The 60,948-nt window shown below is 43.9% G+C and overlaps 2 protein-coding genes and 2 long non-coding RNA genes across 6 annotated transcripts in view; 2 read left to right on the top strand and 2 right to left on the bottom strand.

The window, feature by feature from the left end:
* Positions 1–1,795: 1,795 nt before the first annotated feature.
* zc3h4 (zinc finger CCCH-type containing 4) lies at positions 1,796–18,936 on the bottom strand. Of its 3 annotated transcripts, none has more exons than XM_023961231.1 (14): positions 18,604–18,936; positions 12,590–12,884; positions 12,415–12,522; positions 12,140–12,344; positions 11,894–12,045; positions 8,928–9,018; positions 8,715–8,851; positions 8,512–8,622; positions 7,360–7,471; positions 6,047–6,156; positions 5,529–5,971; positions 5,175–5,455; positions 4,875–5,105; positions 1,796–4,258 (listed from the first exon to the last, which is right to left on the bottom strand). In XM_023961231.1, the coding sequence occupies exons 1-14, from the start codon at positions 18,681–18,683 to the stop codon at positions 2,676–2,678; spliced, it is 3,939 nt and encodes a 1,312-aa protein (XP_023816999.1). In that variant the 5' UTR covers positions 18,684–18,936; the 3' UTR covers positions 1,796–2,675. The 3 variants fall into 3 exon arrangements, with proteins under 3 accessions (XP_023816999.1, XP_023817000.1, XP_023817001.1); XM_023961232.1 differs by having other exon boundaries at positions 5,175–5,452; positions 18,604–18,935; XM_023961233.1 differs by lacking the exon at positions 18,604–18,936 and adding an exon at positions 17,846–18,459.
* A 1,216-nt stretch (positions 18,937–20,152) lies between these two features.
* On the top strand, positions 20,153–37,571 carry sae1 (SUMO1 activating enzyme subunit 1). Its single transcript, XM_004075245.4, has 9 exons — positions 20,153–20,385; positions 21,707–21,818; positions 22,016–22,189; positions 24,753–24,898; positions 25,197–25,296; positions 25,393–25,498; positions 35,827–35,971; positions 36,793–36,862; positions 37,321–37,571. The coding sequence occupies exons 1-9, from the start codon at positions 20,294–20,296 to the stop codon at positions 37,411–37,413; spliced, it is 1,038 nt and encodes a 345-aa protein (XP_004075293.1). The 5' UTR covers positions 20,153–20,293; the 3' UTR covers positions 37,414–37,571.
* A 10,218-nt stretch (positions 37,572–47,789) lies between these two features.
* On the top strand, positions 47,790–48,121 carry LOC111948469. Its single transcript, XR_002874486.1, has 2 exons — positions 47,790–47,869; positions 47,971–48,121. It is a non-coding gene; the product is annotated as an uncharacterized LOC111948469 (long non-coding RNA).
* Positions 48,122–54,348: 6,227 nt separating this feature from the next.
* LOC110016181 overlaps positions 54,349–60,948 on the bottom strand; it is an 8,361-nt gene continuing 1,761 nt past the window's right edge. Inside the window, exons 3-4 of the long non-coding RNA XR_002291468.2 lie at positions 58,523–60,767; positions 54,349–54,906 (exon numbers count right to left, since the gene is read on the bottom strand). This is a non-coding gene — a long non-coding RNA (uncharacterized LOC110016181). The remainder of the gene's footprint in view (positions 54,907–58,522; positions 60,768–60,948) is intronic.

The following is a 60,948-nucleotide window of genomic DNA, read 5'->3' as shown; positions in this document are numbered from 1 at the left end:
TCATCTGAAGGAACTCCCGCTTTCTAATTCAGGAGTTAACAGAGTTGGGTTTCTTTCTCTAAATGACGACATTTGCCCCCAAGGAGGGTGGCCGGGGGCAAAGCTGAAGGGTTGTGCCCTGCAGGCCCCCCCCCGATGGGTGCACGCATACGGGCGCGTGATAGGAAGCCTTTGAGGAGCTTGTCTTCCTGGAGCCGGAGCTGCAGGATGGGAGGGGAGCAGGAAGTGAGGCGGCAGAGGATCATGGCGAACCAGGAAGTGGGCCGTGTGCTGGCGAGGCGCTGATCCAAATCCCAGGCCGAGCCCCACTTAACCCCCACCCCCCCCCCCCACCACCACCACCACCCCCCATGAGTCTGAATGTACGAAGAAGACACCTGAGGCTTATAACTGTTAAGCTCCTGAAATAAGAGTTCGAAATAAGGAGGGAAAAGTGTTTGCCCCCCCTCATTTCTTCTTCTTTTTTGGCTACTAATTCCAAATATTAATTACTTTTTTTCCAATATTTAACTCTTCAAAGAAAAGCCATTCAAACATCCATGATTGTATAAAAAAACATTATTGTGCCCCATTTTAATGGTTAAAATAATATAAAAACCAACATTTTTTATGCTTTAAGAGACCGCCGTCCAAAAACACTTGATTAAATGCAAAAGTTTTTCTTAATTTTAATGCTTAAAATAATCAAAATCATTAAATTATCTAATGCTCAAATATCCCTGAATTTATGCAAAAAAAGTAATTGTTACCTTAATAAAAAGGTTCAAATACCCAAAAACGTTTGAATATTTAACGCTTTAAGGAAAAATCGTTCAAACATCCCTATTTATCTGGGGAAAAGTATTTGCTCCTCTAATTTTTCTTTTTTAAAATCTTTTTTGATTAAGATCTTTTTAAATTACTTAATGCTTTAAAGGGAAAAGCCTTTTAAACATGCCTGGTTTCATGTGGGAAAAAGTATTTGCCCCCTTTCGTCTTCCTTCTTTTTAAATATATATTTTACTTATACAGATCATTAAATACATTTTAAAATATTTAACACTTCAAACATGCCTCTGGCTATATGTGAGAAAGTATTTGCCCCCTGCAATCTCCTTTAATTGTACACTGATAAAAATAATTAAATACCTTTTAAATTATTTAACACTTTAAGGAGAAGCTGTTTAAACAAACAGTATTTTTTTTTACCAATTCAGCTAATCAAAACTATTTTAAATTGACGCTTTAGCAGGAAAGCCTGATTCTATGTCACAAGGTTTTTACCCCTTAAACCTAAACACTCTGGAACCACACTAAGTGTTTGGGAGAACTCCAGCTGGTTTGAGGTTCAGACATAATACTACCACCACCGTGCTTGCCTTAACCCAGATGTTTGGAGATGCAGTGCATTCCAGAGGCTTTGTGGAAACTCCAGAAGTTTCGCTGTGTTCTTGACCTTCGGGTGGTTGGTGGGAGTGAAGAGGAGGAGACGGAGACAGAAGCTTTGCTCTGGCGCCCCCTAAAGGGAGCAAATGAAAAGAAGAAGACTTTCAAAAGGATGCCAGGTATTTATCTTTGGCAAAATTCTAAAATAAAAAAAACAAAGGAGTCAAGATATGGATCAAACTAAAACAATTAAAGAAACCTGATCACCTTCAAAAAACGGCTATGAAATTCTATTTTTTCTTTCTTCCAAGAAAGTAAAAGGAGCATCAAAATTGATTCTCTTCTTTCTGATCCTTTTCATCTCCCAGAACTTGTGATTGGATCTTTTGTTTCTGTTGTTTTATGGAAATGAAAATAAAGAAACAACTCATTTTCTGTAAAATGTAGATCTATTTATTGAATAATTAAATCACACAACAGAGAGAACAAATGTAAATTGTGAAAAACGCTTTCCTTTTCTTAAACGTGTTGATCATGAATCAACTTTTATTTAAATACTTGCAGCCTCACCGACAGTGAACAGTTAGAAAACTCCCCGGAGATCATTTACAAAGTGAGGAAAACTAATGTACAAAAAAATCAACAATAACTGTTCCGATTTGTTTTTTCGTTTCTCTTCGCTCAGGCGGAGGATTCCTGCATCCACAAGTTCAGAAAAAATAAAGTATAAAAATAATAAATTAAGAATAAAGAACATTTGTACAGAAACCGAGAGCTGCCCTTCTGCCGCCGGGAAACCTTCTCCTCTCCAGCTGAAAACGTCGCAGATCCTCCAGAAAAACGTTAACGTGAGGTCAGAGGAGTCGCCATGGCGACGCCCGGCCAGATTGATTGAAAATGTTGGCGGAACAGCAGAGTTGTGATCAGGATGAAAAAGGGAGTGGGAGCTTCGACCCGCAGCTCTCTGATCTAACAATAAAACTCTTCGATGTCGCAGAAACTCGCAGAAGCAGCTCATGGGAGGGGGGAGGGGGGGGGGGGGGTCTGCTCTAAAAATGAAAAAAACAGTGCAAAGGAGGAATAGAAAAATAAATACTAAAAAAAGGAAAGAAAGAAAAAACATTTGTGTTTTGAAATTTGAACATGGAAAAAACAAAAGTTAGATTTTTAAACAAACTTCCTGAACACTGAGATGACAGAAGCAGAGGGGGAGGAGCTAAAAGTCAGGGATGATCTGAAGTTCTGCAGTTTGAATAAATCCGTTTAAAATAGAGATCTCAGGATCTGTACATTGGGGGAGGGGGAGGGGGTCACTGGCAGAAGGGGGAGGCGGTTGGGTCGAAGCCTTTGAACACCTCCTTCAGGGAGGCGGCGTCCTGCTCGGCGGTCGCCTGCTCGGTCTGCGCCGGGCTGCTGGTGCCACCGGGCTTGGTGGCCTGTTTGACGCCGGCGAACAGGGCGGACACGGGCAGGTTGTGCACGGCTGCTGGGCCCTGCTCCGCCGCGCCTCCCGCCGTGCTCTGCGCTGCCCCCCCAGCCGCTGCAGGGCCCCCCTGCAGCGCGGAGTTTGGTGACAGGGCGGGCTTGGGCCGCGGGCGGTTGTAGCTGTTGTAGCGGTCGGTTCCTTGCTCGCCGCTCTTCTCCGGTTCCGGCTGATCCAGAGCGGATTTCCGGACAAACAGGGGCTCCTTGGGTTTGGATTTTCCTGCAGGGGGGTCGGCGGCTTTGGACTCTGCGCCGGACGAGTTGGGGGAGTTGTTGGAGCTGCTGGGACTGCCCGGCTTGTTAGTCCTTGGGTCATACAGGCTGATGCTGCTCAGCACACTGGCCCCCCCTGGTGTCCCAGGACCCACACTGCGCCCCGCGCCCCCTGAGGACAGCAACCGGGGGTCGTAGGGGGCGATGGCGGGCGGGGAGGAGCCCGCTGCTGTTCCCGCAGGCGCTAAGGGGAGGGGCGGGGGTGTCGGTTCCGACGGCTGCTTAAGCGTCGACTTCTGTGGCTGAAGGCGGGGGTCAGAAGGGGCTTTCCGGGCAACGCGGGGGTCCACTGGCTTTTCTGTGGGGGCAGGAGCTCGGGGGGGGCTCTGAGCGAGCAGTGACATGGGGGCGGGAGGGGAGGGTGCCTGGGAGGTGCCGGAGTTGACGGTCTTCAGGATACGAGAGAGAAGCTCAAAGTTTGGGAGGGAGGAGTTCGAGGGGGGGTCTGACGGGGGTGGGGGCTGCAGAGGCGGCGTGTGGATCGGCGGCTGGCTGCGAGGCAGCCGGGAGTCCAGCGAGGATACTGGGGGGATGCCCGGCGGCAGCGGGAGCAGGTCCTGCTTGGGTGGGGGGAGGGGCAGCAGGTCTTCGGGGGACCAGGTGACGGCGTTGGCGAAGGCCGGCAGGTGGAGCAGCAGGTCCTTCTTGATGTGGCTGAACTGCTGCAGCTGTGAGCGGGGGTCCCGCAGCGCCATCCCCATCAGCGGGTCCAGAGGAATCGGCACCGGCTTGTCCCGCAGGACCCGCTCCGTCTCCTCCTCCTCTGCCGCCGGCACCGTGAGGGGCGGGGGCTTGTACACCAGGGGGGGCTCGGGCTTGGTGGTGGGGGGCGAGCGGGACGCGACGGCGGCCAGCCGGGCCAGCCTGGGGTCCGCGGGCGGGCCGGAGGAGGACAGGGAGGGGACAGATAGCGGCGCCGCGTCCACGGCGCGCGCCAGCCGCGGGTCTCGAGCTAAGCGGGGGTCGGCGGGGCGAGATGGGGGGTTGGGAGGCGGAGCCTTCTGGAAACGCGGGTCGCTCGGAGCTCCTTCGGGTTTCTGAGGAGCCTGGGTCTGCTGACGCAGAGTCTTCAGGATGGAGGTGACACTGCCGCCGCCGTCCTCGTCCTCGCTGGAGTACCAGTTACCGGAATCGCCTGCAGACAAAAAATTAAATCCGTGAACTCAGAACTTACAGGAAACACAAAATAATTTGTGTTTTGGGTCCAAATTTCTAAACTATAAATGTAAAAAATGAGTCTAACCCTCACGCCGTTAGCGTGACGAGCTCCCAAAAGTAGGGTTTCCCCGTTTCTCACACATTTTTACCGCAATATTGTGAAAAGGTAATAAATGAATCGTGAATGGCGGCGGGTTTCCAGGTCAGCTGAACCCTCAGCTGCCAAGAACATTCCAAAATTCACCTCCAGTTTGTCACCTCCAGGTGACCAAAACATAAAATGGTTGCTATGGAGATGAAAACCAAAGTTAAGCCGCCATTCTATAAAAAAAAGTGTTTTTCTTTGTAATGAACTGTAAAAAATCATTGTTTTTTTGTAATTAACTTATTGCAGCTCTGACCGGGGCTGCAGGGGCAAAAGGAGAAATGAGAGGCAAGGAGCAACCAGTCAGCCAGTGGGAATTGAGTTGTTGCTTCATCATTACTTATTATTATTATCATGATTTTTCTTCACATCTCCAGCTGCTTTTCCATCTCCGTGAGTTTTTAGTTTAATGGATCGTCCCGATGAGCTGTTTTTTGTTTTTTAGTACCTTCCAGGTCTTTGCTCCTCTCTGCCCCGCCCTCCGCCATCCTGCGGGCCCGCTCCTCCTCCTGCTGCTTCTGCTGGATCCTCATGAACAGGACGCGCTGCGTGGGGGGCAGGAAGTCCGGCACGGAGATGCCTCCCTGGCCGGCTGAGGCTCCGTTGGCGGAGGTGTCCGGGCCGCCCGGCGCACTGCTGAACGTTCCGGCGTCGTCGGGGAAACTCTGGAAGTTTTCTCCTGTGGGGGAGGGGAGAAGTGTGAACTCGCTGCTCCTCCTTTCATCCTTTCTGCTGCGACTCTGCTCACCTTCTGGAGCCGCTCCCTCCATGTTCATGCCCTCCTGCTGGTTGTAGAAGTTGTTGTAGAAGTTCCCCCCTCCCTGATGAGGGCCTGGGGGGGCCGCGCCGCCGTGCGGGGGGCCCCCCATCACGGGGGCTCCACCTGGCCCCATGCTGGGGGGGCCTTGGCTCTGCATGTCAGGAGACATCATCCCTGGAGGAGCAGGGTAGCGGTTGGGGGCAGCACCAGGGGGTGCCTGGGGTCCAGGAGGTGCGGTTTGGGCCTGAGAGCCACTGGGGGACTGGCTTCTGAAACAAAACGGGGTTACAATTTGCCTCTTACACCCCGGTTCAAACATTTGGGTTCTTCCGGGTCTGGTACCTGACGGCGAGTTTCTGGGCCAGCTGACCCGTCGGCTGGACTTTGATGTCGAACAGCGAGGGAATCTTCTTCCCCCCACAGCTCTCCCCCCCACCTGGAGGAGGGGGTCCCATGTGGGGCGGAGGCCCAGCAGGGTTTGGGGGCGGCCCCCCCTGGAATGGACCCCCATCAGGGCATAGGATAGGCGGCCCGGTGCTCTGGTTTGGAATGGGGGGGGCCACAGAGACGGGAGGACCTTTGGTCACCATGGAAACCTGATTAGGTCCAGGATGACACCCAAAGTCGCCCAACCCAGGGCCGGTGTCCATGGGAATGGGTCGGGGGGGCGTCGGGAGGAGGCCGACTCCAGGGGGGGGCTTAGGGAGGGGGTTGATGCCCTGCTTCTTCAGCTCCTCCACCTCCTTCTCATCCTCGGCTCCGGCCTCTGCGTCCTCCGCCAGCATCTGCAGGAACACAGTTAGAAAACGCCGCCGCTGCCCCCACCCCACCCCATCCCGCCCTGCGTCGGAGGGGCTCACCTTGTCAAGCAGCTCCTGGGTGTCGTCGTTGAGCGCCTCGTGGGAGAACATGCACTCGTCTCCGTTCACGCAGTTCCCGGTGGTGTGGAACAGCTTACAGGGGAACTCGCGTGGAAAAGAGCGTTAAGGAACGCCGACGTTTCAGGTAGAGGTGGTACGATACGTATCCTGATATGTACCGATATGTACCGGAACACTTTTTCGTTCCCTTTTTAAAAGTAGGATCTAGAAATAACTACCTGGTTTTCAATTTGTCTTCCATTGTATTAAAATTGTCAAATTCAATTTATTTAATGATCATAATGTTAAGCACTGCCACTGTGTCTCATATATAAGTTGCTTTTACCCGAGCAAACTCATAGTGCTTTTATTTAGTTAACTTAAAATGTAGAAGGGGAACAGTCAACATTGTCTGATTTCCACAACTAAATATTTTCTGTATAGGAAAAACTATGGAATGAATGTGTCTTAACCAATAAGGTTCTAAAAGTATGATTGAGGAAATAAAGTGATGTTTATTTTCAACATTAATGTAGCTTCTCCAGGGCTTTTAAACGGATCAGAAGTCTGAACGGTGCTTCAAAAATAAAGGAAAAACACTACTTCTTTCCAGAAACAATAAAGTGTGATGATGAGGCAGCATAACGATGCTTTGATGTGGTGAAGATGCTTTATTTAAAGTCTGCACTGTAAAAGCTGCAGCCACACTTTCTCACACGTGGAAGTAAACAGGTAACGCTCATCGCCAGGACGTTGGCCTTTTTTCAGAGCGTTGGACTCATCACTCTGATCCATCAGGTCGCTAAACTAGAATCTGTTCCTGTGAGGTTCTGCTGAACTTTGACCCGCTTTGCCGACAGCATTTTGGCTAAGGCTCCGTGGATTAACCGCTGCACTGCTTCTCTCGTTTTTATCTGACCCGCTAAAAAGTACAGCAATCCGCGTTTTTATGTGTTACTGGCAGCAACACGGCACAGAGTTTCTGTTTGATATCCATCCCAAGGAAAAACTAAGTAGTTCATGTCTCATAACAACAAAACAAGCTGCCTATGGCTGCGGTCTTTCTGTTGTTTTGTGCGTGTAGAGCTGCTCAAAGTGGCTCTGCATGCTCTGCTGCCATCTAGAGGTCAGAGGTTTGAGTTTAAAACAAAAGTCAGACGCTGAAGGACGCTCAGAAATAATTAAATAAACATCGTCTTGACACCATTTTGAATCGATACAAGTATCGCCACATAAATTTATCGCAATATCTCGCCGAAACAATTACTGGCGTCCGACAGTAAAACGGCGCCTGCGGCTCAGCGAAAGGATATCATGCATGTAGGGACAGTGGTCGGCCCGGGCGCAGAACCCCGTGATGTAGAACTTGCAGAGCTCCTTCTTCTTCGGCAGCTCCACGTCGTGGCTGAAGTTGCAGTGGTCCCCCTGGTGGTGGGAAAGGGGAAAAACTCAAACCTTTCAACTATTTTTGGGAGAAAATAAAGATCCACCCAGTGTCCTTAAGTCCCCCGCTCCATTAATGTGTATGGAACCCCCCCAAAAAAGACGACAAAAAAACAGTTTGCTGTCCAGCAGATGGATCATAATAATAAACTAAATGCTTTTACTTTGACATGAATGATAAACTTTTATGGAGACTCTGGGAGATTTGTCTTGATTGTATTTATTGAGTGTTTCCATGGTTTTATGAAAATGTTGGCTGAGGAAGAGTTGGAGGAAATGTTGGCTGCAGCATGACGCCACTAAATCCAAATTCTCTCACATTTCTTTTGCTCTTATTTTCTTAAAATGTGTATTTAAATGTTGTTATCAAAGCTTTTCCATCTAAATGCAAAAACAACAACAAATAACCTGATAAATTCAGAGTTTTTTTAAATTTTGGATGAAAGACTGGTTTAATTTTTTCCATTAAAGACATTTTTGTGGCTTTGAGAAGTCCGATTATGTGAGCTGAAATCTGATTTCTCCTTCTTAGGTTTGATGTTTCATCCTGAAATGAGTGGAATTTGCTTCCTTCTGTCACTTCAACATGCATTTGCCTGAAGAGCAAACAAAAACCCGCTTTAAAGACCGTTTTAAGGACCGTGACGTGTCTGCAAGCAGCTTCAACATTTCATTTTAGGAGGAATTGCTACAATGTTCATTTATTCCATGAAAAAATGGTCGTATCTCTTCAAAATAACGGTCATCATTTTTTCATCATGTTTTAATCCAAGCTTTCGATTTAAGTTGTGCCTCATATTTTGGTTCGTTTTGATTTTTTTTTTTCTCTCTTCTGTAATTTGTGTTGCGTGTACAGGTTTGCAGTACACACAGTCTGTAAGGACAATTTCAATAAAGATGATATATAAAAAACTATTTATTTAGTCAAACTATTTTCTTTGAAAAGTGAAAAAAAAGAATGTTCTCGTTGTAGCTGGAGCTACATAAACGCACACAGATCAGGTGCGAGTCCTCTCACTCACCCAGGTGCATCTGCCCTCGATGTAGTACTTGCAGATGGCTTTTCCTTTCTTGTCCTGGTGTTTTTCGTTCTGACTCCTCCTCCCACCTCCTGGTCCTTCACCTCCGTCGTTCTGAAGCCGCAAAAACAGAAAACAAAAGGGGGCGGGGGGTGATTAACCAGCTGTGCCTGCAGGCGAATGGTCAGATCCTCCTGAGGAGTTACCCCGTTGTCCATGTCTCCGTTGTTGTCGTCGTCGTTGCCCATGTCGCCCCTCCCTCTGCCTCTGTTGCGACCTTTTCCTCCTCTCATCATTCCCCGCCCTCCTTTACCTCTGCCACGTCCGCGGGGGCCCTTCCCGCCTGGGGGAGAGACCACAGGTCAGCGTGGAGACAGAATGCAGAGACCAGTAGGAGGAGCCAAACACGACACACCAACCTCTGCCTCTGGACTTCTTGTAATGGCTGAGCTCTTTGGTGTAGTCGTCGTAGTCTTCGTCTCCCATGTTGTCGTAGTCGTCGTCTCCGTACTGCAGGAGCAGAAAAAGTCGCAGCGTTACAAACTTTTTACTTGATCCCAAACAAAACAAATACCTGTTTTGTTTTTTCAGATAAGCATTTCAGGACGAGTCAGAGCCAAACATCAAACATCTACGTGCTGCTTTTTAACCAAAAAGGCCTCAGATAAAGAAGTAAAAATGGTCTATTTACCATTTTACTTCTATAAAAATGCAGAAAAACAAATCCTAAAAACAATGGAGGGGAAAAAAAGGATTAATTTAGGTAATTCTCAAATCAAATCGATCTTTATTTATACAGCACTTTTCATACCAAAGGCATAAAAATGCTGTACACCAATATAAGTAGTATAGAAAAAAGAAAGCACAAGAATATAAAAATTGAACCCCACCCCATACGTGCACACACACACACACACACACACACGCACACAAAACCACCAACCTCCTTATTGGGAAAAATTATTTGAACTTTAAAAAAAAAAAAAGTTCCCCTAAGTTTACATTTAATATAAAATTCAACTCTTCTGACAAATAAACTACATTTTAGAACTTCAACTGGATTTTTTTCCCCATTTTCTTTGAATTGTTTATTCTTGTCCCAGAACTGAAACCATCTAAATCACTGGAGGGCCGGCCTCCTGCTGGTTTTCCTGCCTTATCTGCTGCTGATTACCTGAACCAGGTATGTTTAGTTGGCTGGAAAACATGGTGGACATCGGCCCTCGAGGCCTGGATTCTGACACCTCTGGTGTAAATTATGAAAGTGAATGTTTTGGAAATCCCTAATAATGTTATCGGAATGGATATAATTCATCATATGGATGTCCATGGAGGTAAATCTGCAGACAAAAACCGACAACAGAGGGAAACTAATGTCAATCTTTCTTTTGTTATTTTACTAAAACGTCTCTTCTTTTTATTTTGCCATTTCTTTCTTGTTCAATTAAATGAATAAAATGTATTTAAAGTTACGGAAATAAACAACATTCATTCTTCTGGAATCATCTGAATCCAACAAACACCAGTTCATGATCTTGAATTATTGGTTGTGTCCAAATTCCCATCCTAACCCCTACATAGTGCACTCTATAGAGCGTTCTTCATTTCGTAGTGCTGTCCGGGTCTACAATTCCAAAATCCAGTGTAGGCCTGCACAATATACCGCAAATTTATCGTTATCGCAATATCCAGCTCTGCAATATGCATATCGCAAAAGACGGCGAATATCGCAATAAATCGCAAACCCAAAATGTGTTAAAACAATCTTCTAGCAGCTTGAAGCATTTAACGAATCAAATAAATCCCTTTATGCTTTGACCAATCAGATGGACGCCTTCCCATTGTTGACCAATCAGATGGAGTCCTTTTATGTTAGATGTTTGTCCCCCGTGTCGACGAGGGTCATTTGGAGTATAATTTTTAAACTGTTGCAACGAAATGGGAATGATGTTTTTGTTTATTTTTCTATTTGTTTATTTACTGCAAATTATATCGTTATCGCAATATTGATCACTAATATCGCAAGTTTTCCTCATATCGTGCAGCCCTAGTTCATACTAGGTCACGTTTAAGTTGTGGGCCTCTATCTTTTTTCTTCATTGTTCATTTATGTTTTGGCCACAGCTATAGGTCTTAACTTTTTCTCCTTTTTGAAAAAGACTTGGATTTTAAGTTATGTTGACTTATTTAATAACACTTGCAGTAAAATGGAAATGTAGGAGACACCAACCTATTTTATTCCTGGGCATCTATATAAATTTTTTGTAATCATTCATCATAGTTTTGGCAAGTTCTATGGTAAATATATTTTCTTCTTTTTGAATAAAACTTGCACGTTAATTTAAGTTGTGTTGAATTATTTGAATAAAACTCACACTGAAACCAGAATGTACTGGTATTTTTGCTTTTCTATTTTTCCATTTATCGCAAGTCATACCGTCATCGCAGTTTCAAACACTGATATCGCATATCGCAGATTTTTCTAATATCGTGCAGGCCTAATCCAGTGCCCTAGAAATTTCCCAGAAGTCTCTGCAAAAAACCAGTGTGCATCGATGCTCACTAGATCAGCGAATATAGACCACAATGCATTGCGTCTAAACATTTTTTTGCCCAAAAAATTTATTTTTTAATAAATCATCAACATATTTATTGTCAGAAGACAGTGGACTCATAATTGTCACAAAATGTTCATATTAATTCGATTTTAACTCTGACGTCATAACCGTTGTTTAATAAAAAAGTAGTGAGCGTGCTGTCTGAAGTGCTTTTAAAATTCAGGGCACTACATAGTAGCACTATATAGTTTTTTAGTAGTTCGGGGTTAGAGTGGGAATCCGGACACAGCCATTGACTGTATATGTGAGAACTGGACTGAGTGGCCCCTCCCCCTGGCGTTCCAAACAGGAAGTACCTGGTGGTCCCAAAATGCTGAAATCCCATAGCCTTCTATAGAGAAATAAACCGCTTTAACTCAGATAACTCAATAAAAGGAGGTGGAGCCTGCTGGCTCCCATGTCCAACGTTCAAAATGCTTGACTGACTGATTTCGGGTAGCCTTCCTTCAAGTTGTAGGAGTGTGGCTGTCCAACAAGCTCACTCCTGATTGGTGAGAGCGGTTGCCATGGAAACTTCGACTTAGACCATGGTGATGTCCGTGTCGCGAAAAAATGGCGACTGAATAGACTTCATTGGGTTGGAGGGAGAAGTGAAGAATTTACTGAGGGTGACGTCTCCCTCTCTCACTCACTTAGTCAGTCAATAGGTCCAATTCTCAGGTCAAAGGTCAGAAAGAAAAAAAAAACTCCATTTTATCTTTTTTGGTCTTTTAACTCTGAGAATAAATGAAAGTTTCAAACCAAACTGTAGAGTTGATAAATCTCACCTCCATGTCGTCTCGGTAACCGTCTGCATCGTCGTCTCCGCCCATCTTCCCTCCTCCCATCCGGCCTCCTCGACCTCGGCCTCCTCCCCGGCCCCTCCTCCCTCCCCTCAGCGCTCCGCGTCCCCTCAGGCTCCTCATTCTGCCCCTGCCTCCTGCAGGGCACAGACACAACCAGGTTCAGAGGCTCGTCGATGGCGCTGTGTGTCGTTTCATTGCATCAAACTCCAGTAGAAACTGCAGACAAACCTCGACCGCCACGTCCGCCGCCACCTTCCTTGGCCTTGCGGTACTGGTTCAGCTCCTTGGTGAAGTCATCGTAGTCTTCCTCCCCCATGTCTTCGTCTTCTTCTCCCTCATAGTTGTCGTCGTCATAGTCATCGTAGCCGCCGTAGCTCTGCTTGTCCATCTTCACGTACACGCCTTTCTTGGCGCTGCCGTATCCTCCGTGAGACTGAAGGTCAAAGTTCTTAGCATTCACAGAACTTAAAGGCTGAAAATGTGGAGAACAGGCGTGGACTCACGGGGGGCGGGTACGGGGGGCTGTACTCGCGATACTTCCTCTTCTCGCTGGGACTGTAGTCCGAATCGTCGCTAAGGTCCGAGTGGTCATCGTCGGACGATGCGTGGCGCTGAGGAAAGAGCCAAACATTAAAACTCTTAGAGACCTTCAGGGAATCCGGATGGAGGAGTTCCTACTTTGTGTTTGGATTTGCGTTTCTTCTTGGCCCTCCTCTTCTCCCGTTCCCGCTCTCTCTCCTTCTTCCGCTTCCTCTTGCGGCGGTGCGATCTCTCATCATCAGAGTTGCTGCTGGGGTGTCTTTCCCGGCTGTGCCGCAGCCGCTCCGTCGTCCCCTCGCCACCTGCCTCCGCGGCTCCTCCTCCATCTTCGCCTCCATCTCCGGCTGTCGCGGACGCACCTCCGCCTATTTCCTCCTCTGCTTCTCCTCCGTCGTCCTCGAGCTCGCCCTCCTCCAGCTCACCATCTTCTGGTCTGTTGGTGAAACCGGCAAATTAGAAAAGGACCTTTGTGTTCTACCTGAAATCAAAGCAGAAAAACTGATTCTGTTCATCAGAAAATGTGGAGGAGTTTGGTCAAATTCACAAAAAAAGGCGAAATTTGAATCCAAAAATGTTCTGATGGGATGAACAACAAATGTTCTTTTAAAGGAATTTGGCTTTTTTAGGCAAATAAACGGAATTTTCATCATTCAGGACCTGTCTGTGCCGGAAAACTGACAGGAAAAACAAGCCAAACCGCTGCTGGACAGAAACTAGTAAAAACCAGCTGGGATGAAGCTAAAGACTGGGAAGCAGAGATCCTGTAACCCGTTAAGCTGGTTCCAGTTTGAACCCACTGACTGTTTCTGACGCCACCTATAGAAGAATGGCTGCTGGTTCCAACCAAACGCCGTCAATTCAGGCGCCATTTTTCCGGATAGGGACGCTGACGTGGTGGAGCCAGATGTCAGTAAGCAGTGATTGGTCCGGGTCTGTCTGAGTCGTCGTTTCTATGCCAACCCCTCTCACCAATCCAGAGTGGTGTTGTTGGAGGGCCACACCCCTACCACTTGAAAGCGAGCCACACTAAATCTGTCAATCAAATGCTTTTAACATTGGCCAGCGGGCTCCACCTACTTGGTCAGTTTTTAATGTGAATAACTTGAACTACAGTTATTCTTATCAAGAAAATGTTTAGCAGCAAAATATCAGATCAAGAATGGTTACAAATAGAATGACGGAGTAACAGCTGTTTCTCTACTGAAGTCGATGGGATTTTGGCGTCTTAGTTCTAACAGGTACTTCCTGTTTGGAAATGCCAGGGAGGAGTTACTCAGTCCAGTTCCTGTATACAGTCAATAGTTGAACCTGGCTCCAGGTATTTATCAGCCGCCGTTTTGGGATAAAACTGGAAGATTACTGTAGATTGGGCTAAATCGGTTTGGATCAACATTTTAATTCTGTTCCGATGTCGTGAGTTCAAATCCAGTCATACCCAAGACTCTAAAACTGCGACTCCCTGCTCGATACTCAGCATTAAAGGGTTGGATTGGGGGTGTTAAACCACCAAATGGTTCCCGACCTCGGTTGTGTCTGGGGCTCACCGCCCCCCCAGGGAATGGGTCACATGCGGAGAACAAATGTCACACCCCCCTATTGGTGTGTGACAGCTAATGGGACTTTTACTTGAAAACTCTACAATTTCCCTACATCGGTGGGATACGCCCATCATGGTCAAACCGTGAGCTGAACGTCTGTAAGGTCGGATCGTACAGACTAAAGGGGAGGAGTCTTTGCTGCGACCACCGTGTGGCTTCAGCTCTCCTTAAATCCTGCTATTTTTTTACGTCTTTGTCAAATAAAAATTTTGATATCAGTTTGAAAACTTGTGTGAAATTCACCTTTACACTATAACCAAAGACAATATTAATCTTTAGATGACAGATTCGTTGAACTCTGAGGATTCTGTTCGAAATAAATAAATAAATAAAATGTTTTTCCAATGAAAAAGATCAGAAAATTATAAAAGCTTGGTTACAATTAACTGTTTAAGTTGTGTTAAGACACTGAATTTATGCTGTAAATATAAAAAACATAATTTACAAAACGATTTGAGTTTATAGATACATATAGGATAAATACTCATGCATAAAAAGCTAATAAAAAATTGAAATAGCCTTTTTTACAGTTATTATCACGACAAATATTTTCTTCTAAATGGGAAAGATTCAGCTGGATCCACGACTATTAAAACGTATATTTTAAGAGTTCACATTGAAAAGTAGAACAATTTTCCTGCAGTTTAAGAGTCTACAGCTTTTAGTATCTTCAAACTGTCAACAGAAAATCCCCCAAAGATCTTTGTATATAATAATGAACCAAAACACACAAGAGAAACCACACCAGTTTAAACCAACGACTCAATGCACTAAACCTTTCAAATCTACATGAACTCACAACAAATCCACCTTAAAAATATGACAGAGGTCTGCAATGTTCTTCATAGATAAACCTCAACTGTGAGGGACAGAATGTAAACAAAGAATCCAGGAAATCACAGTTTGGGATTTTTAGAGAATTTCTTTGTATAATGAAGGAGAAAATGAGGTTTTATCTCCTAAAAACAAGCAAGAAGCTGTTACTTCTTCTTTAAAAAGCACTTCTATCCTCAACTGGTTACCTGTATTAATGTCACCTGTCCGATCTGGTTATCCGAATGAAAGGCACCTGTCCACACCCACTGCAACCCTTTCCACCATGACCGACACCAAAGAGCTGTCAAAGGACACCCGGGACCAGATTATGGACCTGATCTAGACTAGGATAAACCAATCTACTATAAACAAGCAGCTCAGTGAGAAGAGATCAACTGTTGAAGCAAATATTAGAAAATGGAAGAAATACACAATCACTGGTAATCTCCCTCCACCTGGAGCTCCATGAAAGATCTCCCCTGTTCGAGAGAACAATGAGAATACAGCTCAGAACCCCTTACAGGGGACTGGTCTATGACCTGAAGTGCTGGGACCACAGTAACAAAGATTACTATAGTGACACACTCTGTCATCTTGCAGAGCTCCAAAGGACCACCTGCTGAAACCGGCATATGTCCAAGCCCATCTACAGTTCTCCAGAGACCTTCTGGGTGATCCAGAGGATGGGGACAGGGTCACTGGGTCAGAGGAAACCAACATGGAATTCTTTGGTATCAAAACCCTTTGCAGCCTTTTGGGGAAGAATGCTGAGTAGCATCTCAAAACCCCATACTCACTGTGAAGCATGGGGTGGAAAACATCATGGTTTGGGGCTGCTTTACAGGACGACTGATCTGTATCAAGGAAAGGATGAATAGGCCCCAAAAAAATCCTCCTTCCATCGGTGAGAAGATTGAAGATGAAACATGGCTAGATCTTCCAGAAGGACAATGATCCCAAACATATCACCATGGTAACAAAGGAGAGGCTACATAAAAATAATTTTAAGGTTTTGGAAGGGTTTGTGGACCTCAGGCCAATAGAGAATCTGTTAACCCCTTGATACTTACTGATCCAAATGTGAATCAAAGCACTTCTGCTCCAAACTTACTTTAATTTAGCTTGAAAGCAAAAACAAGCAAGTTCAGGCCTCAAGGAGTTAAAAGTCTGTGTTGCCCAGCAACAGACACAACTTCATAGCTCTAGAGGAGATCTGCATGGAGGAATGGACCAAAATAGCAGCTAAACCGGATAAAGCCCTACGAGAAATGTTTGACCAACCGGAATCTAATTACAAAGCATTGAGCTGAACTTTTACTATTGACTAAATACTCAAAAATTAACTCTTTAAAGTCTCAATCTGATCAACTTGATATATTTCCAAAGTGTTCCCAGTGGTCCTTTTTAAGCCCCCAAAAAACAACAACAAACTGTGGTTTTCTAGTTTCTACAGAGCAGCAGGAGTTCATTAGAAACTCGCCTCTCAGTTGTGGGCAGGACTGCTGGTGTGGGAGTAGGCCCGCCCTACCTTCCCATCATCCATATTTTGACACTCTCTCCTGCTAGCTTACAGCCCTTCACACCCCGAACCTAACATTAGCGGTGCAACAGAAACGGTGAGCAATACCGTAGCCATCCAGCCGGACAGTTTACATTCAGATTCCAGCTCAGACGAAGAAAACAAAGACGCACATGGAACTATTTGTCTGCAGGTAGATGCATCAGAATGGAGCAGAGCAGGGAGCCTACGGCTTGCCATAGTTGCTGCTACATCACACCTACAAGCTTTTTCCAACAGCATTTTTGCATCTGCTCCTGATTCACGATGGTTTGAGTAAATAAATACACAGAAATGCAATTTTAAGCTCAATTCTTTTTAGACTATGTCCTCCATCCTCTAAAAAATGAAAGAAGTTGGGAAAACAACAGTGATTCTTTGTTTACTTTCCGTCTGTACGAGTTGAAGTGTTTCTAGGATGAACCTTACAGATCAAACTCAACTTTTTAACTTGCAGTATCGCAGACAAACACTTTTTCCTCTCCTGTTTGAGACAGTAATCAACCCTGGTTATTTTTGACCACCTCCTAATGCAGACTGACACGAGGTCCACGTATTCCATACAAAGCATTTAAAGACAGGTTCAGGTAAAACCGGCCGCCATGTGAACGCCACACTGAAGAAGCACCTCTGACCCGTTTCACACACTTCACATGCAGAAACTTTTCCTTTGCAGTTTTCTGCCACCAGTCCTGAAAGCGGGTCAGGACCTCCTCACGTCAGCAGAACCTGAGGAGCGTCCCGTGCTTTCATTCTGGGACACAGACCTCTAGTGTCACTGCAGGGGGGGGGGGCCTCTATGACAGAATGGGGATTTGGCTGCATGGCAGCAGACTGAAGTGAATGGGGGGGGGGGGGGGGGGGGGGTTCATGTTAACCACTCATCACCTGCTGCCAACAGTCTGCAGGCAAACAAAGACATTTAGGAAAACACAAACTCTCTGACTCCACACAATCAGAGAAGACCCCCCAACAACAACAGCAACAGGTGACCATTGGGGTCCAGCCAGGCCTTCACTATGCACAAAGTCCACAACGCCTGGAACTCTGAAAGCAGAGGGCCGTGATGAAAATGGGGAATACTTACTGTGACACGCTTTCTTCCCATTTTGGACTCAAACCCTCAGAGAAAAATAATGTCCCTGACCTTTAAGGGGCATTAGTGGGGAGGGGCTTTTGAAATTGGGGTATATTTTTCTTCCAGTTGTGGAAAAGGGATTTTCTTTTCTTTCTTTTGGGGGGGTGTTTGACTTAAAACATTTTAGGGATGCTTTGCAGACGTTTTGGGGACTTTTTCTGGATCTAGGGCGACCCAGTTTGAACTGTGAATAAAAGGGGTCTGTTAATCTAAATAAAACATTGCAGATTAAAAAAAATATCAGTTAAAATAGTTCACAATTAACATAAAAATGTATAACTTACGGTTTTAACGAGCTACATCTCGCCATGTTAGACATGATTTTTTAAATGCGCAGTTACGTCGGCTAGCCCTAGCTTGTCAACGGATGAAGTAATTTAAACGGATATTATTAGCTTCAATGAAATCGAAAATCGTCATAATAAAAAATGCTTTTTTTAAAGAAACTTTTAAAATTGAAGCGGTAGTAACTGGGTAATACGACAAGCGTAAAGTGGACCCAAAATTCATTTCGACGACTTTAGCCGTTAGCTTAGCCTTTGTTCTGTTAGCTAGGTTAGCATGCTATCTTTAGCCGTCAAGCTAATATTGTCTTAAAAAACGCCGTTTTCATTTTTGTTTTTTCAAACACAAACGTTACCAAAAAAAATAAAATACAACGCAGGCTAAGCTAACGTAAGTTAGCATTTTCGTGTGGCAAAAGTCCGATTCTTTGTCATGACAGAATTGTGAAGAAAACTCGTGTTTTTGGTCTTTCGACTTGGGTCTTTTTTCCTTTAAAAAAAAAGGTCGCTTCGGTCGTTTGGTCGATGATTGTGAAAATGTAAATAAAATACGGGGAATAGCGTTATTCCTTGTTCTTTTGGCCTTCCAGTTGTCGCACCAACATGGCCGTTGTCTTTACCTCTGTGCTCGTTTTCCAGTTTAATCCCTTTGAGAAAAAATGCAAAACAAAAAAAAAAGAGAGAAACCCCGGGCTTTTGTGTAAAAGCTCAGGACAAATAAATAATTTCATTTAAATATGATTGTAGAATTACTCGACCTTTCGTCAGTCAGGAGACTGTTGTGTTCGTGGTAGGTAGTTGGGGAGTTTGGATGGACAGTCATGCTTTCCACAGCCATTTCCTCTAGCTACATTGAGGTGCAAAAAATTACAACTCGACACTAGAATCTACTGGCTTATGCGTCACTTCACTAGGATCTACTTGTTTTGTTGTAGGAAGAGACTCAGTTCATAGTAGGCAACTCTCCACAACAGTTGTAAGAGAAATATGCTGAAATTGAATCCTGACGTTCTCCGTCCTACTGTAGCGACGTGAATTGACGACTGATTATCTTAAAATGGCCGATCGTCTTCTCCAAAGAAATAAGGGGCGGACTTTCCGAGTCGAAGATCGTGACGTTGGCGAGTCACGAAAATAACCGAAAGACAAAGCCAGGCTGTTCGTGTGACCCGGAGTTTGTCTTGCAGGCTGAAATGAAAGCTACCAAAACAAAATAGCGCAAAAATGATAGCTTTTTGAATTTAATGCTTTTCAAGACTACACGTAGACAAATAATAAAAATAATTATATTTAAAAAACATACACTTAATTTTAAAAAGCCGGAATTAAGTGGTTTAAAATGCCAAGGAGCACTTAAAGTTTCTCCTCAAAGACCCACTGCGATGAAAATTGTGTTTTTGACATGTTTTTGTAGCGTTTTCCTCATGATAGAGGACATAAAAGGGCAGTTCTTTGTTCAAATCTTTGTGATTAGAAAGCAGACAAAAATTGGAAAACAATTTATTATGTAGATAATCCTGCTCTGCTAATTTCAGATGAATCCAGTTGCAGACAAATAGATTCATAAACATCTTTATTTTCGTTATCTGAGCTGGAATCTGGCTCAGAACTGTCTGGCTGGATAGTTTCAATATTGCTCAGCATTTTTGTTGCACCGCTTAACCTTTTTTCCAGTTTTTCAATCTATTTGTCAAATGTAAGGTTTACACGTCTTTACAACAATTTAACCAAATAGTGCTTATTTGGACAAAAATAAAGAGGTTAGTTTGTCATAAAATGTATCTCAGGTTTTAGTCATTGAGCTAAATTACTGGTATTTTCAATATTATTGATACGTTTTATATTGTGCTAGATAAAGGTTTTGATCAGTGAACTAAATGTAACTAAAACATGGTACCAAGTTGTTTCAAATTTAGCAAGACAGCGACAGGAACGATATGTCACCCTTTTCATTGGGAGTTTCCTTAAAGACAATACTGAGGGAGTTAGAACAACGTGTTCAAAGGCACACAAAGAGAGAAAGAGAGAACGAAAAATTGTTTTTTCATCAAACAGAAACATCAAAGGAGCTCGGATCAGTTTAGTTTAGCACATTTAGCAATAAAGAAATATACTTTAAATACTTCTCTGCTTTCGGAAATCAAATAATTTAAATTGGGGGACAAAAAAGAATTTTTTCAAACATATATGTTATATTAATACAAATATATACATGATATATAATATACAAATTATTGACATAAAAAATAAAGGGTTTAAAAATAATTTCAAAAAGATGACAAGTGATTATTCTTTAGAAAATAGTCTGTTGTTTGTTTAAATGACGTCATAACCCGGCGACCATTCAGCGGGACCGTCGCCGCGTTTGAATCGAACTGGTTTGGCCCCTCTTCAAAAAGCTAATATTCTCCGAAAGGGAAGACTTTCCTTGGGAAGAAATCAATCGACATGATTGAAAAAGAGGACCCGATCATCAGCGAGGAGGAAGCGGCGCAGTATGACCGCCAGATCCGTCTGTGGGGGCTGGATGCCCAGAAGAGGTGAGTTAGCTTAGCTAGCCTCGGATGCTAACGGTTCCTCCTGGGTGATTATCATTATAACTCACTTTATTGCACACTCAGATGCGGTCCATAAAAGAAGACAGAAACAACATGCAAAAATAATAAATAAATAAATAAATACATAAAAAAACAAAATTACAGTTTACACCCATTTAGAGTATAATCTGTGCCCAGTCTGTCCCCAGGGTGGAGGTGTAGCGGCGTGAGCTTCCCCTGATATCAGCATGATAATTGCATTCTTAGACTTGTCCAGGCGCCCCATGAGGCTGTCAGCTAATAATGTAGTGGTGTTTCACAGGTGGGGATGTCATGTGAGCGTCCATAAACAGCTGACTCGCTGTGTACCACCTGGGCACCCGTAGCAGAAGACCAAAAGGCATCGCTATAGGCCACTGTAGATTTACAGAATGCCCCACGTCCATAATTCCACCACCGAGGAGTGCAGTCAGCTCTGAACAACGAACGCTACACTTGAAGAGAACACTTTTTGAATTTTCTCATCAGCATATTTGACTGAGCATACAGTTTACAGTCTCTGAATGTCTCTGTCGTCCAATCATCAGTGATAAAATGTCCAAGATATTTGTTATATGAGGTTCCTTCCAGAGGCTTTCCACAAAGCTGTAAAACAGGAAAGTTTACCTTTTTGTCATCGTTGGTCTTAACAATCATTATTCTGCTTTTAGAAGGGTTGTACTTTATATCAAAGTCTCTGCCGTGGTCAGAGCAAACTTTTAAAAGTTTTTGTCTCCCCGCACTGTAAGGGCAAAAAATGACAAGGTCATCAGCGTACATAAGATGGTTAAAGGTTTGACATCCAAAAACACACCCAGGTTTGCACAGATTTCACTTCGTAGAAAGATCATCAATTTATACATTGAATAAAAATGGAGAGAGGATCCCTCCCTGTTGAACACCATTGCTTACCTAAAATGGCTCAGATAAAACGTGAAGTAAAAAATGAAGTGATGTTTTGCTCTGAGGTGCAGAAGTTCCTGCTCCTTTCTTCACCTCCTGGATCTCCTCCTAAGCCTTCTTTCCACTGAAACGCTGCAGCTCAAAGGTTCTGGTCCTGTTCTTTGCCAGAACAGCAACGCTGCATCCCTGATGTTTTTGATTTGTTAAAAATGTTCTCCAGAAATCAGAAGTTCTCCACGATCCAGACTCAGAGGAAGAAAAACTCTCTTTTTCTTTGTCTTTCCAAAAGTAATCTTCCATATTTTTCACCTTAAACCCGTTTGGGACTGGCTTTCTCCTCTGGAACCTCCTTTCAGCAGCGTCCTGTTTGTGGCTTCTGCAGGTTGCGGGGGTCCCGGGTTCTCCTGGCAGGCCTGGGTGGTCTCGGCGCTGAAGTGGCCAAGAACTTGATCCTGGCTGGAGTTAAAGGTCTGACTCTGCTGGATCATGAACAGGTAAACACAACCACACCAGCAGCTGGGAGGCTTTTCCTTAACCCCATTTGTCCACAAGAAGCAGCTCCGTGTGAAATGTTGAACTCAATAAAATCGATTATTTTATCCTTTGACCCCCAGACTGATCGAACTGGGTTTGGTTGGGTCTCAAGAGTCCAGTTTTTATCCCACGTGGATTGACTTTCTGTTTCTTTTAGGTGACAGAGGAGTCGTGTCGAGCTCAGTTCTTGGTTCCGGTGTCTGCTCGAGGTCAGAACCGAGCCCAGGCCTCGCTGGAGCGAGCCCAGAATCTCAACCCGATGGTGGAGGTGCACGCCGACCCCGGGAGGGTCGAGGACAAACCGGACGACTTCTTCCTGCAGTTTGATGCTGTGAGTGGAAACAAAAGAAGTTTATCTAAAACCAACCAATGAGTTTGAATTAATATTAAAGATTTACTGCCCACTAAAAAAAAAAAGATTCAGTTTTAAAATGAATTTTCCATTATTGTAATTCCAAGTTTGACCACTAGATGGAGCTTAAAGCCCACATTAGCATAAACACCTTCATCTTTAGGCAGCACATTCTACACAACAATGAGATCAGCTCATCTTTAAAAAAAAAACTAAAACCACAAAAAAAAGAGTATAGCATAATTTACATGAACATTTAGATAGAATACACAAAAAATGTAGGTAAAGCTATGAAAGGTCGTGTCGCACAGCCACATTTTGTGCACATTACACAGATAAAAGTTGGTCATACATGAAAATATGTAGAAAAAGGGGAAAAGTTGTGGATCTTTACGGGAAAATTTCACAGATGACTAACACTAATGAGCCACGTCAAAACCACGGAAGAAGTACGAATAAACCACGCAAAGAACCCGAAAACTAACGTTAAATCTTCAGTGTGCCCAGACATTTGTGCGACAAAAAATTTGAACGTGATATGTGCGACAAATACGAGATATAAAAGCTATGTTTTGGCCCTTGACGGACATCTGTCAGGAAACACTCATGAATTATCACGCATGGATCACGAAAGACCAAATTTTCATACGTGGAAAATGTGCAACGTGTGCGTAGTGAAAGTATTTGTACTTCTTCCACGAACCCAAACCGCCAGCGTATACACTTTCAGTTCTGTCCCAGACCCCTGCTGTGATGTATCCTATGGGACGGTTCAGAGCCCAAATGTTCATTTACGTTCGCTTAATTCCTTTTACACATGTGACGTGGGAATGTGGCCCCGTTCACGAGTTTTGGACTGGAATTTCTAAGATATTGTTTGATTTAGTAACAGAGCCTGGTCTCCGACATTGGTCATGTGGTCAGCGGCGGCGGTGCCGTTAAAATTCAGAGTTCTGGGAAGGTGAACGAACGCAGGGGCGTTTGACCCCACCCAGACATTTGTATTGTTTTGTTTTTCAGTTGGCTACATATCACAGCCCCCTTTTTTTCCCATAGTCAGCTATTATTAGGCATATCAATAAGTATACATGTGTGTCTTTATTATTTTGTTTAGACGTTGTAGAGAACCCCTGGGGGCTGCCGTCATTTTTTGGATGGTTTGAGTTATATCCTGAAATTTCTTTTGAAATAGTTCAATAAGAAAAAAAAGTGTGATCATAAAGGAAAACCCATAAAATCAAATAGATGGCGAGAACGAAAAAAAACCAACAAGAAAAGGTTAAAGATGTGATTTAATTCCGGGTTTCTTGTTGGTTTTTTGGCATTAACACGAACCTTCGGTTTGGTTTGGACGTGGCGTTCTGAACTCTCCTGTTGTGCGGAAATAGAAACCCCCCCCCACACACACACAGACACAGACACACCTTATCACAGTGTGGCAGTAAAATATTCAAATGTTCAGCAAACGTCGACCCCCGTCTGGCTGCCGTACGCTCGGCCGCAGAAGCTTATCGGCTCCACATCAGCCATAAACTCCCAACGGCGTCGGCATCCGCCGCAGGTGGAGCGTCCGGCCGCTCAGCAGCTGCTCTGCTGCCTGGACCACTCTCCAGTCAAAGGTCACCTGCAAACCTTTTGTCTGTTTGGTTTTGATGGTACGGATTCCAAACCCGTTTGGGTTTTGCATTTCCTCCAGGCAAACAAAGTGGTGGAGGCTCCTCCCTGACAGTTAAAGCCGCCTGATGGCGTCCCCGCCTCCAGATAAGCATGTTGATGTTCTTCATCGTCCTTCAGAACTGACTCCATCAAAGCAGTTTGAAGAGTCTCAGATTCTACCAAAGGAGAGAAATCGGAAAAAAAGTGAAAAAGTTTCCAGATTCTAGTAAAGAAATGTCTTTTATCCTGCTTTTCTTGAGCTTTTCAGGGTAAACGTTTCCCATGTGAATGATAGTATATTATCTTTGGCTCACTACAGAAAGATTTTTTATGAAATGAGTTCTTTTCACAGCTCGTTTAAGTAAGACGACTCGATCTCTGAGGCTCTGCCTTTCTCTCCTTGTGGGTGCCGCCCGTTTCGTGGCGTTATCCTAGAGTCGGCCCTGCCCATTTCATGACATCATCCTAGAGTCGGCCTCGCCCATTTCATGACATCATCCTAGAGTCGGCCTCGCCCATTTCATGCCGTCATCCTAGAGGCGGCCCCGCCCATTTCATGCCGTCATCCTATAGTCGGCCCCGCCCATTTCATGACGTCATCCTAGAGGCGGCCTCGGCAGCAGCGTTTCTCCAACAAAACTAAACGACATCTAAACTTTGCAAGGATAGATGTGAATATTGAGCTTATAAAAGTGTTTAGGCGATCACCGCTAGCTCCACTGAGAAAGTGGGCGTGTCTTTTAGCCTGGGGTATATTGATTTTCCTGCATCCTGTAGCTTTTTCCCGCGTTTGTGGACAGATTTACAAAAAAACCATATTTCTGCTTCCTGTCGCTTTACTTTGAAGGCCAGATTCTAATGAGCGCCCTTTTAATTTTTCCCCCAGGTGTGTCTGACAGGTTGCTCCCGAGACCTGATGGTTCGGGTCGACCAGCTCTGTTCTCAGCACCGCATCAAGGTTTTCTGTGGAGATGTGTACGGTTACTACGGTTACATGTTCTGCAACCTGGGCCAGGAGTACAGCTACGTGGAGTGAGTGGGCGGGCTCTTTCGAGGCGACGTTTACCTTTTGTTTGTTTTGTTTTACAGGTTCAGAAAACTGTTCCAGACCCTTAATTCTTCTGGAATGAAAGCAAGATTTCCATAAACAGACAAAATCAACATTTTTTGGCTTTTGTGCAGCAAAAATGCACAAATGTTCCACACTTTTCAAGAGAAATTTCCATTCTAATCATAAGTTCAGAGGAGAACGCATCTCCTGTGTTTTTTAGTTCCTCTTTCAGGGGGTTTTCTATAAAAACTTAGCAGCTTTTTTTTTTTTTTATTTCAGAGAGAAACCTAAAGTGGTGAAACCGTCAGGAGATTCCAGCGATGGTCCAGGAGCGAAGAAAGCCAAAGTCGATCCCAACGAGACCACCATGGTGAAGAAGGTAGAGCTTGTGGCTCCAGCTTGCCCTTTCCGGCGCCTCCGTCTGTTTTTGAGGATCTTTGAGTCAAGCATCTTCTAAAACTTTCTGTCCCGCCAGACGGCCAGTTTCTGCACCCTGAAGGAGGCTCTGGAGGTGGACTGGACGACTGAAAAGGCCAAAGCGGCTCTGAAGAAAACCCCGGTGGACTATTTCCTGCTTCATGGTGCGTAGAGGTCATTCCTTCTGGCTTTACCCCTCTGCCCTGAGGTCACATGACCTACAGGAAACCATTCAACCTTTTTCCTCACGGTGTCACAGAGTTCTGGCCGAAAACAAACTTCAATTAGTAATTTCTCCTCCACCATCAATTTTCAAATGGTTGGCACTTCCATGAGTTAAAACAGACCGGTCAATTTTGACCGGGAACACTAAAGTAGGGGGCTGAATGCGAACACGACCGGAGGGTTAAAGGAGGCGTAACCCTCACGCCGTGCCAAATCCCAGCCCCTGATTGGTGAAAGTTCAACCGCTTTAACTTTCAACGCGCGTTCATTGGCCGCACGTTTTCTACATAGAGGCCGAAAACGTAGACGTCTGAAATGCACGTTTGCATAAACTTTTCATTGGAAGCAGATGCTTGAACACGCGTTGCCAGTGGTGGTGTGAACGTAGCTTAGACGCTGCTGATTGTTGACTTCCACGTTGAAGCCCATTCCAAAACAAAAGTAACTGGAGCCAGTTCACTTTGAAAGGTAATCACTAGGCGTATTGTTGCGCAAAGCAGATCAGGCTCTACTTTCCCTGAATGTAAAATGGGCGAACAATAGAAAAACAATCTTATGGTGGATTCAGGCACATTTGGTTCTCTTAATGTGAACCAGAAGTTGTTTCCCGTGATAATCTGGATCAACTTTTCCGTATGAAAACACCCAAGCGGTTCCAGGACTCATCTTTGGAGCTGGTCTCGGTTTGTTACCAATCAGACTGAGATGCGGTTTGCTCTGAGTTTCCTCAGTCTGAACACAATCTGTGCTCTGAACGGAACAACTGGACCAAAACGGCCGGGCATTATGGGATGCAAAGAAGGATGGTGGCAACCACGACAATGAGACTCAGCAATTCATTGAAATTTAGTCGGACGAAGGTAGACTCATTAAAAAAACAACTTTTAAGGTGATCCACGTGGCTTCTTACTGGTTTCCCAACAATCATAAACATTTATCAGCGTTCCTTCTCGGTCGTCGTCTCTTCAGGAACCGTCCTGCTGTTAGTAAAAAGTAAAAACCGGTGAACCTGACTTTGAAATTAAGGAACTATCCCAACAAGGACCGCAAACCGCAGGACTTCCATAATGTCTGTCTCTAGCTGCTCTGCCCCGCCCTTGTAATTCCCGGCCAATGGCTGAGGAGATCTGTAGTCACATGGTTTTGTTTACAAGCTTTGGTCTGGACCAGAACAGCCCGGTCGAAGGCAGTCTGAGTACAGACCAAATGCACGGTTCAGGTCGGACCACACCAACGGACTTTTCCAAGTCTGAATACACCCCTACAGTCTGGTTTAGAATTATTATTTTATTCCGGATTGAAATTGCCTAAAAGTTGCTCATAAAGATTTGGTCTCAGCTATGATTTCTACCAACCGTTGATTCTTTTTCCACCACATCGTATGTCTTTGTTTGGAATTTTTTTGGGTTCAAATAGACTCATTTAGAGGTAACAAGAAAATAAAACTATGCTCTTAGTTAAAAAAAGAAATTCTGTAAAATAAAATATACAAAAGGAGGAATATTTAAAAAAAATAAAAAAGGAATTTCTGTCTGTTTTGATTATATTGTATTTAGCTGAATAAAGACTCGTTACAAACCCCTGATGGTTACCTGGTAAACTGCCCTGGCTCCGTTACTTTGCTTTCAAAGTGAGCTTCAATCCGGAAGTTAAAGCCACAAATCTTTCAGACCCAGAGGCTGATTTTAACAAACACAAAATACAAAATAAATTCCACTAATGTTCCTTATTTAAATTATAAATCCTAGAAGGATCTTTCGGTCTTCGAGGTTTAACGTTTTGTTTGTTTTGTTCAAAAAAAGCACGTTTTTTAATCTTGTTTTGTAAAACTTAGCTGTTGCTTCTGAATTGAAGAGGAAGCAAAAAGATGTTTCTGATGTTTAAAATTGTTTTTTTAAAGGCGAATCAAACGGATCAGAAAGTTGAAACTGAAAAAGTGTAGGATGGATTTTTCAGCATCACTGAAAGTCTTTACTGTGAAAATGCAAAAACGGTTCCAGACAAACGTAAGTTTTGTCCAAATTAAAAGACAGAATCTTTTTAAAAGTGCGTAGAACTTTCAAGTGTTAAAAAATCCACCAGCGCTGATCTGTTTTTGTGCATTTGCTGCACTAAAAGCATAAAAAGTCTGGTTTGTTGATCGTTCAGTCTGTTCTTCTTGGTTGTCGCCGTTGTGAGTCCGTCCGTACACCGCGCAGGAGTTTCCATCACAGGTTGTCCATGGTCAGTCATGTGCGCCGAGCGTGGCGTGACAGCCGCCTGCACACCTCCACTGGGAGCAGAACGCCACCAGGACCCTCCGTTTCCAGCCCCTTTCTGTGAAGCAGATGCGTCATGAAATTGTGGTTTTCTGCATCTGGAGTGGGACGTTTTTTCTTTTTGGATGGACTGCTGTAAGGTTCATTACGTTTTTCTGACGTTTCTTTTACTCAAACTGTTGTGTTTGGAGTTTTAGTACGGTGGCTGAGAACCGCCATTGCAGCAAAAATAAGAAAAGTAACTGCAAACAAAAAAAGAAACGCTGCAAACAAGAGAAAGCTATAACGGCGTGAATCGGGGATCGTTTAACCAACAGATTTCTGTCTGGTGGAGCTCGCTCGCTTGTTACACCGGCAGACAGACATCCGCTGCAGCAAAACACGCCAATTTGCCGTGATGGCAGTTATTGTTCGCACCGTGTCTCTTTGATTTGCAGTTACTGTTTCTGTTTGCTGTTACTTTTTTGTTTGCGGTTACTTTTTTAGCAGTTTCTTTTTCTGTTTGCAGTTACTTTTTCTTCAGTTAATTTTTTGTCAGCAGTTACTTTTTTGTTTGCAGTTACTTTTTTGTGTGCAGTTACTTTCTCTTCTGCAGTTACTTTTTTGTCAGCAGTTACTTTTTTGTCTGCAGTTACTTTTTTGTTTGCGGTTATTTTTTTGTTTGCTGTTACTTCTTTGTTTGCGGTTACTTTTTCTTCAGTTAATTTTTTGTCAGCAGTTACTTTTTTGTTTGCAGTTACTTTCTCTTCTGCAGTTACTTTTTTGTCAGCAGTTACTTTTTTGTCAGCAGTTACTTTTTTATTTGCATATATTTTTTCCATTTGCAGTTACTTTTTTGTTTGCAGTTACTTTTTTGTTTGCAGTTACTTTCTCTTCTGCAGTTACTTTTTTGTCAGCAGTTACTTTTTTGTTGGCAGTTACTTTTTTGGTTGCAGTTAGTTTTTTCTTTTTTTCCAATACTTGTTTTTTTTTTTGTTTTTTTTTTTGCTGCAATGGTGGTTCTCCGCCACCTTATTTTAGCCACCAAGTAGGACAGAAAAATATCAAACGTTGCTCACATTGAAATATTTTAATCCTCTGGTTTAAAACAACAACAAAATAATATTTTTTTCTTTTTTCTGACAAACAAAAATGAAGCAATTAAGGGGAGTGTGTGGTGATCACCAGGTACCGTTTTCCTGCTTCTGCAGGTCTGTGGTGCGTTCATGGACTATAAAAAAACAAGGACAAATCAAGGTGTGATGTCACAGAAAGAAAATGCCTTACCTCCGGCTCTCGGGAGACGAGGCAAAATCCCTCGCCATGTTGAAACCAGTTGACAGTGAGAGCGACTCGGACCAATCACTCTCAACGGGGGGATTCCAGGAAGCATGTTTAAACTACCCTGACTTTAAGCCTGAACTCTGGCTGAAATCCGCCTGAACTTGCTTACTCTGGGTATGTCGGTTCCAAAAGACCGGATATGAGTTGGCGTAATTACGCTCTACTTGGGTTAACGCACGTGCACGGCAAGTACATAAAGACATTCTCAATGGATCGCCGATTTCCGGAGTCACCATGGAAACGCGTGGAGAACAAAAGAGAGTGCTGCACTTCAGTGAGACGGAGTCTGAGATTTTAATGACGGCGTATGAAGATTATACGTCCATCAAAAAAGTAACACGGCTGCATCATCAAAAGAAAGAGTTTCTGCTTGGAGAAAAAGAACGGTCAAAGTAAACGCACAAGTTTCTGATCTTCTTTCCAATTACATTGTGATGTGTATATATATATATATACAATTTATAAAACTTAAATGAATTGATTAAATTGGTAACAAGTAATTAAGTTAAATTTATTCAAACTAATTTCTTATATGTCAATCAAACTCAATAATTGTTTATACAACTCAAATTTACTTATTAATCTAACTAAATGTCATATTACTCCAATTCAATTAAATGTTTTTCCATCTCTATTTGTTGTACTTCTTAAACTCTCATATGTCTAATTTTGAGCCTGCAGATATTCTCATTTTCATAAAATTAAAATAAAAGATACAGTAGTGCACTTCTAATAAAAGATACAATATATGCCAAGCTTTTAATTATCATGCCTCTGACTTCAGCTTTTGCACTGGTGGTGCTATTTAAACTCATCATCCTCTCCCTCCCTCTCACTCATGGTGCAGAAAGAATTAAACAGGACAAATAACTCGGCAAAACACAGTAAAACAGCTAAAAACTAAACGCCTTTGGTCAAAAACCCACACTTGAACCCAAATCCGTCCAGACAGGCAAAGGAAATGGTATCCCACAATCCCTTGCGGTGCCGATCTAACAGCAGCATCAAAGTTGCACCTACTTAATTGAAATAATTTGAATGAATGAAAGGAGAACTAGGCTCTATCATTTTCATAACTCTTTGCATTGCTAAAAAAACTATTTTAATAAATTGGAAAAGCAAGAAAAATATATATATAAGTCAACACAGAAATCTGCTGCTTGATCATATCAGCTTAGAAAAAATGTCAGCCCAAGGTTCAAGTAACTTTGAAAGAATTCAGTCTCTCTGGTCTCCCATGGCTAACTCCGTGACTTAGGGGGTGGGGGGGCCTGGTCGTCGCTGCTCCTTGCCCTTCTGCCGTGGGCTGGGGTGGGGGTCGGGGCCTCCGGTGCCTGGCGGGGGGTGGTGGGGGCTCCGTTGGTCGGGGGGTCGGGTCCGGCGCCTGGGTGGGGCGGGCTGGGGCGCTGCGTGGTCCTCTGGGCTTGGGTGTGGGGGTGTGTGGTGGGGGGGTGGGGTGGTGGTCTGGCTTGGCTTGGGGGGGTGGTCCCTTTGCCTGTGCTGGGGGGGGGGTTGGCGGGGGGCGCTGCTCGGGGGGGGGCCCAGCGGCGCTGGATGGGCTTCCCACCTACACCTGGGGCTGGGATCAGCCCTTCCCTGGCTCTGGGGCGGGACGGGACAACCCTCTTGGGGCCCCCGGTCGCTCTGGGTGTCATCCGCTTTGGCTGCGGGGTCTGGGGGGGGGGGGGTCTTGTCGGCCTTGCCTTGTGGGGGGGCATTCTGGGGGAGGGGGGGGGGCACTATTGGTACGGGGCAGGGGGGGTTGACGGGTCGGGGTCTCCGCTGAGGCCATCGGCGGTTTCCCCGGCCGGTCGGCTGCCTCGGTCCCGTCGAGGCCTGACCAGAGCTCTTCTAGGGCCGGCGTTTGGGGGTGGGGGCCTGGGCTTGCTCCGGGGGGGGGGCAACGCTTTCTGGCTCCTCTCTCTCTGTGTGGGGGGGGTGGTGCTGGGCCTGGGGTGTCGGCGCCTCCGGGGGTGGGGCCCCTGGGCTGGGTGGGCCTGGCCCCCTTGCTGGGGGGGGGGGGGGGGCTGTTTGACCACCGGGGGACAGTCTACCAGCTGTCCCCAACTTACCCCCTTCCTCATATAACCTCATAATAGGGTGAGGGGGTGGGGGGCTTAGCCTGCGATGAGCCTTGGGGGGGTGTTTACTAGGCAGTGGCCCCCCTCCTATGGTTGCCGTATGGAGTGGGCCCCCCCTCTTTCGGTTTTATTTGCACCTTAGACATGTAGGGCCCTTGGTAGGGGGGGTGCTTGGACATCACTGCCAGCAAGCAGCGGATGTCCTCCTAGCACCCTACCCGCCAATTTTAACCACACCTTAGACATTTAGGGTCCCTTGGTGGGTAGGGTGAGGGGACGTCACTGTGAGTAATCAGGAGATGTCCCCTCAGTGCCCTACCCGCCAATTTTAACTGCACCCCCCTTAGCACACACACCCCTCCCCCTTCAATATATACATTCCAACATAAACACACACACATGCACACACACACCCTCTCAAACACACATACACGCACACACATTTTGCAAGGAAGGTGGGACCTAGGACCATCTGTCCCCTGCCTCTTCCCTGGTGGGGGGTACGGGCCCCTTTGCGACGGCGGCCGTGTCCCCGGGGTGCCGGCTTCCTGGGCCCGGCGGTGCTCTCTCCGCGCGGCGGGGGGGTTCACATTACATCTGAGCTGGGAGTGTTCGTGTCCCTGGGGGGTGGGTTCTGGTCCTTGCTCCTGAGCGCTGGGCCCCGCCAAATTTCCAACTGTGGCCGAGCCTGGTCGGGCCATATTTACAACACCCCGTGTGGGCCCTCTTTTTTCCCCGGGGTTCCCCCCTCTTGGGCGGGGGCGGCGGGCCCCTGCCTCGCTCCTCCCTGGACCAACCGTGGGCCGGGCGGATGGCTGCCTGGAGTGCGGAGCGGGTCTCCCTTGGGGGGTCCTGGCTCGTACCTGGGATTGGGGCGGGGGGATGCCCGGAACTCCTGGGTGGTGGTGGGGTGCTCGTCTGGGGCTGTGGGCGTCCTTCTCCGGTGGGGCCCTGTGTTGGGTTTTCCCGGCGCGGCGGGGGGGCTGCTCTCCTGGTTGGGCTGGGGCGGCGCTCTCTCTCCCTCCGTGCCTCCCTGCTCTCTGGCTCTGGGGGCCTTGCGGCGGTCCTGCTGGCCCTGGCCTGGGTGGCGGGCTTGGTCGCCCGGGCGGCGGTTGTTCCCTGCCGGTTCCCGTGTGGCGTTGGGGGGATTCCGGCTGCCGCTGCTGCTGCGGTGGGGGTGTTGGGGTGGGGATGGCTGGGCACTCTCCCTCCTTCTTTCCACGTTCCACCATCCATTTTAGAAGAACATAAACACTCACCTGAGCACAGGTGTTAGCTCACCTTTGCACTAACAGTTTGCATGACTGAATGACTGAAATATTTCACACTAGTTGGTTTTAAGGCATAAGTATGCGTGTGTGAACACTATCTGTTTTGTATACATATCGACAGGTGGACATTTTTTGCAGCTAGCAGGTGTGTTTATAACATTTGAGTGTGTGTGTGGACAGGCTCCGCCCTTATTGTACTACATTTGAACCTTACCTTAATGATTAACAACCAGTAAACCTGTCTGCTCTATGCTGCTTCATGGTCTTATCCCCCTTCCCCTCCTATTATCACCCCTTACCCCCCCTCTCTCTATCGTCCTTCTCTCTTCTTCCCCTCTTTCCTTTTCCGTCCGGTCCAACACCAAAGATTTTCAGACATGATTGAAATTAATAAAGTTTGGCCTCAATTACAAAAGGGGTTTATCCAGACATACCTTTGGTTTGTCTGAAGATTAATAACCCCTCTTGTTAAAGTAAAATATGTCCAACCCAAGAGGCTGTCAGCTCTCATCTGTCTGCCCAGCTGTTGGACAGGACAAGTTAAAAAAAAAAAAAAATAATAATAATAATTTGAATGAAAGCAAATTAAATGTCTGGTAACTGCGCGTTATTTTTAAGCTGACCTAACTAAAAAATGATTTATCTTAACTGAAGCAAATAATGAAGTTAGATCAAAGTAAAAAAGTTTATCTTTCCAACATCCATATGTGGTCTTATCACCCTCTCATGGTGGAAAAAGTATCTGAGCTTCTTCATCCACTAAATCATCTTCAAATGGACACGCCATGCTGCTTCACCTCTCTGAAAACAAACTAACCTCATCATTTTTATTAGCATTCATTTCACTTCTCTGCTAAACAGTGCAGTTGTGGCAGTAATCAGGCGGTAAGGCTGCTGCTACAGTTACTTTTTACATGAGGCCCCCGTCCCCCTAGGCGGCCTCTTTTGTCCGTGTGCGGGCGGCTTCAAGGGTCCGCCGGAGGCATTTTCCTGCCATATGTAAAGGAAATGAAGCTTTACACTGCACTTCTAAGTATTTTTTTTCTTGATTCAAATGGTTGTGAATCAGGAGCAGATGAAAAAATGCACTTAAACAAAAAATCGTATTAGTGGCGAAAAAATCCACCGGGTGGGTCACAGAGCTGCTCTGCTCCATTCTGATGCATCCATTGCATGAACGTCTTTGTTTTCCTCGTCTGAGCTGGAATCTGGATCAGAACCGCACGGCTGGAAAGCTCTCCGGTATGGCTCGCCATCTTTGTTGCACCGCTAATGTTAAGGTTGGTGTAAAGAAGCTGTAAGCTAGCAGGAGATGGTGTAATCAAAGGGATGATGGGAAAAGGAGAAAGCAAGAGTGAGTCGTACAGGGATGCAGAGGTGCGAATCCACTAGTTTTACAAAATAAAGCTTCCATCAAAATAAAGTAATGAATAAAATGTACGTTCACCATTTTTTTTGCACCGCTAAGGTTAGCTTGGAGCTGTGAAGGGCCGTGAGCTAGCAGGAGAGAGTGTAAAAATATACATTTATACTTTAAAAAATTTTATTTTTCTCCTCTGCGCCCAGGTACCAAGTGACCCGTGGACCGAACGGATAATCCTGAGGTTTATTTGTTGAATAGTTGGATTATTGGGGATTACAGCTCTCATCTTCAAGGACCAAACTGGTTTGTTTTTAGAAATCTGCTGAAATCCGGAGCTTCCTGAATCTGTTTGATGCAAACATTGAGATTTTTGTCGTTCGTCTTTGACACAAGGCCTCACGCCTGCAGCCTTTACAGCTGCTGCCCTGCACAGGGGTGGAGGCATGATGGTGTGGGCTTGTTTTGCAGCATAAACTTCCCTGTAACGCGTTCAGGAGACTATTATCTGTCCCACAGAGGAATCGTGAAAATATTTTTAAAGACGGAGAAAACCAACTCACAGCTGGGCGGGGGTGGTTCCCCGTATTCATTCAATATTTTAGCCTTTGTGGCTGATTTTTTAAAATTTTTTATTAGAAACCTGTTTTGCTGGCGTCATGGCAACTAAAAGCTCACACAATGGTTTTGTTTTAAAAAAAGTTATGTGTGTGGCGTGTTTTTTTGCCGCCTCGGCTGCATTGAGAGCATCTCTGCAGGCAGCCGTCACGGACTCGGGCGGGTCGTTCTGCGGCCTCGCCCTTTTCTCACCCCGCTGCCCTTCTCCGCCCTTTTTCTGGGGTGGAAACATCCGCTCTCCTCCTCGTTGTTGTTGTTGTTAATTTTTTTTGTGAAAGCGACACAGGAAGCAGAGTTGTTATTCCTTCTCGGTTTCTAAAATTGGAGCGAGCGGTTGTTGTTTTGGGCGCGCGATGAGGAAGTGGCTCTTCCTCTGTTCTAACTGCTTCCTGTCTGACGAGGAACAGTCGGGTTTTCTGCACCGCCGCTCTCTGCCTGCTGTTTTTCTCTCTCTTATTCATGCGAATCTGTCGATTCTTCATTTCCCACCTGACGTGAAGGGGCGGTGGGACACGTTGGCTGGCAGAAGTGGACGCTCAGCTCCTCCTCTTCCTCCCATCAGCCTTTACCCACTCGTCATCTGTTGCCCTTCGCCCTACATTCCATCATTGTGACTCATTTAAGTCGACTTTCAGGGGCATTCTTATTGAATTCATTGTAAGTTTCAGTGCCTTGCTCAAGCGCAATGATTGTCAAGCCTGGGATTTGAACCCTCGACCAGTCGATTGACCAACCCTCCACACCCACATGAAAATGTAAACCTCCTGTGACATTTTATCACGAAATTCCATTTTATGCGACGGAGACACGACTTTTTCAGACATTAGGTGTAGAAGGGGATTTGTGTGCGCGTGCACGTGTGTGCACGTGTGTGGAAAAGGCTGTGGGAGGACCTGACTTCCTCGTGCGGTTAAGGTTAATGGACGCACAGGAAGTGCGGGGGCAAAGGCTGGATGTGTGCGGCGCGCTTGATATATTTCACGCGACCCAATAAAAGTTTGCGCCCTGACTCCGCCCCCGTTTTTGTTTTTCCTGATGACTTTAAAGCCCCGCCGAGGTTTTAATGTCTGCTGTCGGAAAACGACGCCTTCCAGTTCTCGCTCGCCCTCTGGGTTCCGTTTGAGCCGCCTCCTTTTTAGAGGCGCCCTAATTGGATGAAGGGACGGTGGTGCAATCTTTCCTGCTTCAAGGGGGGGGTGGCGGCGCAGCAGGGCGGCGGTCTTTCCACGCGCTGACGATTCAGGCGGCATCAGAGGCTGCAGGAAGGATCCACACCGCAGTCGATTAGTTGGAGGAGGCCGTCTTCACTCGGACGGTTTCCACGCCCTGACCTGTCGTTTCTTTCCCCTCCTGCAGTGCTGCTGAAGTTCCGCACAGACAAAGGTCGTGACCCCGACCCACAATCCTCTGAGGAAGACGGCGAGCTGCTGAGACAGATCCGCTCCGACGTGCTGGATGCGCTGGGGCTGAGCGCCAGCCTGCTGAACGACGACTTCATCAGGTGACCTTTCTGAGCAGGACGAGGCGTTTGCTGAGGCGTTCCACAGAAACAGCCGAGGAGAACGCCAGAGAACGCCGTTCTGATCCCGCATGAGCAAAAACTACAAAATAAAAGAATCTCAGAATAACGAGCTCAATTAGATTCAACCCTCACAGGTTACGTTTTGTCAGGTTGATTTGATTCCACCCATCTACCCATGTATCCATCCATCCATTTCTCTGTTTATCTAAATCCATCCATCAAATCTTCATCCAGTCATCTACCCAAGTATCCACTTGTCCACTCAACCATTCATTTCTATTGATACATCCATCCATTCATCCATCCATTCATCTTCATCCCTCCATCTTCATCCATTTATCCATCCATCCATTCATCCATCCATCTTCTCATCCATCCGTCCACTCAACTATTCATTTCTACTGATGCATTCATCCATCCATTCACTCATCCTTCCGATCATCCATCCACCCATGCATTCACCTTCATCCATCCATTTTTCAAATCAGCTGAATCTCTTTTAGGGTCATGGGGTTGCTGGAGCCTATCCAAACGTTGTAGCTTTTGACATTTTCCACCCAAACAGTGACTGAATGTCCAAAAATGATGTTTGTGTTTTTAAATCTAAATGATTGCACCGTTCCATTACTATTAGTTTAAGTTTTACAGTTTTTAGTCTGTTAGTTATTCTTTTGGGGATCAAATTTTATCCTTTTATTCTGAAAATCCCCTGAAGACAAACATCCTGTCATGTAAGCAGAGGTTTCAGATGCTCCTTCAGCATACCCATGCATGACTCCTCTGCCTGTGTGACTCCTCAGCTACTGCTTCTCTGAGATGTCTCCAGTTTGTGCTGTCGTGGGAGGAGTCCTCGGACAGGAAGTTGTCAAAGTAAGAGCGTGAATTATTTTTTTTTTGTTCCACAAGAAAATTCAATAAACAACTGAAAGTTTTCTGTTCGTTTTTCTCTGAAAGAGATTTTAACTTTAAATAGACCTGCCTGCACACGCATACACAGTGCCGTGAGCTTTTTTGAAACTCGTTCAGCAGTTTGGTTAAAGAAGTCGAGGGAAATCAAAGAGTTGTTTCTTGGTGGTCCAACGAACAGATGAATGGTTTTTATTAAGGAATCGTCTGAAACTAAACCGCTCATGAAACAAACCTCCAGAACTGCTGTCAGCGCATCCATTTCAGAGCGTTTTAGGGATCCGTGCGTCAGCATTTATACTAACAACGCCACTAAAAATGTCTCTGCTATTGTTAAGCATGGGGGTGGAAGTATCATGACTGGATGTAGATAATTAAAGTAGGAAAAGTAAAGTTTGTGTTTGTTTTTGTTTTTTTCTCAGGCTCTTTCTCAACGAGACGTTCCTCACCGAAATTTCTTCTTCTTTGATGGCCGCAAAGGACACGGCATGGTCGACTACTTTGGACCCAACTGAGCGTGCTCAGTGAGCGTGCTCAGGAGAGTTTTACATTCAAACATGTAAAACAATTCAGCAAACTTTTTTATTGGAGTCACAAAACCTTTATTTTCCCCAGTTCTCTTCTGCATTTTTTTGTTTACTAATAAAACTGTGTTTTGTAAAAAAAAAAAAAAGGAAAAATGAAAGTTATTTTTGTCCCAAATATCAGTTTCTGGTTTTGATCCTGCTAACTTTGCATTTATGGACTGATATAGTTTCAAGCAGAAGATTTTAGTTTTCTAAAACTGTACTTTACAGAATTTGGAAAATTTGACACAGAAAAGATTTGATCAATCAGTTGAATTGGAAATGGAATTGATTTGCGATCAGGGGAATGGAACGGATCCCGCGGCCTGAAAACCCGGAGCTTAACCGAACTTTTGAAAATAACCTTAGACGTGTTTAGCTGTTTGGTGTTGAGGCTGTGATGAAAGCTAAAGCCTGTCAAGCGAAGAGCCTCAAAGTCCACATGAGAACGACACGCCGGCGAGGAAACGGCTGCGTCTGTTATCTCACCTGAGCTTCAGGGAGCGGCAGGTAGCTGGACCTCAGACTCCAACCTGTTTTTGTTGCTTTATCGCACGTAGAAACCGGAGCAGCTCCTGACTTCTGCTGCTGTTCAGGTCGTGTAAATGTCCTCATCTGAGAAGCTTTTATGGAGAACGTCACGTCAAACAAGTTGGTGTCACAGACAAAACGGACAGAAACTGTTGTTTTGGTTTGCAGCTGACGTTTACGAGAGATTCTGAACTTTAAACTGAAAACAGGTTTTGTCCATAATAGCACTTTTGTAACAAATCAATGTTTCACGCACCATCAATATGTATTAATTAGTTTGTGTTAGATAACATGTGAGTTCCCTTATCGCGCCCTAAGCCCTAAGAGGCTACGGCGCCCTGGATTTAAACGCATATCGGACACCAAACATGGCGTCACCAATTTCCCAGAATATAACCCAATAAATCTGAACATTTTACAAAGACTATTTTTGAATCCACTGATGATGAAAACTCTGGAGATGTCAAATTGTTTGGACGCAATGCATTGTGGTCTACATTTGCCAATCTATCAAGTATTGAAGCACACTAGTTCTTCGCAGAGGCTTCTGGGAAATTTCCACGGCTCTGGATTTTGGACTTACAACAGAGTATTGGGCCACCATGAAGAAAGAAAGTTATTAGAATAAAGTTTTAAAAAATGGAGAAAAGATATGTAATTTTACAAAAATAAAGTCATGAAATTATGGGGAAAAAAGTCAAAATTTTACTCCAAGGTTTTCTCATAAAATTTTGACTTCTCAAAATTTGACAATTCTATTTTTGTAAAAAAAAACTTATCTCGTAACATAACAACTTTGTTCCTATAAAATTACGACTTTTTATTCTCAAAATCTTTTTGACTTTTGTCTTGTTAAATAAATAAATAATAAACTTTAGTCTCGAACCTTAAAAATACTCAGTGTCATATGGAAGAGTAGATTTGGACAAATAAAAATGGCGTTCTCCCTCTACAACACACTAATGAGTAATGAGGGAAATCAGAAAAAATGTTTGCAGAGAAACTTTAACCCAAAACCTCCAACATGAACGGATATTTTGACGTTTTATGAGTTTAATATGACAATTGTTTCATATCAAACTTATGTTAGATTTTAAAATATCAACTATTGTCTTAATTTTTTTACATTTTAAATGTTACGTGAAGAAATAGGGCGACAAAAACCAACTCGTGTTATCTAGTTCTGCCAGGACAATAAAGTTTAATTGAAATAAAATGATCACAAAATGGTCCTTATAGTTACAGTAACTGCTGTTTACTCGAGTAAAGTCACTCAGTGTCACTTTTGTTCTGCAGGTTTCTTCTCGCCATCTCAGTCTTTATTAAGCTCCGCCCCCAATAAGGATTCACAAGACATTTATTGCGTTGTCAGGCGTTGTGCCTGAATTCCTTCACTCCTCCCCGAATCTACAATTCCAAAATCTAGTGTGCATCTCTAGATTAGCTAATCTATACCAAAATGCGTTGTTTCAGCTATTTTTCTTCAGAACACAGTGGATTCGTAAAGTAAAATGTTGGTATTTATTAGGTTTTTTTACCTCTCCAAATGGGTGACGTCATTACGACGGAGTTTTAGGGCCAGTTTAAAAACAATTTAAATTTTTTAAATTACGAGATTTTAGCTCTAGCTTAAAATCTCATAAATTTACAAGAAAAAAGATTAGATTAACGAGGAAAAAACACAGAAGTTTTCTGTTTATCAAGCCTAGCTTGAAGATGAAAGATGTGAAGCCTTTTGTGAAGCTTTATTTCTGGATAGGTTTCAAAAACAAAGACATTCTGAACCTTTTGGCGACACAAATCCAAATTAATTATTAGTGGAGCCGGCTTTCCGGGATTCGGTGTCGCTAAAGCGGAGTTTCATATGTAAAATAAGGAGCTCAGAGACACGTTTGGGTGTAGATGTAGCTGCTTTATTTTCCTTTTCATTCACATACCCAAAAGTCCATTTGTCACCTTAACCCTTGTTCTATCTTAGATGACCCCCCCCTTGCATTGACGTGTTCTCCCAACCGTGACAAAGGTGGATAAAGGTGGAAAGATTTCATGTGATCCATGGACACCAGTGAAGATCACAAATCATTGAAGAAAAAAGGTTCAGAGCACTGTCTAGTGGGTCTAGATGACCCAACTCCCAATATTAAAGTGCCTAGGATAGAACAAGGGTTAAATCCTGAACCTGTCATGTGCAGAAGTTCAATGTGGAAGGTAAACAGTGTCACATATGCCCCCCTCCTCCAGATGAAACGTCCACTTTCAACGTAAAACAACAGAGATGAAAATAGTATGTTATATTAGCATTAGAAATTTGAAACTGCCAGAAAGTGATCCTCCTCCTCAGACGGAAGCATCACTCAGACAGAGATCTTGTCTTTGGAGGAAGAAAGAATTCAAGTGGACATCTGCAGGGATGCAGACGGCTTCATCGGGCTGCAGAGATCCTGCAAACCACCAATCAATGAATAAAACATTAATAAATCATAAATCAAAGAAATGAGCTTCCAAACATTTGGAACGTTATCAATAAACATTCAGCTCACCTGTTCAGCTGAGTTTAGTTGGTCTGCTCCTCTGCTGTGTGGCGTTCACCTGCTGCTCTGTATGCTCACCTCCACTTTAATCTCGTACGTTTTTTGTTTTTTTTTGGTGGCCCTAAAACTCTGTTGTATTTAGCATTCGGGGAAAAAATCTCTGAGCTCGTGTTTGAGTTGGGTTAAAATCTAGAGCGCTAGATAGTCCTTCAGTAACTAGTCTTGTATTGATTAGGGAATAGTGAAGGAAATTATTATTTTTTTCTCCCCACATTCTTTTTATTGAATTTTCAAAGTCATAAAAAAGTTCAGAAATACAATTTACAATTATAAATTTCACTCGAGTCAGCCATTACAAAAATTGGCCACTTTATCAACAGTTTTTAGGTAATGCTTTCTCTTATTCACTGTCTTATTTTAAGACCCACCCCAAGAACAAGAGTGCCTGTCCTCAGACATTGACAAAATGAAGAACATAAACTTAACACACTTAAAATTAAGAGAAGAAGAAAATAATAATAATAAATAAAAATTAAAAAACAGAGGTCTGTTGTACCATCCTAAATTAACAATCAACATTCTATTCCAGGGGATCCATATTCTTTAAAAAGTGTATGAAAGGTTGCCATATATTTTCAAATTCTTCTACTTTGTCTTTCAAAATATATGTAATTCTGTCTAAAGGGACCCCTGACAGCATTTGTTGGAACCATTGGTTTATGCTTGGACTGTGAGTGTTTTTCCAGCGTTTGGAAATACACAGGGTGAATCAAGCGGAGATTTATAAACATGAATCAAGCGGAGATTTATAAACGCCCTCTCACCTTTGTTGTAGTGATGTATTTTAGGAAATATACCTAATAAGAAAAACTTTGGCTCCAGTGGGATCTGTTTTAAAGTCATTTTCTCTATTGTGACTTTCACCTCTTCCCAAAATGTTTGTATACATTTGCATTCCCAAGTACAGTGGAAGAATGTTCCTTTCATTTCCATACATTTGGAGCAAACATCTGGTATATTTCTGTTATACATATTTAAATCAGCTGGTGTTCTACAATACGCATTAACCATTTGTATTGTGTTAATTTTGGTCTCGAGTTAATTGACGCCTTTTGAGCTCCAGCACAAGCACCCTCCCATTCCTCATTTGTAATTTGTTTTTGGAGATCTTCTTTCCAAGCATTTACTTTGTATTGTGAACTTTCATTTGAATTAGACAAAAACAGATTGGGAAATTATTTTTGGTATGTTTTCTGACGCGGGGGGCCCCACCCTCCCGGGGCCCGTCCGCCTATCCTTTGACTTGTTCCTGTTCTTCTGCTTGTTTATGGGGATAGACCCAAAAACAAGAGCCGCCTCCCACCGAGACCACAGGCTGCTCTTTTCCTGGGATTAGGAGAGGAGATTAATTACCGACACTCTCGTTAAGATCACACTGCCTCGTCAATGAAACCTCACCTCTCTGCAAACACACACTCAGGCACCAACAACAGCAGGCTGATTCTGCATCTGTTTGTCCTTCTTCTCCTCCACTGTACATTTTTTATCCCGCTGTGTGGTCACTCTCTCTGCCTCCACTTGGCAGCTGAACACGAGTGCCTGTTGATGCGGCCAATCAGATCCCGGATTTCTCTCCCAGGGCTCCCTGATTGGCCGCTTCTGCAGAGCGAGCCAAAGTGAGGATCACTGGTCCCAAATGCTGCCTGTTGACTCAGTAACTGTGACGTGTGCACATGGACACGCCAGCAGGGGTTTTCCATATGATCTCATGCATTCATGTAAGAATATTAAGAAGAATTTTATAAGCTTCTTTTTTCACACCAAGACTGTCAGATGCATTTTATTTATACCACATAGCAAATGTCTCTTTTTATGAAAATATATAAACAATAACCAGATTGTCATTTATCAATTGGATGCACTTTAATCTTTGTTTCACTTTAAAAGTCAGACCTAACACTTGACTGGAACAGGCAAATAAACATCATCCCTGCTTGTGAGCAGAAAATAATGACTTGAAAAGAAAAGAAAACAAGTCTTTTTGTCAAAATTCCGCTTAGAACCAAATATGAATGAACCAGAAAGTCATGAAAGTTCCATGAACACGACCTTTAAATGACTGCTAGAGAAAGCAAGTGTCCAAAAGTGCAGGTTCGAACCAAAACGGCATCTTTTTCTGTATAAAAACAGTTTATTTTGCTTTATTTTCCATATTTCAAATTTCAGGTGTGACTATCTCAAAAGGCGTCAAATGTGTTCGTCGGGATCACGTGTTGCAGATTCTCATCTGCTGCTTCCTGACGCGAAGGGCTTTTGTCATGAGTCACGGTGGCATCAGGTGCTCACCGAGCTGAAGTGGAAAAACTTTTCACGCCGCTTCCTTCAGCGGATGTTGACACCAGCTTCAAAAGAAAAACCTGAGCAAATCAACCATTTTATCATAGGGGAAAAAAACAAACCTTTTATTTCAATCATATTTATGAGTTTGGTGTAGAAAAAGGGGGCACATAAAAAAAAGGAGCCTTCTTAATGCACCTCTTTTTGTTTTATACCTATAGATGTCTAAACTCAAAGTAATGAGGAGCTTAACACAATCATTTCCAAAAACATTTTTATAATTTTTTTTAGTAGTTAATGTTTCATGAACATTTTAAATGTCATCCATGCATTTTTCCAGAGTTGCAATTTACATTTTTTTTATTATAATGTGTTTACATTTGTAGCTTAACGATTCCCAAAAGCTTCCAAAATTAGAGTCTTTCATTGACCGAGACAGTTTATGTTTCATTTAGCTCCAAATTACGGTTCTCACAAAGGTCATGACCCATAGCAACCATAGGATTTTTTTCATGTCTCAGTCTGATAAATAAGTGTAGCAATTTTTGTGTCTCTGTGTTTAAATAGCTTTTCCGTTTTTCCTTGGAAACCAGTGGTTTCACTCACCGGGTTTGCATATTTTACATCATAGTCAACGAGGCACCCATAGGTGTATTTAGTTTAGGTGGGATTTCACTGTGTGGAGATTTTCTTTATCTGACAAAGTGTAAGTTTTAGATTTTCAGAGCAAATGCAGGTTAAAAAAAAGAGTTTTTGCTCACTGTGACCACACAGAACCAATGACTGAAGTGTGTGGAACCAATGATCTGGTAACACGTGTTGGATTCTGAACGTCTGAAACGGGTCGGCCAACTCAACGATGTTCCAAAAATGGGCGTTTGGGTCGGGGCAAGACAAAGGGATACTTTTAATGGGTTGGCCCCACCAACCAGTCAATCAAACAAACAAAAACTAACACATTTCTGAGCTCTTATAGCCAAAACAAAGATTTATTTCAGGGTTGTCATGGCAACGTTACTTAATTTGTTAGTTTTAAATCCAATTTGCTTTCACTTTCTGCAAATTTTGGGAGGGGTTAACATGGCAAACTCCTACAACAAACTTTAACGAGTCACAAGTTGATATTTTCAATTATCTTTATTTTACAAAAGGAAAATAAGTACAAAATGCGAATGTTACGGTAGGAAAAAAAAAAACCTTGGAAAAACAGCGAATAGACACTGCATGTGACGGAACCGTGCAGGTAGAGAGGAAGTGCACCACCAGGAAATGGGCCACTGCACACGCTCAGTTCACCTGGCTTCACAAAAAAAAAACAGAAAACAAAAACACAACAGGCAGTAAATGTCCGCTGGTTGTTTGTCTGATTGGCTCTGCAGGATTTCTGAGGTGTAAAACCGAGGCAGAGTGAGCCGTTCCAGCACGCCGATCTGCTCTGCTGCACTCTTCAAGTATTGCTTGGAGCCTGATTTACTTCATCTCTGTGCTTTCATGAGAATTTTGGTTCTTCTCCATCACATCTGATTCTCCAAGGAAACTTTTCTACATTAAGGCTTCAGGCCAGTAGGGTCAATCTCTGCATCCACACTTAGGTCAGAGATTTAATCAGGGATGTACAAAAAAATAAATACATACAAAATCATCATAAATCAAATACGTTTTCAAATAAAACTACAAGGAAAAAAGAAATAAATTACGCTCTAACAATGAGCAATTTCTCATAAACGTCAAAGGAGGCTTTTTTTTTTTTTATCATCCAGAACATTTTCACAATCTAAAAGATTCAAATCATATATTTTTTTTCTGTATCTCCTGAAGTACCTTCTCAAATCCACTGGATTTAAATTCAGACTGGCTGAGAAATACTCGTCCCCATCAATTCTCACAACTTAAATTCATCTCCGAAGAAACAATAACTATTTACAGCAAACAAAGAAACAGAGACGAGTGGGGGAAATAACGGCGGGGGCGAAGCAAAGTGTGCAGAAACGACCCGGGGCTGTGGCGAGACGGCCAGCACCGATTGTCCTGGAGGAGATCCGAAAGGCACATTCGCACAGAAAAACTTCCCGGTCGCAGATGTGGAATCCTTCCCCGCCTTTCTGCCGCGCGGCGGCGGCGGTTTGGACACAGGTTGCAGAACAAAACCACAAAGGAGGCGTCTGAAGACCATTAAAGTCAAGTTAAGTTTGGAAATTCTGAAATTATTTCTGCTGAAACGAGTCGCCTGTGCACACATGCTCACGCCTTCTGTAGAGCCGACCCCCGGGACGCGACAGAGGGAAAACGCTTGTACAGAATTTACAGTGTTTGACCGGCAGTCCATCAGTCTGTGCCAGCAGACTGAAGGAAGGACTTCCTGTCGTTCAGTCAGACAGACAAGGTCCAGTTTCCACAGGTGGAATTTCACGTCTTCCTTTCATTCCTCATGTTTTCTTTGCTTGTAGGCCAAGGAACGGCTCCGGGAACCAAGAACAGTCCGTTGAACGCTGCGGGTCTACGTGAGCCTGTAGAGAGTGCTGATTGTTTGGGTGATGAAGTTCAGGAGTCCTCTGCAAACCTCCTCCCAGTCCTGCCACTGCTGGGCAAAGTGCTGCTACAGACACAGAAATATATTAGACCACCCAAAAAACCTGTATCGTAACATTTAACATGCTAAAAATACATTCTACACAGCTCACAGCGTAACTAACGTAGCTGGTTTTATGCTAGTGTCCAAAAAAGTACAAAATGATATCAAAATAATACAGTTACCAATTTAATGCACTAAAACATTAATACAAAAGGAATCAGAGAACAAATGGAACAAATGTGGAAAATTTGAAAACTATTTAACATGCTAAAAAAACATTTAAACAGCTTATAGCATAGCTAATATAGCACGTTTTATGCAACTATGAAAAATTTTTAAAACATATTTACCAATTCAATGCCCTTAAACATGTTTAAAAAATGAATCAGAAAACAAATGTGGAACGTTTGGAAACTACTTAACATGTTAAAAAAGATTGGAAATCATAAAGATGCTAATGCTAAGGGCGCTGACGTAAAGTATGCCAACAACCAACAACATTTTTATACTTTCAATAAATCTTTGCAGTTACAGAAAAATATTGTTGTTGTTTAAAATGCTGATGCTAAAATAAAAAAAATTATTAACAAAGAAAGAAAGAAATGGACAAAACGACTCAGAATGCTAATGTAGCATTGGCTAAGCTAATATCTCTTGCGTGGCTAAGCAAGTATGTAAATGAAAACTGTAGATTTTTTTGACAGAAGTTGGCCGATAAAACAAAGACCTATAGCTGTTAACTGTTTTGTTTAGTTTAGAAATTACAATTTACCTAAAAACCATCTGTGCTTCTTGAGTTAGAAAAATATTAGCACAAAACCCATCAACCCATCAAAAATGTAATATACCAAACTTAAACGAGTGTATTTACATGACAGTTTGAAACATTTTTGCGTTTCCTTAGTAACCGATGTTTACATTAGATTTGCCCACTTTGTAAACAGAACATTAGAACCATTCGCTGTGGGGGTGTTTACTTTGGAGCAGACTTTCAGCTTTGATGTTAGTAAGACGGAGCGTCTTTTCCAAACGTTAAGATTGGTGTCATACCAATGGGAAAATGTATTAAGGGAATGTATATTTCATGGTCCGTGTCTCTGAGTGCAGCGGATGAAGGTGTTTAGGTGTACTGCGGTTGCTATGGTGACACTGCAGGGGGGCGGATTGGCTACATCAGATTTTGTTTGTTTTTTTGCATAAATTAGTAGCAGAAGTGCAAAAACTAAATCCCCCCCAAATGCTGATTATTAATAACAAAAATCATTATAACAAGATGTCAAACTGAATGGAAAACTGGTGGAGACATTCATTATTAGTGAACATCTCGTTTTTATGAATGAAGAAGGTCTTTTTTGGGTCTGTGGTTGAGACTCCGCCCCCTTTCCTTAACGGGCTCCGTGCCTCAGTATGAAGTGCTCATGTTTGCTTTGCAAACATCAAGAGCACAAAGAGGAAAAGCAGCGCCTGAAACCTGCTGCATGCCTGCAGACAGCCCGCTGAAGTGTGCACAGATGGGGGGGGGGGGGTTGACGTCATCTTTGTTTGTGTGCAAAAGGCGGGATGGCGAGGGGAAGTGTGCGGTGGGGTGGAGGGTGCTGCCAAACTCACGCGATCGACAGGGCAGAGAGAGAGAGGGAGGGAGGAAGGGACAGGATAGGGCAAGATGACGGTAAGAAAGAGAAAAACAAATGTTTACTTGGGGGGTGGGGGGTGAAGTGGCTGACACGCACGTCCTCCTGTAAACGTCCGCACAGCGAGCTGCACTCGCGGCAGGAAGTCTGACAGCCGTTCTTCTACTCATTCAACGCTTCATTCACAAATTTGCGGAGTGAAACCTCGGGGGCTTCCTGTCGGACACGGATGATTCCTCCGGCCTTACAGACGATGAACAAGGAAAATTGTGTTTTTAAAACGTCCGGTGGCGTTTTTCTCATGATGATGTGCGTTATGTAAAGAAGCTTTAAATTTGCATTTATGTCTATTTTTGTTGCACTGCTAATGTCAGGTTGTGGGGGGCTGTAAGCTAGCTGGGAGCGTGTAAACAGATGGATGATGGGATGTGGGGGCAGGCTTACTCCGAACCACAACTCGGAGGTAAAATTTCTAAAGAACTCCTGCTGCTCTGCAGAAACTATGTCCTACGACTTAGGGACAGATGACGGGAGTGGGACTCGAACGGGCGGCTCTTCTCACCGCTCTGCGGAGGGCCGTGTCGTTGAAACTGTCTCCGATCATCTTCAGATGCTCGGCCACCCTCCTGCACTCCGTCTCCTGCGCGGCGTCTCGCGGATGCCGACTGTGGGGCAGCAGATCGGGCAGAGGTCCACGGCGGCTGGCGATGCTGCGGTCGTCCTCTCCGTCCAAGTCTGTGGCACAAAAAAAAAACAACCTTTCAGGACGGACGGCACCATTCAGACTTCAGATCAGAGTTCAGGTCTCTGCCGGGGTCACAGCGACTTCGTTTCCTCCTCACTTGTAATCTTTTAATCTGCTTAATGAGTCGGCTGTTTCCTGTGTTTACTGCTTTCTTAACAGATTTCTAAACTGACAGCAGGAAGGTTTGCTTCACCTGCTTCACCTCAGAGTGCAGATGAGTTAGCATCACAAAAACCAGAAGCATCTAACCCTTCCTGTGACACACACACACACAAAAATAAAAAGAAAAGAAAAATAAACGGCAACCGCAGCATCTGCTTGACCAGCAAGCCTTTCTAAGTGGAGCCCAGAGAGGACACTGAAGAAAATCTGACATAAACAGGAAAACCCTGGCCTGTTGCCAGGGTAACTGTGAGGCTGAGGCCGAGGATTGGAGGACGGGGGGAAGGACTGGGACGTGATTGGATGGACGCGCTGAAAATGGGCGGGGCAAAGCGAAGGGCTGAGGGTGTGACAGAGGCTCTCTGACCAGTCAGTTACGATGAACGAATCGATGAAGATGAAGGAAAACAACAAACACAATGGATGAAACAACAGCAACAACAACAACAAAAAATTTCTGAGTAAAATGTGAGGATTTTATTTCAAATCTTAACACTGGAGCTAAGAGTGAACACTGAGTGAAGAGGAAACGCTGCTGTCTTCCTGTTGGGGGGCGGGGGGGGGGGGGGGTGGAGGACAAGTCTGAACATGCCTGCCTGCACAGCTGACCTACAGCTGAGAGGAGGAGGAGGAGGAGGAGGAGGAACAGGAGGTCACTTTGCTTTGCTAAAAAAAACAAAAAACTTTCCCACAACAAAGCAGAAGAACATCCTACCTGACTCCTCTCCTGACAGGTCTCTAGGCGGAGCTCCACCTTCAGACAGGGGAGACAGAGGGGGGGTCGGAGCCCGTGGCGACTGTTGGGGCTCCCCGTGGCCCCCCGGGTAAGGGTGAGGCAGCCGGAACAACACATAGATGGTGTGACAAGTGTCCAGGTGGTGGGGGGTGTTGAGCAGGCTGGGTAACACGTTCGGGGGCCCGTGGCACCCTAGATAATTGTTCTGGGGGGAAGGAAAAGGGTCGCTCCTTCCTGTGCCACCTTCAACCGTCTCTACGGTCTCTGCGCGGGCCATGTCAATGGATTCCTGTGGGACACAAAGCATAAGATAAAATAAAGTATTTGTAAAAAACCTGTTATTACAGATTCAATTATTTTTACAAAATCAAATATATCTTTTTTAAGTACCCCCCTGTTTAAGAGCCACTGATTAAAAAAAGACAACAAAAAAAAATCCTTAAAACGAACTAATTTCGAGCAGTTCGGAGATCCTCCGCTAGGGGGCAGCAGCCCCGCCATATTTGCCCCCTCACGAGACCTGTGTTTGTAAACAAATCCCTGCTTCTTAGCGCACGCGGCTCTGAGATACGCACACTTTTATCGGACATCGAAACGAACCAAAACTGTCAAAGTCACACAATCTACCGCAGTTTTTCATCCAAACCAACTCCTTTTTTTTTTTAAACACAAAACGTTCCAACATTTTTTATACAGCCTCTTGTGACGTTCTTCCTTCACGTTTGTTGACATTTTGACAGCTTGGAGGCTTAAAGTAACGAAAACGCGATTTCCGCTCGATTTTCGTAAAAGGAACAGACGCTCGGTGGCTCTTTTCGGGGGGGGGGGGGGGGGGGGGGGACATGTCTGGGCATGTCAGGGAACGGAGACAGGAGCGCGCGGGCAACAGGAAGACAACGACCAGAAACAATTTCAAAGTAAATGTCCGCGAGTTTCAGCGCGTGCAAAAACAAGACGAACAAACTCTTTTATCTCACTTTTCTACTATTTTATTTAAAAAGAAATCACGGATGATGATGCAACAGGGTGGTTTGTATAATATAGTAGTAGAAAAATAAGAATAAATAGATGACATAAAGTGGGTCCAGAACGACTCACTTGCTGTTTGTGCCGGTCCGGGTCGAGGCTGTCTGCGGGTCCAGAGAGTCCGGTCCCAGGTGGACATGAGCGCCGGTAACACGCCGAGGATGCGAGCAGCGACGAGGCGGAGGACGAATGAACGGGGATGGCGTTAACGTCCGCTTGACGGGAGAGCTGTCACTCCATGTCAGGGCTCGGTTCCGGTTCGAGTCTCCGGCTAACTCCTGAACCCGAACTATGAGAAGCGAGGAGGACCGACGCGCCGCTGTGATGTCTATCTGATGACTGATCGGCTCGGATGGGCTCTCCCCCACTGATATCGGGTGGTGGTGTCAAAATAAGAGCATCTGCGCTTTCACAATAAAAGCGTCTCCATAATAACATTCAAAATCTTTTTATCTACAACTTAACTTTACTTGCTTTACATTCAAAAACTGTTAAACTCAGCTAAATATAGATGTATTAAAATAGGCTTTTATTCAATCCATGTGGATGTTCCATCTATTGCTATCTTTGTTTCCAAACTACAATTTTCTACATTTTTGAATATTTTTCTACAACAAAGGACAGCAGACATTTGCATTTTTTTTACTATTGTTCAGTTTTTGTAATAAACGCATTATTACTCTTTTTAATTCAATCATAAAAGGTAAAAAAAAAATAGAAAAAAAGACATTTTAAAAATGATTTCAACTTCTTCTTTCTCTTTCGGCTTTTCCCATCAGGGGTCGCCACAGCGAATCATCCTTTTCCACCTCACTCTATCATGAACATCTTCTACCCTAACATTAGCAAACTTCATGTCCTCTGTTAAGACTTGCATATATCTACTCTTGCCCTCCTGCCAGGCAGCTCCATCTCCAACATCCTTCTACCAATATATCCACTATCCCTCCTCTGAACATGTCCAAACCATCTCAGTCTGGCTTCTCTGACTTTGTCCCTAACACAGGCAACATGAGCCGTCCCTCTGATGTACTCGTTCCTTATCCTGTCTAACCTGGTCACTCCTAAGGAGAACCTCAACATCTTCATCTCCGCTACCTCCATCTCAGCCTCTTGTCTCTGTCTCACTGCTACCGTCTCTAACCCATAGAGCAGAGCTGGTCTCACCACTGTTAAAAATGATTTCAACAAAGATCAAAAATGGTCATTGTAATGGAACATTATAAACAGTTATTTCATAACTTCAAAATGCTGTTTAGATCTTCAAAAGCGGATTATCAACAACAACAAAAAACTATTGAGACCTAAGTATTTGAAATAAAGCAACTTTTTTACTCCAAAACATCCTTTTTTAAGGATCAGATTCTTCCCACAAAAGTAATATATAATACTAATAATATCGACAAAAACATGCTACATAGGTTAATTGGCAACTCTAAATTGTCCATAGGTGTGAGTGTGAGAGTGAATGGATGTGTGATTGAGGATATTCCACCCTGCGACAGACTGGCGACCAGTCCAGGGTATCCCTTGCCTACGCCCAAGTGGCTGGGATAGGCTCCGGCAACCCCGTGACCCCGAAAGGGAATAAACGGTTAAGAAGATGAATGAATGAATGAATATCGACAATAATAATAATAAAATTCAGTTTTTAGTTTCATTACAATACAACACCACTCTCAGCATCAGCAAACATCCACATCCTGGGTTTTGCCTTTATTTTGGTAGACTGAACTCATATTTGTTTGTTTACTTGACTTCCTCTCCGTTGACGCAGCGAAAGTTGACCATATACAGTCATGGTTGCTTTCTGACAGCTTTCTGACAGGATGCTACGCCGTCACAATTCACCCAAAAAACAAGCTAACCACAGGAAATCCGACTTCCATGCCAGTTCGAGGATGAGAATGAGTCAGGTTTTCATCTGTCAGATTTCACTCATTCATTTCAAAAGTGTTAAAACCAAATCTGCCATGAAGCGCATCATGTTGTGTAAAGCTTGGAGATGAAAGAAGGCTTTATGGCACTGAACCTCTGCTGCAGACCTGAGAGGACACGAACACTGGCTTGATGTTTGAAATTAGATTAGATAATATTCTCCTGCAGAGAAACCTGCAATTACTGCAAATGCAAACCCTTTCCAGTGATCGCTTACTCACTTTTTGCATTTGCTTTATTTAAAAAAAAAAAGTATTTTAAAAATCTAACCCTAACCCAGTAAGATTAAAGTCCCAGTCTGTTCAGCTACAGATTTGTTCTCAGTGTTCTTCTAATTACAATTATGATGCTTTTAGGTTGTTTTCTCGGACATAGTTTCGGCAGAGCAGTAGTTGTGGGCAAGACCACATCCCATCATCCATCTGTTTGCACTCTCTCCCGCTAGCTTACAGTCTCTTACAACCCTAACCTAACATCAGCGATGGAACAAAAGTGATGAGCATTATTGCAGCTTTAAGGCCCGTACACACCGGGACGAATATTCGCCAGCGTTTTTCGCCAGCGTTTTTCGCCACGTTTTTTGTGTTCACACCCAGGCGATTTTCGCTGACGATGAGCCGAGTGAACATGCAATTTCATTCCCTGACATTAGATGGCGCTTAATGTAAAACAGAAATACTCCTGTACACAAGGTGGCGCTGCGCAACTATACGCTTCTTAAAGTCGCTTTTCACTCAGAAGAAGAGAGCAAGTATTTACGTGCCTGTCAGAATCAAACAAAGAAAACAGGAATATTTCCAGCACCAGTAGCTCCAGCTCCAGTTCCAGCGATGAAGAAATTATTGTTGTGTTGAATGATGAAAGACGCCGGAAAAGACGTCGATTTTGGGGTACATCCCATAATTACGAGAAGAAAAGAACATGGGGAGTTTTATCGACTGGTACAAGAGCTGAAAATGTATCATGAGCGTTTTCGGGGATATTTTAGAATGTCCGTCATTATTTCTTCGCGACAGTGTAGACGCTACTTGGCGTCTATCTTCTTTGCTGATATGTGTTCTCAGAAAGGCAGTTTTTGTGTTTGAGCGCCCTCAAGTTGTGTTTTACTGTAACTGCAGAAGCTCCAGACACGTGTTCAAAAGCGCCATTCTCATTGGTCGTACAGTTTTCGACGCGGCGCGTCAAACCAAAAAAACGAACCCGAAGCGATTTTTAATAAATGACGCTTTTACGCGTGCCGTTTTTCGCGTCGGTGTGCACACTCACATTAGTGCCCCTTGTTTAGTGACGAGGCGTTAAACGTCGGCGTATATCGCGCGCGGAATTCGTCCCGGTGTGTACGGGCCTTTACAGCCATACAGTTCAGATCCAGATTCCAGTTTAGACGAGGAAAACAGAGACGCCTGCAGATCTATTGGTCTGCAGGTGGATGCATCAGAATGGAGAGGAGAGGGGCGTATATTTTACATCACAAATTTGGGCTTTTCTTTCAATCTTTTCTTCTGATTCACAACATTAGGAATACTCAGAAAAGCTACTTAATTTTCTTTACAAAAGCTTCCAACACGAAAAAATGCCACAAGAACATGTTAGAAACACAACCTTTAAATGGAGTGGGTCTTTAAAATCAGTGATGACTGTTTTTTACGTGAAAACACTGTGGATTCTCAATCATTTGATCTGAAACAAAGTCGGAATGAAGCTGCAGAAGAGCAGCAGAAAGCGGTTTCATCTCCTACAGTCTGGGAGCTCTGTACGCTAGCATGGATGAAAAACTCCATCCTTCACTCCGCCCCTGTTGTCTTCTGCAAACAGGCCTCAGTTGTCTCTTTGGGGAGGAGTCAGGGAGAGGGGCGTTGGCGTCCTCTCAGGTTCATGCCCAGACAAACCTCCACTGCCGGCGCTGGCAGAGACATGGCGGCGCAGAAGCTGCTGCAGACGAGATAATGAAAGCAAAACGGACAAATGTTGCCTTTGTGACTAGAAGTTTCCACCGCTGCCTTCTGACATTTTTACTGACATTTCTGTCAATCACGCATAAAATAACCTCAAATAGCTTTTAGGTAAAACAGTGTCGGAAGAACTAAACATCAAAGACCCTCTTTCAGAGATCCGTCTACCCACTCTAATGAAAACGGTGTTTCTTACATGTTCTTGCGGCATTTTTGTGGCATGATGAATGACATATATAAAGAAAATTAAGTTTAAAATTACATTTCTGAGTGTTTCTTGATGCAACTTGTGTGTCGATCAGGAGCTGATGAAAAATGCAGTTGGAAAAAGACCCTGTTTGTGACGTCTGGCGGGCCACAGGCTCCCTGCTCCGCTCCAATCTGATGCATCCACTTGTAAACAGATTCGTGAACTTCTTTGTTTTCCTCGCCCAGCCTGGCAACTTGCTAGGCTGGGGGGGGGGGGGGGGGAGAGCATGTAAACAGAGAGCTCGCAGCTATAGGTGATGGGAAGAGGGGGGCGGAGTTGCTCCGTGTCAATGATCCATCCTGCCAACAACTCAGAGGTGAATTTCTAATGATCTCCTGCCGCTCTGCAGAGACTATGTCCTGAAAAAAAAGACAACGATTTTTTGGTATTAGCAAAAAACGGCATACCGTAATCAAAATGAAACGCTAATTAATGATTTGAAAATAGATCACCGGGTGATCAGAGTGGAACTTTAGAGCTTCTTTCATGACCTGAATTTGCTCTCAACGTCGACAGGATGTGGCGACTAAATTTTCAATAAAGTGAACTCAGCGTCTTTGGTTTAATTGTTTTTATTTGTCTTTAATTTGCTTCCATTGCTGAAATTTAGAGCAAAATTTAAACCTTTTTTAAATAGTAATTTTTCGAGAAGAATGTTGATCGTCAAAACATAGAAATTTAGAGAAATGAGCTGAAAATACAAATGTACCTGTGTCTCCTTTTGTTGTTTGTGATGATGCACCATTGATGCACAATTGTTAACTGCTCAAAGATGGTCAACATGAAGGGGATTTAAACAGAAAATCTGAGAAAATGACCCTTGAAGCTCCAATTCAAGTCTCCGAAAGCCTTTGTTGCTGTATCAATTCAGCTCTGATGGTAGAAGACTGAATGGAGAGGATGACTGTTGTCTTCAGGGATGGACTTGCACTTTCAGATCTCCCTCCTTGTCTCCAGAGCCAAACTCAGACCCAGCCTGTGAGCCTCCATTCAGCATTCTCTCTTGGACCAGCTGGGCTCTGCAGCTGCATCTGATAGGCAAACAATAAAAAAGCTGAAGCATCAATGCTTTTTTCACTCAGTGCATCTCTGTTATCTTAAGGTTTCTGTTTAAAACAATCCTTTTTTCTGGATGATTTGCATGACGAGTGTGTGTTGCCTCATCCTCTGGGCCACCCAGAACTCCCATTTGGTGCCAGCTGGTGACAGATTCCACCTGTGGTGAAGTCACCTGCCAGGTTTTTGGTTCCAACCTGTGCGGACAGCCGTGTTTGCTGGCCCGTGAAGCCGTGCACACCGAGAGGGCGCATCTACTGTAACCTGAGCGCCGTTGTGCCACAGGCAGACGATAGGATGACATCAGAAAAGGTGCACATTCCTGCAGGTGCTCACACTCTCCCCCTGACAGGTAATCCGTCCCTCTGTTTAATTGAATTCTTTGAAAGTGCTATGAAAGCAGGTTTTTCCAGTTTTGTGGGTGCAAAAACTCCATGTTGGAGAAGGAAGAGGAACTCTGTGGAGGAAGGAGGTAAAACGTCTCCCTAAAGTCACTTTCACCAGCTGTTTGAGGGAGCCAAAAGGGATTTAAAACCATATGGTTGGAGTCAGAAAGGTGGCAAACCACAATGTTTACGACATCTAAACAGTTGGCTGAGCCTAAAGAAATCCCTTTACAGTTGCAAGGAAACATGTTACTTTAATAATCTGCTGACAAAGAATCCTAAATCACTGATAAAGGGAATGTTGTGCCACTTCAGGAGGATCTTCTTGTGTTTATTTGCAGTCATTGACTGTATCTGAGGACAAGTGAGTGTGATGTCACCCATGGAAAATGGCTTTTTAGATTATGATTTTATTGGTTTATTTTAAGCATTAAAAATAATGACCATAAAAAAACACAAATATATCAAACCAATTTCCGATATCAAGTAATTTGTTTCATTTCTGGCAGTCCTGGTTTTTTCATAATATGGACGCCACCGTGTTGTCAGTAGCAATGATTGGTCCAAGTCGGTCTGAGTTTCTATGGCAACCACTTTCACCAATCAGAAGGGAGCATGTTGGAGGACCACACCTCTACCATGTGAGAGCGGGATGCATGAAATCTGCCAAGGAAAAATGTGACCATTGTCTGTAGATGAGAACTGGACTTTGTGACCCCTCCCCCTTGGCCTTCCAAACAGGAAGTACCCGCTGGCTCCAAAAAGCCCAAAGGATTTCTACTTGTCAGAACAACCGTTCTCGCTCAGTTCCCTTTTTTCTTTTCTTTTAGCATCTTCTTGATGGTCCTAATTTTTTTCACAATATTTTTTTCCTTATTGCAAGTTATAAACTGGCCAATCAGATGCCTCAATAGAAGTGGGGGGAGCCGGCTGGCCCCCAATGTCCAACGTTTGATCGACAGAGTTCGTGCAGCCCGCTTTTAGTGGTAGGGGTGTGGCCTTACAACAAGCTCACTCCTGATTGGTGAGAGTGGTTGCCATAGAAATGTTGACTCAGATCGACCTGGCCAAATCACTGCCTACTGACGACGTCTGGCTCCGACATGGCGGCGTCTGTAACAAATACAAATGGCGACTGAATTGATTTCATTTGTTTTGAGATGGAAGTAAACCATTTTGTATGGATAATGTCAGCAGGCTCCGCCTACTTTTAATTGACTGCGTTGTTTTCGACCTCTGCTTTTGTATTTGGAGAAAATGCAGAGAGGTGTTCAGAAGAAACCAAAAAGGTTGCTCCCTGATTCCCATAATGCAGCGCTCACTCTGCAGGAGAGCGCAGGAATCCCCAACCGTTCTGTCTGTTTAGCCGTTGTTTATCCTGCAGTCACCAAAGCAGCTGAAAGCTGAGCCTCTGTTTGAATTGCAGCAATGACATCATCCCTCTGCCACCCCACCCCCCACCCCCCAGCTCTTCATCTTGCTCCTCATCCCTGCATCCAACTCTGAGTCCGAGCTGGATGACAAAATCAAAATGAAAACACAAAAAAAAGGTTTTAAAAGAGCAGAAAAGTAGAAAGAATGACATCATGATGCGTTTGTGTGTTGATTGTAATTTTGTTGGACATAAAAATGTGTGAAGGTATGGGGGGGGGGGGGGGGGTCCATTTACCATCTTTTCTCCTTTCAATAAGTTTAAAATATCTCTGAATCAAATTTTAATGAATGAATAAAAATAAGTCCAAGAAAAAGATTAAAAATTCTGATTTTGAAAAAAGTGAAAGTTGTTGGTGTAATGAGGGGGGGCAATGTAAATAAAACATAAACAAATAGTAACAGGAAATAAAAGAAAACAAAAATGTCTGTTCATATGTTTACACAACCTCACCTACACGAAAGGATATTTAGTGAAATAACTAAAATAAACTGCAGCACAAGTCAGTGATGAAGAAAAGAATCAGAACCAGAAATTCAGAACTTCACGTTTCCTCTGAAGCCGTTTTCTTCTGCTTCCTAAAGTGGGAATTTAGTATTTTTTTTCTGTAATTTTTCAATAAAATAAAAAAGTGTAAGAAATGTCTTACTTTCTGCCTCTTTCACCTTCTCAAACCGGGATTGGGACTGGCACAGAGGTAGAGAAGGGAACAGGGAGCAGCCCGGAGTCGAACCCTGGTTTCACGGACGGAAGGCGCAGCAAACCAGCACGAGCTAAACCGGCTCCCATTTTGTTTACTTTTTAAGATTTAAAAATGTTTGAAAATTAACGAAAAGTCGTCAAATTCCCAAAAACCTTTGGAAGTAGCTAAATTTGACAGAAAGTAACAGAAATGGTTTCAATTCTCATTAGTTCTTTATGGTTTGAAATCACTTTAGTTTCATCCTTTACATTTAATTTGATTAATTTGCTAAAATACACATCAGCATTAAATAAAACACTCAATGTTTTAGCATTTTTTCACTTTTTATTGCCTTTTATATTTTAAATACAATTCTGCATCCCTGTATTACTTCAGATCCTTTACAGTGTTTTGACTTTTGCCAAATATGTCAACCTTCAAATTCAAATTATGTTCCGATTATGTTCCAATTATGTTCCTCTCTTTTTACATAAAAACAAAATCAAATGCAATAAAATACAATAAGATACATTAAATTAGCCCCACACAATAAAATACACAAAGACAAACACCAGTGGAAAATAAATAAATAAATAAAGATAAACCAGAGAAACCAGAAGGCGCCGTCTGCCCTGTCCTCCTATTGGCAGGGGTGTCAGCATAAAACCCAAACACCCCAGCCAAGGGTGAGAAAACACTCGTAAACATTTTAATAAAATAAATATGTGTTAAAATATCATAAAAAGTATACAAGTAAAATTCTAGATTAAACAGATATGTATATGATAAAATGTCATAAAATACAAAAAATTCTAGATTAAGCAAATAAAATGATAAAATGATGTGATAAAACATCATAAAAATGTTTAATGTTTGTCACGTTTGTGTTTCTGTAGAAAGTCACACAGACATACCATTTTCATCTTCTGTGAGTGAACTGTAATTCGGTGTGTCATCTGCATATTGTGGTATGTTAACCTTGAAGGAAGCGTTTTCAGACTAAACAAAAAGAGTCCTAGTATGAATCCCTGTGGAACACCTCAATTCAAGGCCATTTGGCCTGAAACACAGCTGGAGACTTCAGAGCTTACCGTCTTGTCGTAAATCCTTTTGGAGTAAACTTAGTATTTGTTAGCATGTTTTGTAACATCGTAACCTCCGTCCTCTGTGTCAGATGTCAGAGCTCTGTCTCCCCCACTGGTCATCGGCGGTAGCCGTCCCCAGAGTTCCAGCCACACTACATCTCCCAGCAACCCCAGCGCACACTTCCTGGATGCAGCACACCTTACTCTAACTCATTCAATCAACGTCAGCATAATCAAGCTCTGCACTGAGTTAAGCTCAGAGCGAAGTATTGTTTATGCCACTCTACCTTTCTTACCGAGCGTTATAGCTGGACCTGATCTTCTGTCTCCTGATTCTGTTTCTGACTTTGTTTGCCTGCAGCCTGCCCCGACCTTGGACTGGATCCTGACTACCCCGTCTCTCCTCGGATGACCCTATGCCTGTTATCGAATCCTGCCTGACCCTGATTTAGCTTTGTGGACTTTTAGCTGAGCTAACAAACCTGCTGCATTTGGATCCAGCCGTCTGCCTGTTCTTGTGACACTCTGCAGTCAACATGTACTTTATGCCCTATGAAAGAGGAGGGACAGGCATCGAATTTTTTATCTAGCCAAAAGAAGAGAACAAACCTTCCCAGTTAATGTCAGAATCCATTCTGCGTCCAGCTCTCCTGCTTTAGCTTTCCTGTGGTGTTGACTCAGTCACAGCCTCTTGGTTTTTGCTTTCTACGTGCCCTTTCTCTGCTTCTGTTCAGCAATTAACATGATAACTTACAGTGCAACAGCCGGCCGCTTCACCTCTGATGCCTCTTTAGAAAACCAGAAAGGCTGCTCACAGAGGGACAGCAGATCGTTTCATCTGACGGTGCGGAGCAGACAGAGCTGTTCTATTACGAACAGCGTCGATGAATGGGCCTGCCTTTTTAATAAAAACAATTATTGACTGGCACTGGGACATCGATAGCATCACCTGACATTCAGATGGCAATGACATTTGTGTTGAAAGTGTGGAGTGATTTGGTTTTCTGAGTCACATCTCAGCTTCTGTAAAATGAAAGCAGACGGGGGAAAGTAGTGAACCATCTTTTTGGAGTAAAGGTGTTAGATCTCTAAAGAGCACTGCCATTACCTCATCTGTTTGACCTCGAGACAGATGGGCGTGGTCTGTGTTTGTGTGTGAGATTGTGTGTTAGAGTGTAAGCCAACTGAATCCTTGTTATGATAAGGGGGGTACGGTCGGAGTGGAGGAATGTGCATCTGCAGCACATCTCTGTTCTCCTTCAGCACGGAGCAGAGTGGCAGCCGTCAAAATCTGCAGTTTACATAGTCAGATGAGCAGAAATGAAAGATCCTAGGGAGAAAAATCCTGAGTAGAGCAGAATTTGCATCATTTTGTTTTGGCAGAATAATCCCAAACAGACTCTGAGTTAAGACGTGCGTCACATTCGGGCTTAGAGGTTCCTGAAGCAGGATCAGACAGGAGAATCGAGCATTTCCAAAAGAGTCTATAGACATTGAAAAAGTATTTTTAATTTTGGTTAAAAACAATTCCCTTTGGACAACTTGACAAGCTCATGTAGACAAGAGGGGAGAAGAAAAAGAAAATCTCCTGACTTCCATATCACCATACAGAGCTTCCTGTGAACACACTAGGTTCAGGTATTCAACAGCAAGCAGGGCAGAGCTGAAGATCAGGAGGGGTTTGGCTCCTGTGGACCGGGACTGGTCAGCCCCATCAGCTCATAAGTGTGACATTTTGGGAGGTGCTGTCAAGCCACAGCTCTTAAAGCACGATGTAGATCATCACCTCCAGCTGCGTCCCTCCACACTTACAGGCTTCTCACAAATGCTTCCAGATCCTAGTTGCGTTTGCTTCTTTTTCCGATGCTTGAACCATTCCTGTCAAGTCCAGTCGTCGACCTCAGTTTTCTTCCTGACCACGGGGTGTTCTGTTGGTCTCCTGACCCTCACCTGTTCCCCCCCAACCTCCTGTTGACCCGTCAAATTCCCGATCATCATCTGCCCCAAATATGCCTGAAGCTGCGTTAACACCGAGTATTTCAGAGGCGTTCAAGGACATGCTATGGTGTTCACACTGGACTAGCAGGGAGGGGCTTCTTCTTCTTTTTCATTTTCTACTGTTTACCAGCGAATGTATTTGGAAGAGTCTTGGTGAGAAATATCCAAGTGGAGCAAATCTCACAAATCTGGCTCCAGGCTTCTTCTTTCCCAGCTCTGTTCCGATACTTGAAAGACTTGGTGTCGTAGAATTCTGGTCGGGCACAAAGTGGAAAGATTAATTTCTCCTCTGTGATCAATTTTTTAAACGGTTGGTACTTCCGTGAATGAAAAGAGGACCCCATCGATGCATTACTGCCAAACCTGAGTCCCTGGTTGGTCAAAGTTGAACGGGTTTAACTTTCAACATTCGTTTACTGGCTGCACGGTTTGTG

The sequence above is a fragment of the Oryzias latipes genome, chromosome 13 (assembly GCF_002234675.1).
Source record: "Oryzias latipes chromosome 13, ASM223467v1".
Lineage (NCBI taxonomy): Eukaryota > Metazoa > Chordata > Actinopteri > Beloniformes > Adrianichthyidae > Oryzias > Oryzias latipes.
This window is presented reverse-complemented; position numbering and strand designations above follow the sequence as displayed.

Coding starts and splice junctions, on each gene's coding strand:
- zc3h4 (XM_023961231.1), bottom strand. CDS start 18,683: ATGGCTGTGGAAAGCATGACTGTCCATCCAAACTCCCCAACTACCTAC. Junction 8,623..8,714: donor ACGGAGACATGGACAACGGG/GTAACTCCTCAG, acceptor TTGCGGCTTCAG/AACGACGGAGGTGAAGGACC. Junction 5,972..6,046: donor CCCAGGAGCTGCTTGACAAG/GTGAGCCCCTCC, acceptor GTGTTCCTGCAG/ATGCTGGCGGAGGACGCAGA.
- sae1 (XM_004075245.4), top strand. CDS start 20,294: ATGATTGAAAAAGAGGACCCGATCATCAGCGAGGAGGAAGCGGCGCAG. Junction 21,819..22,015: donor CTCTGCTGGATCATGAACAG/GTAAACACAACC, acceptor TGTTTCTTTTAG/GTGACAGAGGAGTCGTGTCG. Junction 24,899..25,196: donor CAGGAGTACAGCTACGTGGA/GTGAGTGGGCGG, acceptor TTTTTATTTCAG/AGAGAAACCTAAAGTGGTGA.